This window comes from Tachypleus tridentatus, chromosome 6 (assembly GCF_004210375.1).
Source record: "Tachypleus tridentatus isolate NWPU-2018 chromosome 6, ASM421037v1, whole genome shotgun sequence".
NCBI lineage: Eukaryota > Metazoa > Arthropoda > Merostomata > Xiphosura > Limulidae > Tachypleus > Tachypleus tridentatus.
The window spans coordinates 140,008,815-140,080,903 of record NC_134830.1 but is presented as its reverse complement, the minus strand read 5'-3'; the positions used below and the strand labels follow the sequence as shown (position 1 = coordinate 140,080,903).

At 35.2% G+C, this 72,089-nt stretch overlaps 2 protein-coding genes across 3 annotated transcripts in view; both read left to right on the top strand.

Annotated features, from left to right (window-relative positions):
* The first annotated feature begins 41,441 nt into the window (after nucleotides 1–41,441).
* On the top strand, nucleotides 41,442–65,648 carry LOC143253837 (uncharacterized). 2 transcript variants are annotated; one of them, XM_076508266.1, is made up of 6 exons: nucleotides 41,442–41,562; nucleotides 43,372–44,293; nucleotides 45,456–45,861; nucleotides 60,655–60,728; nucleotides 61,785–61,898; nucleotides 63,208–65,648. In XM_076508266.1, the coding sequence occupies exons 2-6, from the start codon at nucleotides 43,429–43,431 to the stop codon at nucleotides 63,303–63,305; spliced, it is 1,557 nt and encodes a 518-aa protein (XP_076364381.1). In that variant the 5' UTR covers nucleotides 41,442–41,562; nucleotides 43,372–43,428; the 3' UTR covers nucleotides 63,306–65,648. The 2 variants fall into 2 exon arrangements, with proteins under 2 accessions (XP_076364381.1, XP_076364382.1); XM_076508267.1 differs by lacking the exon at nucleotides 41,442–41,562 and adding an exon at nucleotides 41,571–41,727.
* A 5,872-nt stretch (nucleotides 65,649–71,520) lies between these two features.
* The window catches only part of LOC143253832 (uncharacterized), a 6,428-nt gene continuing 5,859 nt past the window's right edge, over nucleotides 71,521–72,089 (top strand). The window contains exon 1 of the mRNA XM_076508254.1: nucleotides 71,521–71,990. The gene's annotated coding sequence lies outside the window, so the exon portion shown is untranslated. The remainder of the gene's footprint in view (nucleotides 71,991–72,089) is intronic.

Genomic DNA, 72,089 nt, shown 5'->3' with positions numbered 1-72,089 from the left:
ATTATTATTTCTACATTGTTGGTGTAACAGGATGGGACGAAACTATGTAGCTTTAGCGTTAGACGTTGGGACGAAATTGTCTGGTACTGGTGTTACAGGATGTGACAAAACTGTGTAGTTTTAGTATTAGAGGACATGACGAAACTGTCTAGTACCAGTGTTACAGCTTCGTCGTTTGTGGGATAGAGACGATGAGATAGTCTTTTCGCCTGGATAAACTATTCTGTCACATACTGTGACTTACATACATATCCTCTGTCTCTCTCTGTTCTTCTTTCCATATATAATAACTGTTCAGCTGGTGAGAATAATGCTCCATGAGAAACGGTTTATCTGGGGAAGCTAAGCCTCTTGTACGTGCCGCCCCTGCCAGACGTGACGAAAATCTTTAGTCTTGGTACTACAGGATGTGACGAAACTGTCTAATGCTGGTGCTACAGGATGTGACGAAACTAGTGTTGGTGATGTAGGATCTATTGAGTACGAAAGAAATTAGCGTTAGGGAACGATATAGAGGTGAGAGAGGCTCTGATAAAAGATCTAGTTAAGGTGGATTCGAGGCTTATAATACACACTAGTTGACTAAAGCCACCGACTCGCATCCTCATCTCCAAACCACGTTACTGTATCTTTCCGCTCACTTTTCTTACACTACGTTATTGATGAAAGAAGACTCGCGCAATCGGCCAAGTTTCATCGATTGCTTGTATTTTGGTGGCGCTAGAGAGTTAGGTTAAGACATCTATTTCTCTCCGTTGTGTAGCTGCCAGTGCCTTATGACAAGTGTTAAACCCCAATCTGCGTGATGTTGCTATTCTGCTGGGGAAAAGCGCCCCCTTAAATCACGGCTTCATGCTATAGACCCACCGTTTGTTGCTGTTCGCACTTGATTCTACTGTCTCGAGTTTATTCGTCACGAAGAAAATACAATAACCTTATAAAATATATCTGTACTTCAAGATTGTAACCACGTGTTTGAAGCTGGGTGTGTCGGTAAGTTTTTCGGGTCACCAGATTAAAACTAAAGTGACAATCAAATGCTTTACATTGTTTAATTTACAAATTGCAATGTTAGTTTAAAGATAGCTACTTTATTTTGTATTTATTATTACACTACCAGGATAAATATTGCGATAATTAAACCAGAATACCGTCACGTTCGGTTTAAAATATTTCCTGTTTCTTATCAAACAACAGTTAATATTTTTAGTAACCCATCTAAACTAAAAGACGTCTTCGTTTTACAGTGAATATCCAGTACCCGAATGACACTGACCTTAAATTATATGACCCCTGGAAAAACCAACTTCTGAAACAGTCGTCAGTTGTGTTCAGTCCCACTTTCAGTTAACTGGTAATACGTTAGGCTTAGTGTTACCAATATTTCCTATTGATGTGGTGCCTGCATATAAGTAGTACTTTAGATTTAGTGAAACTGGTATTATCTACTAACCGGGTAAAACCCATCAGTACTAGTTTAGACTTAATGTTATCAATATTTCCTACTGACCCAGTTTATATATAGCAGTTGCACTTTAGGCTTAGTGTTGCCAGTATTTCCTACTGACCTAGTTTATATATAATAGTCGTGCTTTAGGCTTAGGGATACCAGTATTTCCTACTGACCTACTTTCTATGTATCAGTCATACTCTAGGCTTATGGTTACCAGTATTTCCTACTGACCTAGTTCCTATATATCAATCGTACCCTAGGCTTAGTGTTAACAGTATTTTTATCGACTAACTTTCTATATATTGGTTATGCCTTAAAATGGGTGTTACGAATATTAAAACAGTGGTCAAGTTTTAACGTGTCTGTTAAACTTTAAACATCACTTTATTTAACTTATTTTAACACCTACTGGGGCGTTTACATTTTATCAAAATAAAGCATCAAATATACATAATTTCTGAGAAACGATAGATACACAGAATTAATATAAGATTTCACGTGTTTATTATAATACAACCGACAGCGTGAAGTTCACCTCTGCAATTTTTACAGTTTTCTGATAGCGTCATTCTTGTTACCTTATTAATACTCGGACTTCTACTCTTCTTCGAAGTAGAATGACCAATAATATTAATTTGATAAAGTCCATACACACTCTCACACATACATAGATATATAAACCACCTTTCGTATCCTCACAAACATTTTAGGCCTAAACATACACCAGATATTCTTCGCTTGTCACAAACTGAAAATGTTTTGGTTTTTGTTGTTGTTTTGTTTTTATTAAATTAAGCACAAAGCTACACAATGGATTATCTGTGGTCTGCTCACCATCGGTATCGAAACCCAGTTTCTAGTGTTGTAAGTCCACAGACATACCGCTGTACCCCTGTAGAACAATTGAAAATGTTTTCCTGTTGTAAAGTTGCCTTTTATCTCCTTGTTATAGCAACATACAAATTTTCTTCTTGTTTATTTATCCCTTTAAAAATTTCGCGCAGAGCTACGCGAAGCCTGTAGGCACCTTTCTCATCCCAAGTTATGAATTGATGCAGTATCCGCCGTCACTCATAGCACAGCCCAAATATGCGGATTTACATTTACACACAATGCAAACTAACAAGCTAGTCCTCACACTCGGCAAAAAGTAAGTCAATAAAGAGAGAAAACTATATTTTTTAACCCTTTTTAGTACGATTTTGTAAGGTGTGGCTGTTTTATATTTCTAGCAGTTTCTGAGAGGTTCGAAAACCTAGAAACGTGTAAAAGCTTCAGCCATAGAATACATACTCATAAATATCTCTGCTGAATATGAACAAAGTTATGAAGGAACAAAGTACCAAGGATTTATCTTCATTATTGTTCGTAAGAGGACGCTACAGACCGAGAACAGTAAGTTGTGAATAAAAAAAAAAAAAAGAACCAAAGCTGCAATATGAGGAATTTGCGTTCCGTCCATCAAGGAGAACCGAATCCCGAATTTCAGCGAGGTAAGAACGAGGGGTCGTAAATAACAAGGACCAATGAGATCGTGGGTCCTGTCCAAAGTTAATATCATGAATACGTAAATACAACTCCATGTCCTTCTGAGAGGGTGTTCCACAATTTTGGCGACATTCCAAAATAAAAACAAAAAAGAAAAGAAACATGTTCATTTCAAACAACTCTAGTCATAACGTAGACTTTTTCCCTTTAGTTTTCGCTACTTTCTGTCAAAGAAAAGTATCAAACGACCTCTGTAGCACACTATAATTTTAATTTTACAGCATAGCTTGAAATGTATAATATTCGTATCATTTTTTTTTCAACTTTAGTTATAATGATTATAAACTATGGAAGTTTTGTTTGTGGACAATATCGCTATTTTTTGTTCGTTTAATAAGTATGCGGTCCACCTATATAAATGTGAAGTGAAATTTTCCAATAGCCTCTTATAACCTCGAAACTGTGCTCACTGAACACCCAAGCATCGGTTTGGACACTTTCCAAAATTGTGTTCATTATTAATCCAACATATGTTCACAATGATGTAAAATAAGCTTCTAAAAACAATACTATGAAACATAAAGAGAATTATAGAGTAAAAAAAAACATAAAGTACCGTAAATAAAGCAATTTCAACTCAAAATTTAACCCTAGAGGGTTTGTTTGACCTGCGAACTTTAAACATGTATGTTTGTTTTTTTTTTTATAAATTTGTATTCTATTCTAGATTTAATCGAACTCGGTATTTTATGAGACAGTAAAACAATCAATAACAAGACGACTATGAGGCAACAAGACGTTTGCCTTAATCGCACCAATAGTAAAAACTGAGTTAGATGATAAGATAAACTAAGAGCCAGGGTAATGGTGATTTACATGCGTGATGAAAATTAATATTTTAAAACCTATTCTTTCGATCTCTAACCACATCACCTACATTTCGAACTTTGTCTGTTGCACTATTTGATGCTTACAATACCCCGGTATGTCAACAGTAACTTATACGGGCATACAACGCTAAAGTCCGAGGTTCGATGCGGTAGCGAGGATGCAGATAGCCCGTTGTGTAATTTTGCACTGAGAGAAATGATAACAAATGTTTTCGTTGATCTTACTATTACAATAAATGCATTGTAAATCAAAAATAAAATACGTGTTAAAGATTGAATCAGAATTGGCCCAGCATGGCCAGGTGATTAAGGCAATCGACTTGTAATTCGAGGGTCTCGGGTTCAAATCCCCTCACAACAAATATGCTTGCTCTTTCAGCCGTGGGGGCGTTATAAGGTTACGGTCAATCCCACTATTCGTTGGTAAAAGAGTAGCCCAAGAGTTGGCGGTGGGTGGTGATGACTAGCTGCCTTCCCTCTAGTCTTACACTGCTAAATTAGGGACGGCTTGCACATATAGCCCTCGAGTTGCTTTGTGCGAAACTTAAAATAAACCGAACTAAAAAAAAAAAAAGATTTGTAAGTTTGTTAAACCTAAACGTGATTGATCATTGATTGCATGACTCTGTCGAAACTTGTAGCTCCGTTGTTTTTGGGATTACAAAGTGTGCAATAAATTAAAAACAAAACAAAAATTCCTTGACCGATGAACATGAAATAGACAAGTACTATATTATAGCTTAAAACACAACGTTATGGTGCCCACTGATCAGCTTAAAAAGGACAAATTATGCGTGGTAAGGTCTGCAAGTTTTGGATGTTACATTAACAATACGTTTTAACCTTTAAATATAAGAACCACAGTCGATTTTTTCGCAAACAATTTTTCCGTTATATCACATATAACGATTTGTCGGAGAAGGTCTATCTTAGGGAAACATTAAAATAGTTCCGATACACTCAACTCAGACATCTCGGTCCTATTCCAGGATTCACTGTAAAACAGGGTTGCTGGCGGAAGGAAGCCAACATGACGAAACACCGAGAAGTTTTTTTGTTTTCTTTTCCAAGAATATATCGTAAAAGTTGTGTCCACTAGATCATTTCCCTACGTCTTAGCATCTTAAGCTAAGGTTAACAGTGAATTAAAAAAGATAAAATTGATAAATAAATAAATTCAAATTACATTTAAACAAGTCAATAAACTTAAACTTAAAAGTTAATTAGCAAAATTTCGAATGGACAAGGTGGATAGAAAAATATTTATATTGAATCAAAGATTAGGGTTATCAGCCACGAAGTAAAAGTAAGGCCCAAAACAAAACGAAAATCACCGAAGTTGACAGAATTAATAAAACTAGGTGTAAATGATTTATTGGAAATTTAGATTTGATTGTTAATTCAAAAACATTAGGTTATCGTAAATAAACAAAATTATAATTTACGGTTATTTCAAAGCATCTAAGACGACGTTGATTTAGACTAGGGTGAAAACATTAAGGAAACTAGGGTTAAGGGAGAACAACGTATTTTACGTGCTAGCCCTAATTATGCTTAATGTGTAGATCAAAAATTTCATCTTAGACTTTCAGGTTTGAGTTTTGCTTTAAATTTTTTATCATGAAAATATTTAGTATATGTATTTAAAATACTGCATCTGGTATTTAAGAAATAAAGTATTTATTTTTTAATGTAAACATAACATTTTTCAGAATGACGCTGCCGTAGATTGTACAGATTTCTTCTCAACATCACTTTTAATTAATGATCATTTATGTTCTGCACTACGTATCTTAAAACACAAAACCCCGATTAATCGATAAGGTAATATATCAATAAACTAAATAAAAGAAACTATCAAATATTCCAGTCAACATTTACTAACTAACACAGTAAGTCAAATTTTCAAAGTTTAATGTATCTTCCAAACGGCGCTTGGCATGGCCTAGCGCGTTAAGGCGTGCGCTTCGTAATCTGAGGGTCGCCGGTTTGCGCACGAGTCGCGCCAAACATGCTCGCCCTCCCAGCCGTGGGGGCGTTATAATGTGACGGTCAATCCCACTTTTCGTTGGTAAAAGAGTAGCCCAAGAGTTGGCAGTGGGTGGTGATGACTAGCTGCCTTCCCTCTAGTCTTACACTGCTAAATTAAGGACGGCTAGCACAGATAGTCCTCGAGTAGGTTTGTGCGAAATTCAAAACAAGCAAACGTACTAAGCGATTATGTCATGGAAGATAAAACACCGCCACATTTAAAACGTAAAACTTCATTTCGGAAGTTTGGTAAATGTTTTACGATCCACAAGAGTTTGTTGATCTTATTTCGGAGTGGAGAGTAATATATATATAAACTTACTGTTTAAGAAGCAAGTATTACACAAAATTTCAACTTTGACAGATTTGACCTAGTGTAAAACATGTATATAACACGTAGGTTAGTCTTGTTATTGACAGGAACTTTGACAGATTCGATCTAGTGTAAGAAATGTGTCTAACACGTAGGTTAGTTTTGTTATTAGCATGAACTCTGTAAATTCATCTCATTGTCTCTCTACTATACATCCCTTCATATTTTAATATTAACACCTAAATATCCATCTTTTCAGCCTTTATGTCTGTGTTTTTCAACTATGAGTGAACAGCTGTGTAGCTTCTTCCTCATCCCAACACTCACCTCTTTGTTCCTTCTACAATCATATGAAATAGATATTACTTGTTACACTACGACAATGTTTAGGGATACTTTATGTCAGATATTTAACAAAATATACTAATCATATCGTCTAAATATACATTTCTATTTAACTTAGAATCTACAGTGATATAAATGTGTTTTACTGTTTGACAGAAAAGCCCACGTGTAATCCATAACTGCCCCTCAGAACTCGTCCTTCTTGTTGTCAGTGTATTGACGTGCCAGCAAGCATCTTTCATTGGACTATAAGCCAGTTATGTGCATCTATTTTACACCAAGAAATATTGAATACACCCTTCATATTTCCACTGTTCTGACACCCAGATCTGTCCATCTTCCACTCAGGAATCTCAAGAACACCCTTCGTGTTCTAATTGTTCTAACATACAGGTTTGTCCATTTTCTACTCAGAAATCTTAAGAACACCCTTCATGTTCCAATTATCCTGACACCTAGATTTGCCCATTTTCTACTCAGAAACCTAAAGAACACCCTTTATGTTCTAACTGTTCTGACATCCAGGTTTATCTATATTCCACTCAGAAACCTGAAGAAAACCCTTCATGTTCTAATTGTCTTGACATTCAGGTTTGTCCAACTTCTACTCAGAAACTGTAAAAACATTCTTCATGTTCTAATTGTTCTGACACCCAGGTTCGTCGATCTATTTCTCAGAAAGTGAGTTTAGTTTACTCTTGCAGACTATGAGAAACCGTGAATGACAAAAGTACACATTGTCGGTACTAATGTCGCTAACAAAATATTAATGTGTGAACGTTATGAATAGCTACATCATTGTTAATGATAAATATTAATGTGTGAACGTTATGAATAGCTACATCATTGTTAATGATAAATATTAATGTGTGTACGTTATGAATAGCTACATCATTGTTATGATAAATATTAATGTGTGTACGTTATGAATAGCTACATCATTGTTAATGATAAATTTACTCTTCAACAAAAGAAACGCAAAAGGGATATTTTTGTTATTTTAAAGAGAAATATATGTAATAACATTACAAGCTCAGAGTATGTGATGTTACACGTGTTAAGGCACTGATTATCAGACCAAAATGACAATAAAAGTTGTGCACTTTGAAAACGGAGGAAAACATCGGATTTTTCGCCAAAACGCATGCATGCGTGTCCAATAAATTTGTTTGAGAGATCTGCATGTTCTGCAAGTGCAACATGTGCAAAATCCCTATAAAAGTGACGGGTTCTCGGTTTCCATAGCTCAGTGTTAAGCCACCGACACGCAATACAGTTACGCCAAGACTGACTGAAGCACAACACAACAACGCCATTAGTCGCTTGGAAGCAGGCGAATCTCGATCAGATGTTGCCAGAGCTGTGAATATTCACCCAAGCACCATCACAAGGCTATGGAATCGTCACCAACAACATAGATTAACTCGTGACCGTCCATGATCTGGCAGACCTCGTGTGACCATGCCCCCACAAGATCGCAACATCCGGTTACGTCACTTTCGGGATAGGACCACCACTGCGACGTCTACTGCCTCAACCATACCAGGGCTGCGTAGGATTTCCGATCAGACCGTACTCAACCGTCGACGAGATTATTAGGCCCCATGTGCAACCCATCATGGTGAACGTCAACGACGTTTTTCAACATGACAACGCCCGTCCTCACACAGCCCGACTCACCACTGTCTTCTTGAGACACCACAACATCAACGTTCTTCCCTGGCCCTCCAGATCACCAGATTTAAACCCCATCGAACATCTTTGGGACGAGTTGGACCGACGTCTACGACGGCGACAACCTCAACCGCAGACTCTACCTCAGCTTGCAGCAGCTTTGCAGGCTGAGTGGACAGCCATTCCACAGGATGTGCTTCGTCATCTCATCGCTTTAATGGGCAGGAGATGCCAAGCAGTTATTGATGCTCACGGGGGGCATACTCGTTATTGATGTTGAGTGACGTTAAACTTCAACTAGTGAGCGTGGACTTCGCCTTTGCAGACTTTGGATGTTCAGCAGTGATTGTGCAAAGTTTCACATATGTCATACAGAACTACCCGGAATAAACTTGTTAACAATATGTCTCAAATTTTGCCTTTTGCGTTTCTTTTTTTGAAGAATATATTAATGTGTGTACGTTATGAATAGCTACATCATTGTTAATGAAGTAGAACGTACATCCTGGAACTAACTGACTTAGAAACACTAGAAATAAAAAACACGTGAGTTTGTCACTGAACCAGAAATTTAAAAACTTATCGTACAAATACAGTAAATCGTCCATCCACCTCTCTGTTTATACTTATTTTACAAAGTGTAATGAACGTTGGTTATAAAACAATACTATCGGAAATCTTATATTTCATCATACAGAATATGTCAGTGTTTATCATACGTTAGTTTCACCGGATTTATATCGGGATTACTTCAGTAAAAGTAAACAAATCCCTTGTGACAGAAAGCTCTTCATGTAATGGTTTTATCGCTTATTTCACTTCTGAAAAGATCGTATGCACCGATAATATGAAGTGACGTTAGCAAAGGAGATAAACTCGTGCATCCGCTCTAACTTGTTTCAAAGTTACTTACATTATTCGGGTATTGGTTTCTTTATCAAAAAATTTCTACGTCTATTAGTTTCTCTCATGTATGAAACTTGTGGGGCAAGAAAATACTAGTATCCTTGAGAGTATTAACACCATTTGAATAATTATAGCAGAGAAAAACAAAATAAATAAAAAATTACTATGTGGCCCCCTTCAGTGACATGTAACTGAAACTGGCCTTCAAGTAATTGCTTGATTGTTTGTTTTGAATTTCGTGCAAAGCTACACGAGGAGTGTCTGCGCTAGCTGTCCCTTATTTAGTAGTGTAAGATTAGAGGGAAAGCAGCTAGTTATCACCACCCACCGCCAACTCTTAAGCTATTCTTTTATCAACAGAAAGTGTGATTGACCAGACACATTATAACATCCCCAACAACTGAAAGGGTGAGCATGTTTGGTGTGACGAGTACTCGAACCCACTAAGTATGGACACCATTTTAATAATTATAGTAGAAAACAAACGAAATAAATCAGAAATTACTATATAACCCCCTTAGGCAATATGTAATTGTTTACCTCGGTGAAACTGACGTTTTCTTAGAAAATTATACCTTCCACTGGGGCTTCAGCATATTCACGGACTAACAACACTGTAGTCCGGACTCGATTTCCCGCAATAAACAAAATACAGTCAGCCCTATTTGCAACTTTACTGTTAAAACAATAGAATTAACATCTTAGGAAACCAAGTTTCTTTTCTTGACCAATTTATATACGATATTTTAGATATCTGAGAAATTGACGACAGACCTTTCTTTTTACCAAGAGACTTCGTGAAAAATCACACTTTCAAGTTTTATTGGATTATGAATATAAATTAATGTAGGAAATGAAAGCATTTCAACTGCTTTTATCTACCCACGTTCCACTCAAGATAATGACAAAACTATGGTTCCATACGCACACACTTTTGTTCAGATCAGTTCGTGAGTGATACTAATAATGGTGTCCTCCTTTTGTTGGCAAGGGACATTCAAGGATTTTCTTCTTACTTCTTACTAGTGATAGAAGATGTTTGAAATTCCAAGAAACCAGACAATAAACAAAAAGTTTCTCCATAACATCTCGGAGTTTCGTATTTTATAAAAACTAAAAGCAACCACATCAAACCCACATTTAGCCATTTGCCGTGGTTACAGAAGAGAATCAAACCCCGGATTTTAGCATTGTAAGTCTATAAACTCACCACTGACCCACCGATGGACAAGCCATCTATTGCTCTGGGTCTTAAAGATAATAGGTTAAAAACTGCTGGTAAAAGAAGGTGTTTATTTTTTTTAGTTGATACCAATGAGAAATTCCTCAGGTTAATAACTGAAATTATCGTCAGTAAAGAAGATCAGTAATTTGCTTGAAATTTTTTATTGTTTTAAATATTAAATTGGATCATTTCTAATATTTGTTTATTTACTTTCATCATGCTTTGTGTGTGTGTTTTTGTTGGGTTTATCTGGGCAAAGTTGGCATTTAAAAACCCCTATTATAACAGATTTTTGATTGATTGTAACTATGTAGTAATAGTTTTTTATTATAAGTAATGTCAAATATGTGTTTTGTTGCATTATATATACGTTAACTTCGTCTGCTCCAAAAATCTAATGATCGTTAATTTTGTTAATTAACAACTGAAAAAGTAATGTTTTAAAGTGTTTAATTTTATCACTAAAACAAAATAATAAGCGTGCACGTGCTTCCAGCTTAATAACACAGCAGTATCAGGACACGGTTTTCTCTTTACCTTGAGTAAATTGAGGTTGGTTGTTTGTTTTTGATTTTACACAAAGCTACACGAGGCTTATCTGTGATAGCCGTACCTAATTTATCCGTGATAGACTAGAGGGAAAGTGGCTAATCAACACCATTTACCGCCAACTCTTGGACTACTCTTCTAGAACGAATAGTAGTGTTGACCGTCTCATAATATCACTACCCACGGCTGAAAAAGCGAGAGTGTTTTTGTGACGGGACTCGAACCTTGAACCCATCGGCCATACCAGACCGTGTAGTTTAAGGATATTGGTTGTGTCACTTGGCAAATTAACTAATTTCGGCTAAAGAATATGACCTTAATAGTCATTGTTTATAAAGTTCAACTTTGACGAGTACCAGAGAAGTCAAGACCTAAAGACTTTTGTATCAATTTGTTCATTCCTTTTACATGACCCGGCATGGCCACGTGTGTCAAGGCGTTCAACTCGTAATCCGAGGGTCGCGGGTTCGAATCCCGGTCGCACCAAACATGCTTGCCCTTTCAGCCGTGGGGGCGCTATAATGTTACGATCAATCCCACTATTCGTTGGTAAAAGAGTAGCCCAAGAGTTGGCGGTGGGTGGTGATGACTAACTGCCTTCCCTCTAGTCTTACACTGCTAAATTAGGGACGGCTATCGGCTAGCCCTCGAGTAGCTTTGCGCGAAATTAAAAAAAACAAACAAATCCTTTTACATTCCGTTATTATTATTGTTTTACTGTGGAGAGACGTGTGTGAGAGAGAAACCTTACGACATTGCAAATACGTCACTCAATTTTGATGTCTTTTCTGCTCTTTAACGTCATAAGTGACACAAATGCAATTATATCCGAAGTTAGATTATAGCGCAACAGTGGACTAACCTCACTATTTCACCATTCCGAGATAAGTGGTTTACTTTTGCTTTTCAGCCCGTGTCTGTTATTCAAATCTTACCACGACCAGAAACGACTGCCTGGTGTGCCTCACCTGAAATTGTTGTAGCAGTAATGACGTTGCTAAGCAACGATCCTACGGAGGCTTAGAGTCTTATTGATGTCATTTTACGCTAATCAATCACGTGAATAAATCTACGGTTGAAAATAGAATCACAACATTGTTTCGTCTTCTCCTAACCTCGCTTATCATCTTTGGTTATAAACATCCGTATTATAATCAAATGAAACACTGGGGCGTAACTGAAGAGCAATCAATACAGATATATTAAGAACCAACTGTAAATATATTTGAATATTATTCAGGTAAGTTTCTCTGTTGCCTGTTATTAACTATCAATGAGGCCTAGTGGTTAGTGATCTTGGACTGTGGTTCCATGGTTCGTGTTCCGTTGATGCAAAACGAAATCATGCTCCACTTTTTGGGAACTTGAGTGCGTTATAAGAGTAATGGTCAGTTCTCGCTATTCGATTATAATACTCAAGGATTGATGGTGGGCGCTACTGCCTAGTTGTTTTCCAGCTTTAAAAAAGAAGGTGGGATGGGACCTTGTACTATAAAAAATGGTAAATATATATTTTTTAAATACCAACAACGTTTGTTTGTTTTGTTGTTGTTTTTTGGGGGGCGACGCTCTTTATCAAATGATTTTATCCATCACAGTTTAAAAAATCAACTTTCGGCCAGGGGAAGAAAAAAAGAAATGTAATTATTTGCAGGTTAATAAAGAAATATCGAAAATAATTGTTTGTGAAAGTGACAACTACTGGTACATTAAAGCGATAAACTGTAGAAGTGTGTGTTTTTTTATAGCAAAGCCACATCGGGCTATCTACTGAGTCTACCGAGAGGAACCGAACCCTTGATTTTAGAGTTGTAAATCTGAAGACTTACCGCTGTACCAGCAGGGGAGAAAACTATAGAAAATAACACCATTGATGAGTTTGTCGATTCCAAATCTTGCCCGTAAAAGTGTTCACACATTTTTTGAAAAATATAACATTTATAACATATAAAAATTGATCAGAATACACTTTTTTTTTCTTTTGGTAAAATTTATTTTGTATTTGTCTACTTGTATCTTGATTTACGTTTTATCTGTGGTTACTTAAGTTATTTAACTGAGTTCAAAATTTTATTTTTATAAGGCACAAATATTAACCTCCATAACAAAAGACATTTAATAACTACCTCAAAACCCAACAGCTGTGGGTGTAATATGTTTCTTTTGGGTATTTCTTCTTCGACGATCAATATCCACAGCGCCCCCAGACGGTGTTCAGAGTAGAATGTGACATACTTTCAAGAAACGCTTTCCAAGATCCAATCTTGTGAAGTCTGTTTTGTTTGTTTCTGGTTAATAACAAATTCAGAGAATGAGCTGCTTTTGCTGTGTTCACCACAGGAATAGAGCTCTGAATTTCAACGTTACAAACACTTAAGTTTACCGCTAAGTCAAACCACAATATCTGTTTAAGATTGTACCAGTATGACGAACTATTCCAGAAAACAACTATAAAACTGTTAGACGTTTAAGTTACAAATTATGTTATTTAAAAGCGTTTGGTTTGATTAATCGATAAATTTCAGTTGCATTATGATCCGTAAGTGTGTTTGTTAGCCCAATTAAAGACAGTTCTACATCTTATATGAATATAGTACTAAGAGTTTTCAGTTGACTAATAATATTATTCGTGTTTATTTATCTTTTTCATAGTTCCCCGCTGGTATAGCGATAAGTCCACGAAATTACAACGCTAAAAGCAGGGGGTTCGCTTCCCCTCGGTGGACTCAGCAGATAGCCCGATGTGGCTTTGTTATAAGGAAAAATAAACACACACACACACACACATCTTTTTCATTTCATTGAAATTTATCATTTAAGACAAATCTTTCTTGAATGAGAAGTTCCAAATCGATTAACAGTATCGAGAAAAAGAAAGCAGAAACCAGACAGAAGAAAAATAGAAAGTAAAAAATAAGACTGTTGCAGACGACATTTCAGCCGTCAAGGAAACATGTCACGCAAGATCCTAATGTTTAATGGGCTTAAAGAAAGTCACATGTAACAAATATTACATCATTTAGCAACGTACAGGAAATGCAAAGAAGTATCGGTGAAACTTGAGTTCATTGTGTGGATTTTTGTCCAATACATCCTAGAATTAAATAATACAAAACAAAACAGAATTATACATAATTGACGAAAGTCGCTTACCAACCTATACAGCTTTTCTGTAAGAATCAGAGTCCCTTAACCAAAACAAGGTTAAGTTGAATTACTAAGCTGAATGAGAGATTTTGTTTGGGTCAATCAAGCTTCAATCACATGTGAAATTAGTCCCTTGACCAAAACAAGGTACCCCCAGTGGCATAGCTGTATGTCTGCGGACTCACACCGCTAGAAACCGGGTTTCGATAACCGTGGTGGACAGAGCACGATAGCCCGTTGTGTAGCTTTGTGTTTAATTCTAAACAAAACCATCAACATAATTTCACAAAACAGAAAGCTAAAAAACAATCTTACAAAAAGAGACATTAATTCCATTAAAAACCTAAAACAAGACAAAAACATAAAAATTCTAAAAGCAGATAAAGGTAACGCTATAGTCATAATGAACATGAATGAATACATCCAAAAAATGAAGAACATCCTATCAGACACAAACAAATTAAAACCAATACACACAAATCCAACAAAGACACATGAAATATAACTGAACAACTTACTACTAAAAATGAAAAAAGCCAACACAATTTCACAAACACTTTATTCCTACCTCCGTAAACCGACTCACGCACACCACAAATATACGGCATCCCCAAATCTCATAAGCGAGATTGTCCATTACGACCAATTATGTCCACATATGAATCGTTTAATTACAATCTTGGTAAATACATAGCATGGGCATTCTCCAAATATATAACGTCAGCCAGCTCATTCATTAAAGACTCTTTTAATTTCAAGTCTAATCTAAATCAACTTAATCATAAATCCTTAATGGCCAGATTCGATGTTATATCCCTCTTTACAGAAATTCCAACCACTGAAGCCTGCAAGATAGCCTTAGAACTCTACATCCGAGACCCTAACCCACCTATAGACATTCCCAGCAACCAATTAGCAACCCTCATAGAATTCACCACGATGAAGACAAACTTCAAGTTCAACAACCACAACTATATACAAGCAAATGGCCTAAGCATGGGCAACCACGTATCACCAATTCTAGCCAATATTTTTATGACACAAGTTGAAACACATGCAATTAACACAGCATTATAACCACCACTATACTGGTACAGATATGTAGACGACACGATTGCGGGATTCACATCTACAGAACACACACTTAATTTTGTCAATTACATTAACGCTATACATCTCAACATTAACTTCACATGTGAACAGGAAGAAAGCAATCAAATATCATTTTTTAACCTCAAAATTACAAGAATCAATACACAATTTAAAACAGAAATCCACCGAAAAATCACCCACACTGGACTATACACTCCTTGGGACTCAGCACATGAAACAAAACAAAAACTCAACATACTAAGAAACCAAATAAACACAGCCATAAAACTATGCTCACCAGATAAAATTAACTACGAATTAGACAAAATAAAACAATATTTCATCAACATCAATAAGTTTCCTCCACAAACCACAGAAAACATTATACGCACACACCTAGACAGAAAGCAAAATCAACCAACAAAAGTAAATATATCTCACGAAACAAAAAATCACGAAACCATATATTGCTGCATACCATATATTCCCGACATCAGCAGAAAAATAACCAACATTTGGCGAAAACTAGTAACAAAATATGAAATTCCAGTTAATACCAAATTTATTCAAAAACCAGGCACAAAACTAAAGTCCATACTATGTAAAAACTACACTGACAAACATAACACCAACATAATTTATAAAATACAATGCAACAACTGCCACGACTTCTATATTGGAGAAACAAGCAGAAAAATGGAAACTAGACCCAAAGAACACAAAAAAACACCTTCACACGTTTTTGAATACTGCAAATCAAATAAACACAACATACCTATAGAAAACACCCAGATACTAAGTAGGGAAACAAATATAAATAAACACAAAATCAAAGAAGCCTTACTTATACATCAACTAAAACCAAAATTAAACCAATATAAAGGAATACCTATACTAATTAATAACCTAACATTCACCTGCAACGTCCCCTACAATCTGGTACCCGTTTATACTTTCGTCTCTAAGACGTGTCCGACAATAGTCACTTGCAAACTCTCTTTCTTAACCTGAATATGATTTAGGAAGGTCGAAACGTTGTTCTCTGCTTATCGATAAGAGTGTTAATACCCACACCAGTCGTCCTGAGATACATTTTTATTTCAAGTGTTTCTCGTCATCAAGAAAAACTTTTTCAGTTGGATATCACATGATCACCTACAGTGTACTAGAATGTAATTAAGACCAGTTAATTCATTTGTCGATAACACACATTAATAATTAACATTTTATAATTTCTCTAGAAATAATTCAAACTGTAATTAAATCATTTAGTTTCGTCAAATGTCCTTTCTTTTTGTCTTCTATTCCCCTTCGGTGGACTCAGCCCAATCTAGCTTTGCTATAAGAAAACACGCACACCCTCTTTGTCACTCTGTCTAAAACTGTAAATATAATATTAAATGACTGACGTAGAGACCATCAAATATGACAGGACAAGTACTAGTAACCACCCCCATCCCATAATATATCTTGACCCCACATTCCATAGGTAACATAAACGAATAGATTTTGCTAATCAAGTTGGACCAATGGAGGCAGAACATTACAGTCAAACATTGTTATATTCCATTGTGAACCAATCAAAATTAAGATACTTCATGAAATGAATTCGTGGCATATTCACAGCACACTGTGAAATTCGATTATATTAAAAACATCTAACATATATAAAAACCAGTGCATTTTGGTAACACCATGTTCCCACACCAGACATCATGTCGCTAGGCAACAAATGTATAACCTAATATTGTTGTTTGTCCATGCACTGAAAGTATAACATAAAATTATATAAACAAAACTGGAAAAATATTTGTTGATTTCTTAATTTAGAGTCTAAGTTGATTAAATATGTTTTTTTTTGTTATTTAAAACATTTGTACTTTATTGAGAAACAATTTAAGTTTAAAATTGAGTCGATATTTTTACTATCGTGATAAGTTGTATGCCCTTAGTTCTATGATAGGTGATTCTAATACTCGCGACACCCCACTTTTTCACGGCATTCTTTCACCGTCGTCACTAAAATCATAAATGGCAGACAGTAATGTAACTATTATATCTGGATAAATGCATTTTGGCTTTTATGACTCCTACTATCTCGATAAATCAAACGTGAAGTGACAGACATACACACATTGACTTTTATACAGGTTAATTTGTTACTAAAATGCCTGAATTATTAAGAATTAGTTTTCTTGGGGCTTCAGTTTCTAAATGTGAATGTGAAAATTACAGGTTTGAACGATCGATATAAAGGTTATGGTTTCGTTAGTGAGGCTTCATATAAATCCATTAAATTATACTAATGTTAAAGAAAAACCCTCTCCAAGTCTTAACCATAACTCAATAATTCTATCAATGTGGCAGAAATAAAAAAGTCAAATAAACCAAATAATACAACTACCCAACCCCTTATTACAAATGAACGAGGAGGGGTAGAGAGAGAACACAGAAATCCAATTGTTCACAGACTCAAAAAATACTGGCATAAAATCTAATTACATAGATTTTTAAAAAAATTATAATTTATTACATCGAAATAAATCGAGTGTTCTTATATGAACAAAACCTCGACAACCGGTTGCTGAGCAACAGAATGCATCAACCGAGAGGTTGCGTTGCAAGTGGATAGGGTTTGTTTCGTACGTAATCGCTTTGACCAAAAAGGCCTGTTGTACAGCTTACAGACAACGAAATGTAAAATAACAACCTTCTACCTACGTGAACAGGAAACAGGTGGATTTCAGGACGAAACGGTAGGTACTTTACACTAACAGTCCTTAACGTGAATGACGTTTAAAGTTATAGCTCATACGCATCATAATACTACATGAACGGCAAATGTCAAGTGTCATATTGAACAGATTTTTATAACCACCGCTGGACGAAAATAACGTACGTGTTTTAATACTAGTAATTATCGACCTTAATACACCAACTTATCTTTATTAAATTTGACACTCAATGTTTCGCTTTCCAGTTGTGAAGTTAAACATCGCGTGTTCAATAAAAAACAACAACAAATGTCCGTGTTATAAAGTCGTTTGTTTCTAGTATTAAAATATCTTCTATATACCAATATACAGTACATAAAATGACAAATATTATCTGTGACAGAAATGTGAGACGTATACAAATAGACTAAAACCCAATCTATTATTCGATTAGGCCCAACATGACCAGGTGGTTAAGGCACTCGACTTGCAATCTGAGAGTCGCGGGTTCGAATCCTCGTCACACCAAACATGCTTTGCTTTTCAGTCATGGGGACGTTATAATTTTACGGTCAATCCCACTATTCATTGATAAAAGAGTAGCCCAAGAGTTGGCGATGGGTGATGATGACTAGCTGCCTTTCCTCTAGTCTTATACTGCTAAATTAGGACGGCTAGCGCAGATAGCCCTCGAATAGCTTTGCGTGAAATTCAAACCAAACCAATTATTCAGTTAACCCTACTCCCAATCATCATAACTTTGAATAATACAACGTGAGAAGAAACGACTGAAGCAGTTGAGAGCTGGAAACAAGTGCCAAGAAGGAAAGGAGGGAAGAGAGATGGCAAAAGTAAACTGCCGAATATATTCTACGAGCGCAGATAACTCTCGCATAGTTTAGCGTGAAATTAAAAAAACAATCTCCTACGAATTGACGGCTACTCAACGAAACACAGATCTGTAAACTGTGTGTATGAGGTGTCCTTTATTCACTCGTGTAAACTTATGTTTATACAACTGTTTTAAGAATAAATCGTATTCTTCTTAGTAATTTGTTCTACTATGTTATTCAGCTTTTAAGAAAAATATTAACAGTTAACGGAGTGTATCTGTCTAGGAAGTTTTGGACAACGCAGGTTTTTCATCAGGACAAACTGTTCATACTTTATCAGAATGTTCCTGATCGTTGTTACAGTGTGTTACTTTCCCAGTGTTTTGGGAAATGTTTTTGTTGTTATTTGTAGTATAATCTTCAAGAAAACATACACCCCCTAATTTGCGATTCATCACAATTTTATTACTTCAATAATTTCAAAATGTTAGTCTAATTACGTAATTTATCGTAATTTCCTAAATAATTATTTAAACTAAATGACCTAACACATTTATTAATTGAAGTTTTTTGGGTTTTTTTTCTAATGCGAGGTAAACTACTTGCCTCTTTTAATTTTTAATCGTGAAAGGGATTCAGTTTTTAAGGGAAAGCAACTTTCCCAAACTGGTTGTTCAGGGATATATATATCCCCTTCATCCCACTAGCGATAACTGAATTATTTAATCCACAAGAATAGTTGGTTTAAGTTGTTGAGTGTTTGGTTAATCAGCTCCAATGGGACGGAGACCTAAAACTCGATTGAGTGTGAGATAGAAATTGCAGAGCGAGACTTGCCAATTAAACAGCCAATAGTGAAAAAGCTCACATTTTCTTACGATACTTACGATAAGTCAATTAATTTACAATATTTAAATCCTGGGTTCGATTCCTCGCAGTGTACACACCTTAGCTTTGCTGTAAGAAAACAAACAATGCTCAGATTGATTTTGTTATTATACACGAATCCAAGTGAAACATTTGCAAATATTTCAAGAAGAAAACTTCGAAATAGAGTCTATTTCACTTTTGGTAGCCATTTGCAATATCCATAAAACCTCTGCATAAATTACAAACATTTTATGTTGTGTCTTTAAAAGATGAATTACATTTTTGTTTATGTCAGCTCCATGTAGAATACACTAAAAAGTAGAAAAATGTTCTCACTCATTTTTTCTTTGTTTTATACGTTTCTGTACACTTGTTGTTATTCTCGTAACTTTGCTAAAAAGGTTTTGAACGTAGGAGGCTTTTTATACATTTATCTGATAAAAAGAAATATTTACATATCTCAATCAATCAATCTAGACAGTCCTAAGGATTTTTGATCAAACACTGAGGCGTCCTTTTCTGTAAAGTCGAATTATCTTCATATTCGCCCCACAAGAGGTAGGACCTCATTTTGTATATTACTTTTAGCAATAAATAAATAAAAAAATTATTACCTAATTGTGCTCATTCTTCTTTACTCTTAAGCCTAATTTTAAATAAAGTTAGGCCCTCACACATCATACCTTACAATGACAATATTCACTAAGTTCTCAGATAATTTAAAGGTATACAAAACTTCAGTTTTGGATATGTTAGATTTGTTTTTCTCCATAATAGAAACATATTTATACTAAATGTGTTATAAATTCATATTGAATGCAATAAAGAAATTATTAATGTACTTTTTTTTTTCCTTTTTAGGCAGGCTATAGTGTGAATAATGACAACGACTGGTGGATATACTTGTAACCCTTGACTAAAATTAAAAACAAGAAACAGGAGCATGTAACACCCTCTTCAGACCGATTTCAGAATGATGCAAAGGTTGCAATGTGTGTGGGACGTTTTATCGGGCAACCTCGGAAGGTAACGCTAGGACGTATTAGTCCTCTGATGAAGTCATGAATTTGGTGAAGCTTGTGGTGCTAGGCGCGCCAGCTGTCGGGAAAACCTCCATCATACGCCAGTTCGTGTGGAATGAGTTTACAGATGAATATATCACAACAGAGATCAAACAATTATCCTTTCCTTCTGTTTTTATAAACGATCACCTGTATGAAATGAAAATTTCAGACGTGCCCACAATTCCCTATTTCCCTATTAATTCCTTCCACGAGTGGACACAGTTCAAGTTCCACGGGCTGCGTAGCGCTCATGCATACATTCTCGTTTTTGACCTAACTTCACCGGACACATTTCAGTACGTGAAAATCATTCGGGACCAGATCTTTGAGACACGTAACATGCAGAATGTCCCAGTGTTTGTGGTGGGCAATAAGCATGACCTCAGTGTGTCACGTGATCGGAGAGAAATAGCGAGTCTTGTAAAGAAACACTGGAAGTGTGGTTACATAGAATGTTCTGCACGATATAACTGGCATATAGTGTTATTGTTTAAAGAAATAATGAAAGCAGTGGATGACATCCAGTTTGGTCAGAAACCTGGTTCCGCCACTGTCCGCTTAGAAGGACTCAGAAGAAATAAGTGTGTAATATTGTGATGTTTTTCAACAAGTGGTGTGATTAAGGATTAGCTATGTTTCATGAGTCTGAAGTTTTTGACAATAGTAATGTATGTTTTTTGGCCTTTGAAATTACTTTAAGACTACACTGGAACAGCCAGTACTTTCGAATAGATATGCTTAGGCAACATTATTGGGTTTAATCATAATGCTACATTCGAACAATATACATTGTTGACAAAGTTTTAAAGGTTTCACCTGTTAAATCGAATCAGTATTGTAAAGTATGTTTATTTAAAATACTTTCGTATAATCACTATTGTTGATTATGTTTCGTAAGGTTACATTCGAACCAGTTGTATTATTGAGTTTTTACTGCGCACATTTCTAACAGTCAGTGTTGCTTTAGAGTCTATGAAACTAAATTTGAATTTTGAAGAGCCAGTATTCTCAAACACTTATCTTGAGATTGCATTTGCACAGTCTCTATTCTTGAGTATCTTTTCTGTAGTTACAGGTACAAACGAAAGTAATGCCAAATGACACAGGCCTTTGTTGCCAACAGCTCAAAAAGAACGTGATACAAATAATTACATTACTTTATCAACATACAACGAAACACGTTTTCACGAGTAAATGGCATATACCATAAATTCAAGTTACATATGGATTCATAAATTTACAACTCAATGAAAAGTGGTTATCCTGTCTGGTTGCAGATAGAAATATTCAAAGGTTTAATTATGATATTGAACTAAGCACTCTTTTTTATAACATTGGAGAGTATTACAATTGTAAAAGTGAAGTGAATTTCAATTTCTGGTTCGTAGTAAACGTATAAATATATATAAACATGTTTATCAAGTAGTGTGTACAGTTATTAACTAAGTGTCGTCTCTCTGATCAGGAGTTCTAAATCAGGAATGAATGGCTATGCCTATGCCTTAAAGGTTTCTGAATTGGCCGTTTATCTCTTGTTTTATATATTCAACAATACGAATACGCAAACCAAAGTTTAAAGTCGTATTACACTACCAAACCAAACTTTGTTTGTTCACAGTATTATTTTCTGTTAGATTTTAGAGGTTTACAAAATTCTGAAAACTGAATTGTTAATAATTTTAATATTCCCAACAACAAGCTGAAAATTCATCATGATGATATAAAAACTCAGAAGCCAATTATTGTTCATCAATAATGATATACAAATATAGAGACTAAATATTGTCCATCAGTAATGATATACAGAGTTAGAGGCTAGTTATTGTTCATCAATGATGATATAGAGACTATATACCAATTATTGTTCAACAATGATGACATAGAGACTTAGAGGCCAATTATTGTTCAACAATGATGACATAAAGACTTAAAAGCCAAATATTGTCCATAAATGATGATATACAGATTTAGAGGCCAGATATTGTCCATCCATGATGATATACAGATTTAGAAGCCAATGATTATTCATCAATGATGATAAACAGATCTAGAAGCCAATTATTGTTCAACAATGATGACTTAGAAACCAAATATTGTCCATAAATGATGATATACAGATTTGGAGGCCATATTTTGTCCATCCATGATGATATACAGACTTAGAGGCCAATGATTATTCATCAATGATGATAAACAGATCTAGAAGCCAATTATTGTTCAACAATGATGACATAGAGACTTAGAGACCAAATATTGTCCATAAATGATGATATACAGATTTAGAGGCCATATTTTGTCCATCCATGATGATATACAGACTTAGAAGCCAATGATTATTCATCAATGATGATAAACAGATCTAGAAGCCAATTATTGTTCAACAATGATGACATAGAGACTTAGAGACCAAATATTGTCCATCAATAATTATATAAAAAGATTTAGAGGTCAATTATTGTCCATCAATGATTATAAACAGATTTAGCGGCCATATATTGTCCATCAGTGATGATATACAGAGGTAGAAGCTAGTTATTGTCCATTAGTGATGATATACAGAGGTAGAAGCTAGTTATTGTTCATCAGTGATGATATACAGAGGTAGAAGCTAGTTATTGTCCATCAATGATGATATACAGAGGTAGAAGCTAGTTATTGTCCATCAGTGATGATATACAGAGGTAGAAGCTAGTTTTTGTCCATCAATCGTGATATACAGAGTTAGAGGCCAATTATTGTGCATTAACCATTATTTTCCGTTTTAAAGAGGCATTATTGCCCATCTTAGCCTTTAGGATAACATAAATTTTCTTTTACGCACTTTAAGCATGGTTAGATGTCAAAAATGCGACTTGAAATATATATAACGATCATGCACTGATTGTGAGTATGTGTACACTATTTCAAATGGTGCGCTACCTTTAAGATTAAATTCCTTTAAATTACCCTGACTTTATCAAAGAATTGAATTTAAACAACTTCGAAAATATAGAGACCATTCCGTTTACCATTTTGTAGACAAATCGTTATGTTTGTTTGTTTTTATCTAAAAAAATAATATGTAAAGAAAACGAGTCTTGTATTGTTTTAAACTTTCCAGACTTTCGAAAAGTGACCATTACAACATGAGTATTTAGAAACGTCCTCATAGAAGAAAGCCGATACAATTTAGTCGCAGAGAAACATTATACTAGCAACAAAGCTTAGAGCGCATAACTAAAACGCTCTACTTAAGAATACTTAATATATACAAAGAAATTACATTTATACTATCAAAGCAACAGTTATTAGCCAGCAGATAGACGTTACAATTTAAATATTAATAACAAAATTCAAATTATTGATTATTGACCTCAGTTATACACTTTAATGCAATAAATAACTCACATCATTTCCCATAATGCCTCAAATAGCGAACAATTTGTTCAACGTTCTAACTGAATCTTCAAACTAGTACAAACTCGAGACATAGTAATATATACAAATTTAAAGAGTAAATTTACGCAAGTTACAGTAATAACACTCAAACACAAGTTGAGTAAAATGATAGTGAGCTACATGTTGTAGAGAATTTACTCAATAGCCTTTTCATTTTTAATTAAGTCATTGGCAATTAACCTTACCATTTATTTAGGTTTAGTTATTCAATTCGTTAATCAGACGAATTCTGTGTATATAGGCGGCGCTAAAAACAACACGTAAGTTAAAAACGGCTTTAATTTCTTTATAAAGTGAGGATTTGTTGCAATTTTCGTTATGATGTTATTTTTTCACAGATTAATTATTAATATTAAAACTGTATCACTATAAAAACGATTTATCTGTCATATTCTCTTAGGCAGTGTTTTCTTTAAAAATAAAAGGACAAAATATAGTGATTCATGTAGGTCAAAGTCCAAGACTTAAATCTCTATAATCAAACGACAGTAAATCAAATTAAACATATTTATCTTGATTATGTATTTTATACGTTATTAAATTGCCAAATGTTGTATGAACTCTTAGTGAGGATAGCTCGGAAAATGAATAATGGTACGACGGGTAATGTTTTCAACTGTACTTTAAATTTTGTTAACAGAATGTGCTTCATAGGAAGTAAGGATGAAAAAAAAAGAGATTTTAAACTTTGTTGCTGTTAGATTTAAAATTATAATTTATCCAGTCTTGCATTTAGTAACCTCAAAGGTTCGTAAACGTAACATTTGTATTTCATTAAATTCAAAATTATGGAGTCTAGCTAGTACGAAACAGCAAGCTGTTTCTATATGCGTGTATAAAGGTTTACGTTTAAGGTCTTTCGTATTGTTGTAGATATTACGATTTATTTTGCTAACCTTTTAACTCAAACCAATGGCTGCATAGTTTCATTAAGGAAAAAATATGGGTAAAATTAACGAAATTCGCGCCTTTATTTTACTATGTAATCTGTAAGGAAGAGAATAATTCGGTAGATAATAATGCACCAGAAAAATAAATTCATTATAGTAATTTCATGTTAAATTAACATTCTAAATAAAGTACAAACCGATTAAACCTTTGCGTTGAAGGTTAAAATGGTCCAGATAATCTAAATTACCATTAAAATACAGTAGCAACATCGCTAACTTTTAGTGTAAGCAAACTATATTTTTGACACCAACGAAATTAGAAAATATGTCATAAAGGAAAGTTTAGTAAACCAGTCATGCGTTCTCTAGTACTAGAAATTCTTACATAAAACTGTTTCAATTTGTGTATTACTTATATTTCTTTAAGTGTTATTATTGCTAGAATTGTAGAAATGCAAGCCTTTTTTTCTTATATGAATGATGAGATTCGCAAAATAATATCGTAGACAAATAAAGGAAATCACATTGGCTTTAGAAGTAAAAGCTCTTAACGAATTGGTTGGTCCTGATCACTTGAAAACTGAAGGCTAGTCACAGGTTGGACTGGTTTGATCATAAAAATAATAAAAGAGCTTTATGGAGTTGCCAGTTGTAACTACATATAGATAAAAAGATCTTTAAGGATTTGCTGATTTTAACAATTAGGAAGTAAAAGATCTTTAATGAATGGCATATTTTGATTGCAAGGAAGTACAATATATTTATGTAGTGAATAGTTATGACAGTATGTGAACTAAAATATCTTGGCGGAGTGATTGGTTTTGACCACTTTCTCGGACACTATAAAATATTCATGGATTGGCTGGTTTTCTACTTCTCGTACAATCATATTCTCGATTTATTTATTTATACAGTTTTTTAGCATTAGAATGTGAAGTTATAGAATGTGAGTAAGAAATTACATATTGTCTGTTTTAAATATCTGATTTTGCAATAAAAGTAATAATACAATAATTATGTACGATGCATGTCTCAAGATATCTCATGTTAATCCCTGATTAATCAGACAATGTTGGGCAAGAATAAAACGAAATCTTGAAGTACTAGGTTCTAACTGTTAAAGTGATCACTAGAACATTCTTTTGAAAACTTCACTTGTTTACAGTGTCATTAAAATGTATACAGAAACGTTTTGGATTAAATCTATGAAGAAAAAACTGCTAAAAGTTCGAAACAACAACAACAACTAAATTTACCGTGTCATAACAGTATTTAAACAATTCCAGTCCAACAAAGAAACTGGATAGTTGAATGACTGGGTAATGTACACGAGGAACATGATCCACTTACACACTAACTATACCTTTACTACCAGAAACTAGATTATTTACTAACGGCAAAAAACCAACAAAAAACAAATGTCTCAGTGTATTAATACATAGCAAGAAGTCCCCACATACCCACTTTGAGGTCAAAGTTACGGTCTCAACTGAATATCAGAGGACAATATATAAGATTCGAATCCCTGTCACACCAAACATGCTCGCCCTTTCAGCCGTGGGGGGCGTTATAATGTTATAGTCAATCCCACGGTGGTAATGACTAGCTGCCTTGCCTCTAGTGTTACACTACTAAATTAGGGACGGCTAGCGCGGGTAGCCCTTGTGTAGCTTTGCGCGAAATTTGAAACAAAACCAATATATAAGAAGTTCTATTTAATATTTTGCGTAGAATTCGCTATTTTTTAGTTTATACTTGTTTGAGTGTTATTACTGTTAAAATTAAAGAATTGTTCGAATCTTTTAATGTAAGATAAGTTTCACAAAACAATACTATAGACAAAGGAAAACACATCAGCTTTAGAACTAACGAACTCGTTGGTTTTGATCGTTTGGAAACTAAACGTTAATCACAGAACATATTAATGATAATGCAATAAAAAGAGAAATACACAAAATAATTAAAACAATAATTTCTCATTTATCGCAGTTCTCAATAAAATCGTTAAAACATTCTAGAGTTAAAATAACTTCTCGAAGTGTCACAGTGATACTGGATTCAGGGTGATATAGATGTGCGACGCTGTGGGCTTGAGCACCCACATCTCGCTCTCCTAATTTCTGAATTTCTAATCTTCTTATGTAAGACTGACGAAATGGAGGTTAAGACTGATAGACGCACTGTGGGTCCTACTTGAAGTTGTGTTTGTGTTGTGTTTCCTCATAGCAAAGCCACATCGGGCTATCTGCTGAGCCCACCGAGGAGAATCGAACCCCTGATTTTAGCGTTGTAAATCCGAAGACATTCCGCTGCACTAGCGGGGAGCAGGATTCAAGAAGAAAAACAACAAGAAAAGAAATATATTGTATGGTTTCCACATAACTCTTTCCCTTTAAGATGGTCCTCGCTGTCTACGACAGTGATCGATATGGTTATGAATCTTTCACAGCCAAGACAAAAAACATCTTTAATTAGAAATGAAGCAGAGAGTAAAAATATTTAAAAACAATGTTGTAAGATTCGTAAACATTTGGCGTTGCTAGGACTTCAGACAGTCACAACTAAAACACTCGGACAAAAGATCAGTGGAAGTGACCCATGAACATCTTCGTTGGAAGAAGTGAATTATTTACACCGAATCACCTACAAAAAAGATCAAAGAAAGTGACCGATGGATGTTTGATTTTGTTGAAAGTAAGAACTGACCCCATTGAACAAGAAAGTGACTTATAAACACTGACATATAAAAAATGCGAGTGGTGTCACGGGCAATATCTAACGTGTTTGAAATGCGTTATTTTTTATTGTATGGTTTGGCAATAACTCTGCGCTTCAGTCCATTGAAATATCAATAGATGTAGTGTCTTCCATCTTTCGGTATAATATTCAATCAGTTCTGTACAACCTAACATTTCTTTCTATTACTTCTCACAAACATCAGTAAGAAAGTAGGCCAACATTTATAACAATGGCCAGTAAAATACATGTATCTGGAAATGTATAACAAGTTAATAACGATAATGAAATACCTGGAACTGTATAACATGTTAATTGTTTGTTTGTTTTTTAATTTCGCGCAAAGCTACTTAAGGGCTATCTGCGCTAGCCGTCCCTAATTCAGTAGTGTAAGACTAGAGGGAAGACAACTGGTCCTCACCACCCACCGCCAACTCTTGGGCTACTCTTTTACCAATGAATAGTGAGATTGGCCGTAACAATATAACGCCCCCACGGCTAAAAAGGCAAACATGTTTGGTGCGACGGAGATGCGAACCCGCGACCCTCGGATTACGAGTCGAACGCCTTAACCCACGTGGCCACGCCGGGCCTAACATGTTAATAACAATAGTGAAATACCTAGAACTATATAACGTGTTAATAACAATAGATAAATACCTGGAACTGTACAACATGACAATAACAACAGTAAACTAGTTGTTACAATATTTTACAATAGTAAAAATACCTGAAAATGTAAAACATGTTAATAACAACAGTGAAACACATGGAACTGTATAGCATGATAGTGACAATACCGAAGTACCTGTAAGTGTACAACAATGCTAAAATAAGAACCTGTAAGTGTGTACCACATTGATAAAGATCTTCAAATAATTCTTCTCGACTAATCTGCTGTTTTGGTCTTATTATTGATGTCGAAATACTTTTCAAACACTGCATCATCCATTTTTAAATATATACATTAACAACGCGTGTATAATTGAAATTTCAGATTCGTTGTACACGGATAAAGTTCTAACTGAAATCACAAATCAGTAAGTGACTCCAATTCATCGACACTGGGAAAGAAGAATAGCTTACAACTATATTATAAAATATCCTTTATCTGTAAACAAGATAAACAATAAAAGTACATCAGCTAAGTCACCGAAAACGAATTCCGAAAGTTGTCATCTGACTTAGGCCAGATACGAAACTAAAATGAACTGAATCAAATGTTAGGTCTAATTACAAATAAATGTTTAATTTATGCTTGCAAGAATCATATCAGCGTATTTTGTCGTTATTTAATGATAACATAATTTATGTAAGATTAAGGATGTAGAAAGTTAGCTCTCCACTCGAAGAACATAATCAACAACAGATCTCGTTTCACATTCTAATTAACTCAGAATTAAAGATGAAAATGAACTGTGGATAATTGAAAAAAAAACTTTCGTCACTAATTCGCACTTACGTGCATGGCTGCTGTATGTTACAGTTTTAAAAGGCTAGAATAAATAAAATATATCATACGTGCTGAATAAAATATTAAATTAAAGTTTCCAATTCTATGTAAGATCTTAAATCTTGTTTTATTAGTTTTACATTCCTATCGCTAGACCAAATTAGTTTAAACATGGTGTGTAAAATATTGTTAGAAATACTTTAAAGGGGTTAACGTAGAAAATACATAAACAATATAAAATAAATTAAAACTCGACAAGGCATAGCACGTAAATTTTAAAATAAGAAAGCACATAAAGTGAATTAGAAATCAACAAAGCCTAGAAAATAAATTAAAAACCAAGAAACTATGTCATATAAATGAAAATTAAGCACATGGTACACATCAGGTTTATACTTTACCAGCCTACCAACAGTCATGTCTACACAGTACATATCAGGTTTATACATTACCAACCTACCAACAGTCGTGTCTCCATACTACACATTAGGTTTATACATTACAAGCCTACCAATAGTTGTGTCCACACAGTATACATTAGGTTTATACTTTACCAGTCTGCCAACAGCTGTATCTACATAGTGTACATCGAGTCACTACTATCATAAGTCGTTAGAATATTGTGCCAGCTTTGTTTTAGAAATATGTTGTGGGTTTTTGTTTTCTTTCAGTTGGAAACCAACTTTTTGTAATATACATCGGGATCTTTCCTACGTTATAGTTACATTTGTGTGTGTGTGTCTTGGAATTTTCAGTTCATCGTGAAATCGATACTCCAGATTCACTTCTGCAAAACTACTGATAAACTCAGACAGGAACTGGAGAGACGAAGCCTGTTTTCAATGACTGTCTTATTAAGGTATATACACATACACATATCTGCCCACACAAGCACATAATATAAATAATAAAACAATTGTATTTACTTTGTTCAGTTTTTCGCTTTTACTTTGAGTTTAAAATGTATCATAAAAGCTTTAATAAACTGTAACAGTCGAAAATATTTATTCCGTTTCATTATTTTATTAAACTGCTACTTGAATCATATGCAGTATCTAAGGGTTGTTTTGTCTAAGATCTTTTCTTTTTCTATAGATATTTAGTTTATGGTTCGTTTAGACCATTTTTACTACAGTAAAAATAAGAAATATATGTATAAATAAATTAATGAAAGCTGGGTTTCAAAGTAATTGTAAGCAAACCTGTAAATGAGGTTTTTTTACCTATCGCCATCTGGTATGACTAAATGTTGTCCGTTTTCAATTAACGTCACTTTATTACTATGAAGATTTCAACACTTTCCGACATGTTTTTGTTAAATTATTTATTAATAATTATATGTTGTTGTTGTTTTTTTCAATTTGCCGTACGATGACGCTGTATTGTTTAGTTTGAATTTCGCGCAAGGGGCAAAAAGTGTTAGCCATTCTTAAGTTAACAGTAAGGGACTAGAAGAAAGGTAGATAATCAACTCTACCCACTGCTACCTCTTGAAATATTATCATTTCCAATGAACAGTTGGACTAATAATCAGATTATAAAGCCATCATGTTCAATGATGGAAATTCGACCCCTTAGACCTACAGAATGCGAGTTATAAGTTAAGTGCCATAACCGTTAGGCCTAAGTAGCTTAGTTAACTGCAGCATCAGAACTTTATCTTCCATCTAGCACATAATTTTGTAAACGTCAGAGGTTTAATAATGTTAATACGTTCGTTCGTTTCGTGATGACAAGAAACCCACTTGAAGTAAAAATGTATTCTCAAGACAGATGATATGGGCATTAGCACCTTAATTAAAATAAAGCACAAATAAGACGTTTCAACCTTATGTTAACATAAAGATGACCTAAGAAAGTCAAAACGTTGTTTTGTACTTTTTAAATTAAAGTGCTAATACCTGTACCAGCCGTCTTGAGAATACAGTTTGTTTGGTTTATTACGAGACTGCGAAAAGTACTTTTTTGGTTTAATCATTTGCAATATTAACTGAACTGGACTATTCTAAAGATAAAGTGAATCGCGCTGATATAAGGAAAATAATTAACATCGCAAGTTTGAAATAATTAGGCACATCAGAACGTACAAAAAATGGATGTGGGGTGATGTACAGTTGTAAAACAGTAGAAATTGTCTGACAATCAATAAGAACGTTATAATATTTGACAGTTTCACACAATAAGAAATACTATATTATACACACAAAATATAAATCAAATTGCTGTTTTCTACAAAAGTATTAGTCAAGTCATACAAATAATAGGATCGTTTCCAATAATAACCAGTATACACAATACAAATTGACAAAAGAATACACATGCTCCTCCAATAACTATTTTTTATTTAATATTGAGGGCGGGAGAGTATACATGCTCCTCCAATAACTTCATTACTAATAACATAATGTATAAACTTATTAATGAAGTTATTGGAGGAGTATGTATACTCTCCCGCCCTCAGTGATGTCGAGAAACCCACTTGTTGATAAATTTATATGCAAAAACGGCTCGTTTCCTCTTTACCTCTTTCTTTGTGAACCTGACGATGACCGAAGAAGGTCGAAACGTTGTTCGCTCTTCTATGTAAAATATTTTCTCAACCCAAACGAGCCGTTTTTGCATATAAATTTTTCCCGCCCTCAATATTAAATAAAAAATAGTTGTTGGAGGGGCATGTGTATTCCCCCCTTCCTCAATATTATATACAAGTTGTTAGAGGAGCATATGTACCCTCCTGCCCTTGATATTAAAAAATAGTTATTGGAAGGGCATGTGTACTCTTCCTCCCTCCACTGTGCCCCCCCCCAGTGGTACAGCAATATGTCTGCGGACTTAAAACGCTAGAATCCGGGTTTCGCTACCTGTGGGGGTCAGAGCATAGACAGCCCATTGTATAGCTTTGTGCTTAGTTACAAACAAACAGATCCTCTACTGATATCTGTGATGATCTTACCTAGTGATCACTTGCATGGGACATGATAAGGTTTCCAGTAAATGACTAATAACTTACGATCAGTACACACATGCCGAGTTTCTAGTGATGCTTTATATTTTACTGCCGTAGTGAGCAGTCGCTGGAATACAATTTCGACGTCTGGTAAACGTTACAAAAGAAACTGTTACTAAGGGAACACTTTCGCTTGTTGGTTGTTGTTAAGCTATTTGTGCTCTGACCATCAAAGGTATTGAAAACCAGTTTTTAGCGAGGCTCGTCAAATGTAATGTTACAGAGTATGTTTGTTTGTTTGTTTGAATTTCGCACAAAGCTACTCGAGGGCTATCTGTGCTAGCCGTCCCTAATTTAGCAGTGTAAGACTAGAGAGAAGGCAGCTAGTCATCACCACCCACCGCCAACTCTTGGGCTACTCTTTTACCAACGAATAGTGAGATTGACCGTCACATTATAACGCCCCCACGGCTGAAAGAGCGAGCATGTTTGCCCTGACGGGGATGCAAACCCGCGACCCTCAGATTACGAGTCGCACGCCTTAACACGCTTGGCCATGCGGGTCCAACCTAGTATGAGACTGTGTCTCTCTCACGTCGTCAATTGGAAAAATACATAACAAAATATGATCAGGGTAGAAACACAATGCAATGAATTGAAAAAGGACAAATGTTTACACTGAATGTGTTGATTTGTTTGTAATTAAGCACAAAGCTACACAATGAGGTATCTGTGCTTTGCCCCTCCTCATAAGCTAAGCCAAAAAACAAGTTAAAACCCTTGATGAAGATATCTCCTTGAATATTAATAAAGTTAGAATTTTTTTGAAGTATATTTTTAAAGCAAAATAAATTAATGAAACAGAATATTCTCTTAAAACCGTTAGAATCTTAGTCAAAATAATTTACACAAAATCTCCCAAACAGAAAATATTCCAGCTTTATATATCAAAATTGAAGAGCATTGACAAAGCCAGGCTGCTCACGTCACGCATCTCACATACATTTCTTTCGGCAGCTCGAATTGTGAGAAAGCTTCGAACCACAACACGATTCGCTGAAAGAAAAAGACAGCTAGTTGTCTCTTCACAAGTAAAGTCGTGGTCATCTTACCAGTAGAAGAATACAACTAATAACTAAACAAATGAAGATTAAATGAACAATAAATGGCTAATTCAGAGTGACACTTGAAGAAAAGCTTGGAAAACCAACCTACAGAAATAGCTCTGATGGAAGGTACGATATTTCATTTTCACGGTCGTCCTTTTCACTGGAGCTATATTTAATTTTTGTTTGTTCATCATGAAGGGTCCGCATAAATTATCTATAACAGAAATGCTTAAAGACCACGTAATAGATCATGGTCTTGTGTGCAGCTACAATAAGGAAAAGTTGAACTTGAAAAAAATCGCAGTGTTTAAACTTAAATGAAACAAAAGAAAAATTTCAAAAAGTTTTATATATAAGAAAATGGAGTCGGAAGCATGTGACGTCATCGTGTACCACAATGAGTTAAATGAGCAGAAATTTCAACAGAAATAACCTATACCTCAAAACCATTCATTTTGTCTAGAATTTATTTAACAGAAAGAATGGGGTACACTTATAATTTATTTAACAAAAATAAAATGTACCCAAAATATACTTAATGTAGGAAATAAATAACCCTACCCACAGGGGGGCTGGCAGCTTATCCCCAATATAAAGGTGAATCAGAGAGCAAATTAGATTTATTTATGTACGAGTACTTCCTAATTTATAAAAGTTATACCTTAACTTTCGTGTCTATTTATTTGTTGTTCGTGTTCTCATCTTTAAGTTTTTAAATCCTAATATGGTAAAAAAGTTAGTTGTTATGGCTGACGAGATAATAGCATTTTTATATCTGTAACTTAATGTTGTTTTATAGAAAAAAAGTTATCTATGATCCACAGCCTTCTTGTCTCGCAGTCCATCACTCGAGTGAAAGGAACGATTTTAACAATAAAAATTTATCGCTCTTTTTCTAATATGATCAGTCAGTGAGTTTGAACTCGTGGATTATATTTCTTTTTCAAGTGATTTTCAACATAATTTATTTTCTAAAGTTTCGCTTGCTGTTGCTTCGTTTTGCCCGAAACTGCCGCACAATCAATGCCTGCAATTACCAGTACTTTAAATGTTTTTAAACCTCCATTTGCAGAAATATATATTTCTAAAAACAGCTGACCTTCGTAATATTAATCCTACACATCAAGATTATAAAAACGCAATATTAATACATTTAACTAGTTCTTTTTTCTCTAAAAGTATTAGAAATAAACATATAAGCTAAGAAAATAAATGGAACCCTTATGATTAACAGAATATTTCATTCAAAGTCAACATTTTTCAAATTGATTCCTATTACGAGGGGCCAAGCATGGATAGGTAGTTAAGGCACTCGATTCGTAATCCGAGCTTCGCGGGTTCGAACCCCCGTAACACCAAATATGCTCGTCCTTTCAGCCGTGTTTGCGTTGTAATGTTATGGTCAATCCCACTATTCGTTGGTACAAGAGTAGCCAAAGAGTTGGTGGTGGGTGGTGATGACTAGCTGCTTTCCCTCTAGTCTTACACTGCTAAATTTGGGACGGCTAGCGCAGATAGCCCTCGTTTAGCTTTGCGCGAAATTCAAACCAACCCTAATTTGAGATATAAAGCGTTATTTTTAATCGGCGAGACACGTGTAAAGAAATATCACTATTTTAGTCCAACGTGATAATAATAGTGAAATTACCGCATAATTAGCTTAAATTTATAGTGATATCTCAAATCTACGTTTTGTGGTAATGAAATGCACTTGAAATGAATCGTTTCGTGACTTCTACATTTAGAAAAGTATTTATGACAGTTATGTTTTATTTACCTATAAATCCACAGAGTTTTATTCATTATCATTTTATAAAACATGGGTTTTATTAAAAAAAAAAGGAAGGCCTGGCATGGCCGAGCGCGTAAGGCGTGCGACTCGTAATCCGAGGTTCGCGCCCGCGTCGCGCTAAACATGCTCGCCCTCCCAGCCGTGGGGGCGTTATAATGTGACGGTCAATCCCACTATTCGTTGGTACAAGAGTAGCCCAAGAGTTGGCGGTGGGTAGTGATGACTAGCCGCCTTCCCTCTAGTCTTACACTGCTAAATTAGGGACGGCTAGCACAGATAGCCCTCGAGTAGCTTTGTGCGAAATTCCAAAACAAACAAACAAAAAAAACATGAAACATATTGATGAAACCATTCTCTAAACTAGTTCCCTCTAGTGGCGGTTTAATATATTAAAAATATTATATTAACATGAGTCCCATACTTTAACTATGTATATAAAATGCAACGTGTTAAATAGAAAACACATTTGAAATCATACAAAAAGAAATTTTTTGTAATAATGGAAAACAGTATTGTCAGTGACGATGACGTGTCAACAATATTTCGTGATGACAAGAAAATCCACTTGTAGAGAAAATTATATATGTAAAAATAGCTGGTATTGGTAGATGAATACCATGTAGAGAAGCGAACAACGTTTCGACCTTCTTCAGTCATCGTCAGGTTCACAAAGAAAGAAAGAGGTAACTGACCGATAGCTGACCACATGTTTGAAGGCGGTCGTGTAATTTAGTGTAGGAATGTAGAGGGCGTGTTTAGATGTTGGATATATTTATTAATATAGGTATAAAGGTGGAATTTGTATTGGTTTATTTTGGGTTTGAATTGTTGTATAAGTAATGCTTCTTTAATTTTGCGTTTGTTTATATTTGCTTCTTTATTTAATATTTGGGTGTTTTCTATGGTTATGTTGTGTTTATTTGATTTGCAGTGTTCGAAAACATGTGAAGATGACTTTTTGTGTTCTTTGAATCTGGTTTCCATTTTTCTACTTGTTTCTCCAATATAGAAGCCGTGGCAGTTATCACATTGTATTTAATGAATAATGTTGGTGTTGTGCTTGCCAGTGTAGTTTTCATATAGTATAGACCTCAGTTTTTTGCCTAGTTTTTGAATAAATTTGGCATTAACTGGAATGTCATATTTTGTTACTAGTTTTTGCCAAATGTTGGTTATTTTTCTGCTGATGTCGGGAATATATGGTATGCAGCAGTATATAGTTTCGTGATTTTTTAAATCGTGAGATATATTTACTTTTGTTGGTTGATTTTGCATTCTGTCTAGATGTGTGCGTATAATGTTTTCTATGGTTTGTGGAGGAAACTTATTGATGTTGATGAAGTATTGTTTTATTTTATCTAATTCGTTGTTAATTTTATCTGGTGAGCATAGTTTTATGGCTGTGTTTATTTGGTTTCTTAGTATGTTGAGTTTTTGTTTTGTTTCATGTGCTGAGTCCCAAGGAATGTATAGTCCAGTATGGGTGATTTTTCGGTGGATTTCTGTTTTGAATTGTGTGTCGGTTCTTGTAATTTTGAGGTTAAGAAATGATATTTGATTGCTTTCTTCCTGTTCACATGTGAAGTTAATGTTGGGATGTATAGAATTAATATGGTTGGAAAAATTAAGTGCATGTTCTATAGATGTGAATCCCGCAATCGTATCGTCTACATATCTGTAGCAGTATAATGGTGGGTGTGTAGTTGTAAAATAAAAAAAATATATTCTTTAATCGCTAATAAGTGATTGATCAAAATCACACTCAAATTTATTTTACAACTGTGTGTTTTTTATTTTCTTGTTTATAAGATTATAATATTCTATTTATCACTGACTATTGTAAAGTTACACAATGGGCTATCTGCCCTTTGTCCACCACAAGAAATCAAAAGCCAAATTTTAATAGTGTATGTCTATAAATATACCAATGAGCCTTTTTATATTTACATCTTTTTATATGTAATGATAAACTGTGTGATTATGAAAAACACGAGTGAATAAGGTCACAAAGCTGTGTTTTATCACAATGTAGTAGTGGGCAACCTTTGCTCGATTATGAAGAAATTAGATTGTGAAAAATTAAACATAAATCACTTGTGTGAGCCCTCACATAACACCTTAAGTTTAGTATACAACAAATATAATTAGTTTTAAGGTTTCAAACTTACATATTATCAAATAGTCACAGAACTTTCGCGCGGCGCAACATATCATAAATTATTTTACCCAACGTTTTGAGATACAAAGAATATTATCATAATTTTTATATTTTATTTCATTATACACAACTCGTACCAATAATTCCCGGCATGGCCAGGTGGGTTAAGACGTTCGATTCGTAATCTGAGGGTCGGGAGTTTGAGTCCCCGTCGCACCAAACATGCTCTCCCTTTCGGCTGTGGGAGCGTTATAATGTGATGGTCAATCCTACTATTCGTTAGTAAAAGAGTATTTCAATAGGTGGTGGTGGGTGGTGATGACTAGCTGCCTTCCCTCTTGTCTTACACTACTAAATTATGGACGGATATCGCAGATAGCCCTCGTGTAGCTTTGCCCGAAATTCCAAAACAAACAAATAAACGTACCATAAAACAGGAATATTTATATTAAAAAACATATTGTAGTGGTTGTATTTTAGATATAGGTTTTATGTAATGGAATAACTCTACTGAATAACGGAAAAATTGATACTATCTATTACACAGCAGCACTGTATTTCTATAAATAACTGTGTTCGTAAGAGTGGGAGAAAGTGATTAGATACACAAAACAGTATTTGTTATAATGTGATGACGTGAAACTCACTTGAAGTAAAAATTTATCTCAAGGCAGCTGGTACAGATTTTTTTTTTTTTTTAAATGAAAGCAGAGAACAACGTTTCGACCTTCTTAGGTCAACTTCGGTTAACAAAGAGAGAATTTGCAACTGACCGTTTTCCGAACATACATGTATGTCTTAGGGACGAAAGTGTAAACGGGTACAAGCTTGTAGGGGGCGTTGCAGGTGGATGTTAGGTTATTAATTAGTACGGGTATAAAGGTGTTCCTTTATATTGGTTTAATTTTGGCTTTAGTCGTTCTATAAGTAGAGCTTCTTTGGTTTCCTTATATTTGTTTCTCTTCTTACGAAAAAAAGATCCGCCACAACAACAAAAAAAACTATCATAGATTAAAAATACCTTTTTTCCAACTAATTAGGCCGATATAATTTACCAAGTGTTTAAACCCCACTTAACAAGCAACGTCGAATTTACCTAGAGAAAATAGCACTGCTAAAACCATTTCTAATCAAAGGTAAGCTGAGACCTTATATATCACTTGACCTATCACTGAAAGATACTGGTTTCTGTTTTCTTGCATAATGTACAGTATTACAGCCATTCGCCAATGGGCAGAATAAATGTTATCTCCAAGAAAGACAAATAGAATAAAACCAACTTTATTCTCTTGAAAAAGTATTATGTTAAAACAATATATACACATAACAACTGATTAATTATAAATTAAAACGGAATACACAATAGCCGCGACACTTGAAACCTTTTTTCTAGACAAGATTACTGTTAATTTATCTGTGAATTATTTTCCCCTTTTCATTAGTTATACTTTTGTGTTAATGGGGCATGCATATATCGGATTCGATTTTATTACTCATTACAATCTCGAGCAGCGTACCCTCAAATTAAAATTCTTTATGCATGATTTGAAGTACATTCTTTATCTATGGGACCTTTGGCGTGGTCAAATACATCAATCGAAAGGGTTTGATCTCTGAAGTCCAAAACAGTAATTATATTTCAAATTGGTCAAGAGATGACTGACCTGTGAGTTAAAAGTAAGTTCATACTTGAAGAAAAAAAAACAACTCTGGGTCACTCTATGAGCCGGTATGCTGCGAAAAAAAAAATGGCTTGGTTTGTTTTGAACTTTGCGCAAAGCTACCCGAAGACTATCTGCGCTAGCCGTCCGTAATTTAATAGTGTGAGATTAGAGCAATGGTTCTTAACCTGGATTCAATCGAACCAGAGGGGTGCGGTGAGTCAGTCTTAGGGGTTCGGCGGAGGTCAAGACACACACACTGTGTGTGTGCCCGTTTCGTTCCCCCACTCGTATGATTCGTGACGTCATGCTCCATTTGGCTATCATTGGCTGCGGCTGATTACGTCACATCACTATGCCTTAATATCTGAGCTGCAGGGAACTGCATTTAGCAGTCGACTTGTGACTGTAGTAATCGTGTGTCATTTATGATTTTTTCTTAATCTTTCATTCCTTTCATACTAACTATGTCGAGCAAAAACAGAAAGTGGTCGGACGAATACGTAAACATGGATTCACGTGTATAACGGAACATGATGGGAGTCAGCGTCCTCAATGCATGATTTGCAATGCCAAGTTGAGCAATTCTAGTCTAGCACCGGCAAAACTAAGAGAACACTCCCTAAAGCTGCATAGAGATGGGAAATACAAAAACAAATGTTTGCTGAATTCAAGGTAAAGAGAGCCAGGTTCGATGAAAAGGCTACTTTGCCTCTTCTCGGCTTTGTACCCATTGACAAACTGATCCTCACAGCATTGTACGAAGTTGCGTACTTGATCGCAAAGCAGAGCAAACCACACACCATTGGTGAAGCACTCGTAAAACCAGCTGCGTTGAAGATGGCGAATATCATGCTGGGAAAAGCTGATGAAAATAAGTTATCCCAAATTCCTCTTTCAAATGACATCATCAGCAGCAGAATAGATGACATGAGCGATGACATCTTGGCTCAAGTAGTTGCAGATCTGATTTCAAGCCCAGCAAAATTCAGCCTTCAACTCAACGAGACCACCAACGTTTCCAATCTCGGCCAGCTTGTATTCGTGCGCTATGTGAAGAACGACGAGATAAAAGAAGATTTTTTATTTTTAAGCGTTTTATAACAACAACTAAGGCAGCCGACGTAAAAAAAACTTGTGGATAACTTCTTCAGAGACAACGATCTTTCGTGGGATATGGTTTCTGCAGTTTGTTCGGACGGAGCTCCAGTCATGCTGGGACAAAACTCTGGTTTTGTTGCGCTGGTGAAAGCAGATGCACCAAACATCATTGTAACGCACTGTGTTTTGCACAGGCATGCATTGGCAACCAAAACCTTGCCTTCAAAACTAGCAGAAGTATTAAAAATTGTAGTGGAATGTGTGAACTTTGTGCGAAATAGTGCCCTGAAGCACCGCATCTTCAAAGAGCTGTGTAATGAAATGGGCTCTGAATTTGAGGTACTTCTGTACCATTCTAACTTTCGGTGGTTATCCTGGGGAAATGTGCTGAATCGTGTTTTTGCCATGTCTGTGGAATTATCCCTGTCTTTGCGAGAGCACCAACATTGTTATGCAGATTGCTTCGAAAAATTTGAGTTCATTCTAATTTTGGCGTAGATGGTCGATATCTTCAATGCTCTCAATCATCACAATCAACAGATGCAGAATGGTAGAGTCAACATCATCGAAGCGGAAGAAAACCTGAAGGCTTTTCAAAAAAAGCTACAGTTATGGAAACGACGAACAGAGAATGATAATTTTGCGAATTTTCCCCTGCTGGACGATTGTGTAAGTAAGATCGAAGATCGATGAAATCATTGAACTTCAGCAGATCCAGGTTCAACAGCAACTTTTCAGAATAACAACGCTCTCAAAGTTTTGTTGTCACCAAATCGTAACGTACCCTCTTATTGCTAAGAAATCCCTCAAGATATTCATACCATTTGTTGCAACGTATCTTTGCGAGCAATCCTTTTCGAGGATGGTAGACATAAAAACGAAGAAAAAGAACAGACTTTGTTGCGAAAATGATATGAAAGTGGCACTTGCCAAGGTGAAGCCACGCATTTCTGAACTTGTCTCTAAAAGGCAACAGCAAAAGTCCCACTGATTTGTAGTAAACATTCATTGAGTTGTGTTTTTGTTTTTGTTCATGTTTTGTTGGTTTTGTTCTTTGAACACAGTGATATTATGTGCAAGTGATGCATGATTCATTTTGTGCACTAATAAAATATCTACTTATCTTTTGAATTTGAAAAAAAAAATCATATTTTATTTTTCCAATTACGAAAAGTTCAGTGAATGTAAGTACGAAACTTCCGGGGCTCAGTACCTCCAACAAAGTTAAGAACCACTGGATTAGAGGATTGTTTGTTTGTTTGTTTTTGAATTTCGCACAAAGCTACTCGAGGGCTAGCTGTGCTAGCCGTCCCTAATTTAACAGTGTAAGACTAGAGGGAAGGCAGCTAGTCATCACCACCCACTGCCAACTCTTGGGCTACCCTTTTACCAACGAATAGTGGGATTGAGCGTCACATTATAACGCCCTCATGGCTGAAAGGACGAGCATGTTTGGTTTCACATATACTAGCTCAAACAATTTAAAAATAACATGTTTTGGCGTACTACATATGCTGTTCAATTATGCGTTGAAAAATAGAAATGTTTTATATTTTATTAGTTTTAGAACGTTAGATGGCGCAATTATCACACCTATTTTGATGACGCAAGAGTTGTTTACTAATTTAATGTGACAAGGAACAGAGATCTGGACAAGGTCAAAATTTATATTGTAGTGTTTTGGTAGGTTCGTTATGCTTTAAAATTCCTCAAATTTGTCTATTTTTATGGAATCAACTTTTTCTTTTATCAGTAAAGTATAAGTGGTACAAATAATTAATGTATGACTCAGGCCTAATTTTCGTTTATCTATATAATTACGTAACAACCAACATCTACTTCTGTTAGGTAAAAAATATCCATTATTAATATTATATATTAAAGTACAAGAGTGAAGCCTAATTTACTTAGATATGGTATTTAGGCTTAATACTTCTTATACTGTTATTATGCCACAACAGTAAACCTTCGAGAAACCATTCATCTTGTGATAGTATGTACGTAATAGTGATGGTGATTGAGTAACCAGTTGTTTTTTAACTTGGTTGGCAACGCTTTGAATTATACTAAATAATGTTTATCTCTAAATATTCTTTTACACTCGCACATATGTATGTAGAGCTTCATTTCATTTGCTTTTTAGAAATGGCCCGTTTTGTATTGTACTAAAAAAAAAGCTTTATTGTGCAATAAATTCAGATTCTTCTGTGTATTTGGTCATCATCTCTCTGTTACTTGGACACATATAAAGTGAATGGTTTAGGCACAAGTTTATTCCCTTGACATATTGACAACATATGAAGTCAATTAAATAATGAAATAATATTTAGACTTCATCTGCTTTATAAGAATAACTATTTAACTGAGGTGGTCTGTTGTTTTGTTAGTTTCCTTTAAACAGCAATTCTAACACAAAAGCTGTTTAAATAAAATTTTCAAATACTTATTACTGTCATTTAAACTGACTGAAGCTTTCTGTCTATTTTTATTACTACAAGTTTTAAACATGACAACTGTTTATCATTATACAAGTAAAAAGTTATCATAGAATAAAATCATTTATAGTTCTTTGTCTGTTGATTAATCCAGAAGAGTAAATGAAACTTATCTGCTTTAGATATTGTTTAAATTCTACACAAGTATAGAATTACAATGGTAAGACACCATAGTTATAATACATGCTTTACCACTGTAATTATTCAAACTTGGTAAAACTCAGTGACAAGTGTTACTTTAAAAAATTTATTCTTTAGTATTTTGAAGAGCTAAATAATTTAGAAGCATTAATTCTACACAAATACAAGTTTACTGTGATGAGTAAAAGGTAACTAAGATACCCTATTTATAATATACAGCTCATGAACATAAGAAGATTTGTTGTTTGTCAAGGTTATTTCTAGGGTCTGTAATTCTTCTAACTCATTGATCAGTTAAACAGTAGATTAGCTTCATATTTCTTTAGAAAAATTCTTAGTTTATTAACAATGTTTTGGCTTAACATAATACATGATGTATATTGCCTGAAGCATGGGGTTATTAACCAATTATAGTACTTTGATAAATAATTGCATGTCAATTTGTACTTTGTCCCCACTTAATAAAGTCAGGTTTGTCTTGTGTTAATATTAAGAAATGCTAAAAACTAAGTTTTAATACCCATGGTGAGCATGACAGAGATAGCCCGTTGTGTAGTTGACAAAATCTTGGATGAAATCACAATCTAGAATACATGTGGAACTTCAACAGTAAGTACTGAGATTAACTGGAATATTAGTGGTATTTTTTCAAACATTTTGTGTGACTCATAAGCTGTTTTGGTTCCATTAATCAAAAGAAGGCATGTACCTACAAATAATTTGGTAAATAGATAGCTCACAAAAACGTTCGAGAAGACTTGTTCAATTCATGTTAATTCTTAGAAGGTTTATATTGTAAGTTATTATTATAAGAAACTTTGTTGTCTCTTTTTTTTTTCTGTACTTTTCCTTACAGAGCTATACATCACAAAGAAACTGGTTACTGTGTTATTAACTAAGTTTCAACTCATAAATGAATTGCTTTGAGAAGCTAACAAAAGATACATCCCTAAACCTGGCAAAGAAAGAAGAAACATTCCAGTCCAGTCAAGTTTTTAAGGGCAACAGCTACAATGTTTTCACAAATAATGTTCTTGAGCTGGGCAGTAGAAATAATGAAACAAGCTTCCTAAAAATTCCTGGTTTGTGGGGAGTGAATGTAGAAGATGAACTTAACATAAGCACAAATATTCAAGATCCTCTCAGGTTTCATGAAGAAATGGACTTTGAGTCCCAGAGTTTACTGTCTCCATGGGTAGTCTCTGATGACCCAGAGAATTTTAAAATGGATGATGTCTTTCAAGTGGAAAAAGATGATCTTATCCAAGGGCCAACCTTAGCTGAACTGAATTCTAAAGATGAGTGTTTGTTTGATGTACTGGAATTCGAGCAATGGTCTAATTTACCTGAAGACCAAACTGTGCTCAAAAGTAACTCTTCATTAGAGAATGTGTTTCAAACCAAACACGCAAAAGAGTTTCATTGGGGTGGTTTTGTTAAATATGACACCAAACCTGCAAATGAACCGGTCACTTCGGTCAAGTGCAGTCAACCAAAGAGGCTACTTAGTTCCATTTCTTTGAAACCTGTTGAATATGAAAAAGTATGTTCTAATATTGGAAGTTTATATTCACCCAAGTCTGAAATAAAATGTAAAACATCTGACACGTGCTTCTCTCAGATCTTCCAGACTAGTAAAATGTGTGAATCTACTCTTCAAAACCAGAAACATTTTGTTGACACCAGGTTTAAGACATGCAACCCAAGCAACACATCTGTTATATCCAATACATCAGTGGATGAAGATCTTTCAGATGATGAAACGAACCTAAAGAATGGTAAGTAAGTCATACATTATGGAACTTACTAACAAAAACTGTATACTAGAAAGTTAGAAATAAAGATATGTATAACAAATTGTAGTAAGTAATTACAGGACTAATCACAGCACTGTTTTTCAGTCACCATACCAAAGTTATAGGTTGGGAGAAACAACCACAGCAGTCACTTGTGAGACTCGAGTGGTAACTGGTTTTCACACTTAACACTCCTACGAAAAGTGGGGACCAATAGGACCCAGAGCAACTTGAAAGGTTATTAATATTAGGCTAATAGTTTTTTTTTAAATGAAATTGCCATTTAAATCCATTAATGAATGGATTAACGAGATTCCCACTGTCCCAATCTACTATCTAGCGAAACCACAGCCAGGGGAACGGGCTTGGAGAAATCAGGACTAGAAACGTCTTTCGTAGGAGTGTTAATCACCTATGACATATAACACAAGTTAGTCTACATTTGTTATAATTTTCATAAAATGTTAAATTTGGTAGTGAAAGTAGATTGCTATGGCATACCAGTATGAGATATTTGGAGTTCTTGATATTTTTGTCAATTACTAAAAGTCCACTGTAATACACAAAATAAATCTGATTGTTTTGTTGCAATAGATTTGTAAACATACAACTTAATAGAAAAAGCAATTCTTAGATATCTTTAAAGTTCATTAATAATTATTATTTTAAATTGGTAAATCACAATTTAAAGCAATTTTATAGGTTAGGGGGCCTCAGACTTAGCTTGAGAACCAGTGCACTAGACAGTCAGTGTTGTTCTGTTAATATAAAGGTCTTCATGTTGGAATATAGATGTTTCTAAAGGGCAGTGGTCTCTCCTACTTTAATCAAATTAACTTCCTCTAAATTCAAACATTTTTGTAGTCTGAATCAATTTTGTGTAATAATTTCCATCAGCTGTTTTCAACAAGTTCCACAGGAATGATCCTTGGACAGTGAACATATAAACCAATCTACCTTTATCATCAAGTTTCTGTTTTCAGAAAATAATATGTTCCTAGTGTATAAGTCATGCCTAGAGACAGTGATATGTAAATCTGATTGGCAAGTGTGTGTACACATGTTTTGTTTTCACTGCACTTAAACATTTAATTTAAAACACTGATGTAAAGACCAATTAATATCTCCACCTTTCTCACTCCAGACTTATTTGAAACCAAGGAAAAGAGAGAGAAGCTAATCGATACAGATGCTGGACACAAAATGATCCATCAAGGAAAGAGAAAGAAATTAAGATGTTATTTCTGGCAGTACAACTCTCAGTCTAAAGGAGCTAACAAATGCTTAAGTTACACAAGTAACTTTCAAGATGATCCACATGTCCTGAATGATATTACTGATCCTGTGTTTACTAAGGACAGTTCCTTAACTGGAATTAGACACTCGGGGAAAGCAAGAAGAGGTGATGGAAATGATTTGACTCCAAACCCTCAAAAGCTTTATAACATTGGGTTGCAACTGAAACAGTTGAACAAGGAAATAAAGGATCTGTCACCAGAGACGCATGCCAAACCAAAGTCTCGCAAGGAAAAGAACAAGTTAGCTTCTAGGTGAGTAAAGTATTATTGATTACTAAAGGTTGTATAAAAATCACAGAACAGTTTACCTGTGTATTGTTTCATTTGTTTTTTCATGACCACATATTCTTTAATGATACTTGGAAATCTTACCAGTATCTGTGATAATTTGAAGTTTAAACTATATGTTGAAATTTATTTACAATGACGACCTTCCACAAAATTAAAGTCTTACTATAATTTAGTATTCCAGTGAATTCAATAACTTCATCACCCCTAAGGTAATTTATGTTATCAGAAGTTGAATAAACCTCTTAGAATAAAGTGAGGTCAGTCAAGCCAAAGTAGCACTAGTAATATGTTTTAGTTTACTTAGCAAGTTGAAAACTTAGAAATCACCTCAACATTTCACTGAGGTAATATAGCATTGCTGGGTGATGTTAGTGCTAAAAGAGCAAGGTTTTATGTTGTATATTTTGTGTTGGTTAATGTTTCTGTGGTTACAGATACTGATCGTACACTTAGTAAATCTGAAGTGTGCATACAACATGCTGACTTGGTAAGACAGTGGGGTACACCTTGTTTTTATATTTTAGTTTCATCTTCTATTAATTAAGATATTATAAGTGTTGTTTCTCCATATTTAGCTTGTCTTGGAAAACTTTAGTTTGCAGGATTTATACAATTTCCTGTTATGTCAGTTACCTCATTTACACTGACTAGTCAATGGTTTAAAAGTGAATTCATGACATAAGAGGTTAGGAATAGAGATGTCAGAAAGAGATAAATGGACCAAGTGTTTGTATTTTAAAAAAATGAATTCTAAAAATTTAAACTGTTTTTTTTTAATTTTCAAGTGGGAGGGGTCATTCTCAGTTGAGACTGTCAGTAATCCTGTCTGTGTGAAATAGAGATGTGTATATACAGATCTGTAGTGGTTCTGCAGGTGGCTCTGAGGCTCATTAAGGTGATCCTGACGTTTTGAAGGGGCTTTAGTTTTGCTTTACTTATACCCTGTTTTAGGCTTTCAGCCCCCCTCTCACAAAATGCTGTTCCAATCAGTGAGAATCAACACAGGCTTTTAAATAACCTATGGAAAATGAAGACAAGGCTAACTTTGGTTTGCTTTTCTTTTGTTGATGCTTCGAGAGTGTTGTGTTTTTGGTTTTTCCTTGTTGCTTTTGAGCCTGCGGTTTATTTGATGGTTAGAAGGTTTGCTTTTTAGTTATGTGAAATTACAATTAGGCCTTATTTGACACTTTATTAGAACTTCATGATTTAGCATTCCACCACAAGGTAGAGGCATTTTTCCTACTTCTGAATAATACATCTGCTCCTTGAATTTTGGGGTTCATTGTTCTCTAGTGGTACAGAATAAATCTACTGACTTACAACTCAAGTTACTCGTTTTGTTTCCTTTCATTTCACTTTGTTAGACAACTCAGAATCATTAGCTTTTATGATGAAAAGCTGGATCCAATTTTAGCATCCATATAGGTTCAGTTTTCAATTTATACACTCCTCCCAGTTGTCATTGGTGTCTTAAATTTTTATCAGCTTTTATAGGAGTCATACTTCTACTCTTGTTCATGACATAAGCCGTTGGTATCTCGATATTCAAAGTAGATTCTGTCTATATCCAATGTTTCCACTGCTTAATCTGACTACTATCAGCATCAGTGGTTATTGTAATCTTATCCGTGGGTCCAGGAGCTCTGCAGGTCCTTGACCCACTATTGGTCATTCAGTTCCATCTTCCCCACTTTTTATCCACCCAAGCTGTAGGGTTTCCATCTTCTACAGTTCATTGGGATTTTGAACTTCATTCTAGGATTATCTGAGTTTGATTGTAATGATAGTCAAATTATTGCTTCCTGTCAGTTATTGGACCTGCAGAGACAGAAGATTTGTGTCCAGTCATCAATTTTTCCTTGTCTATATTATTCCCTATATTCTTCAAGGTTCCCAAGTTACTACTTTTTCAATCTTTGTTAATTTTTTCATTGGGATTCTAGATGTCCAACTTGGTTATTGTTGGATATACAAGTCTGTTTAGTGTAGGCATTATTTTTTAATTTATGAGTTAATATATCATGACTGTTTTGTTTTTCATAACAAGAGGGTTAAAAGCAGTTACTTTAAAGGCAATAGTTATGACAAGTTTGGTTACATAAAGAGTTGTACATTGTGTTTGTAATTCATTGGTGTCAGGGCTCTAGAAATTTATAGAGGCCTTGGTGATAAACACATAAATTGTGGTGAGCAAACAAGTTTAAGCAGAAAAAAAATCAACTCAAGTGAAAGAGATGTTCAGTCAGAAAAATGTTAGAAAACATGATGTTGACCATTGTGGGAGTGGATAGCCTTAATGATTGATATGTGAAGTCAGATTAACAGCTTAATAGGGATTAGGAGAATAATTTGGAAGTCAGTATATTTGTGGTAATTCACAAGGCAGCATAAGTAAGTTATTCAACAATACCATTGTGATGACAGTTGAAAAAATAGTCTGGCTTGTCAACTGGATTTGAAAACAGTTATTTAATAAATACAGTTTATAAATTAGTTAATTGTCATACTTAGGCTTAACAGTATTAACAACATCCTACTGGTATTAAATCATAGTGTTGAGTGTTTATTTTAATTCTACAAACAATACAATGATTAAGACTACTTTGGGTGTTAAGCATTCCCAGTTTGCTGGGTGCAGTAGGTGCAACAGACAAGTTTATTTTATTTGGAAACTGTAGATTACTATACACTTTTAAGGAAGCTATTAGTGAGGATGTTAAATATATATGTGGAGCTTTCAGGTTGGAGGTAAAATTGGAGGCTGTCTTAACTAAAGTTGAGGAAATATATAAAGTGAAGTATAAACTATGGTAAAAGACAGCAGGACTTCAAAAGTAGTTTAAGTTTTTTACATGCAAGAGAGTTATCTGTTAAAGTTAACAATGATATTCAGGAAGTTAAAAAGGGTAGTATTAGGGTTAAAAGCAATGAACTTTTAATTGTTAAGACCATAGTGTGTGTGTGTGTGTGTGGGGAGGGTAAATAGGGAGAAAAAGAGATTATGCTACCCTGAGGCACAGGTGGAAGACATAACTGACATAGCAAGATATATAATGGAGGAGACTGTCCAAGATGCAGTATTTGTTGTACAAGTAGAGGCTAATGGTATAGGGAAGAGTAAATCAGAGGAGGTAATTAATAAGTACAAGGGGTTGATAAAAGTATTTAAAGGTAAAAGTCATAAAAGGAGATAAAATTAAAGAAAAACATCAGAAACACAAATTGACTGGTGTTATAGAAGACCGAGAAAGTTGGTCAAACAGGAAATTAGGATATCTAAAAGGATGTACGGACAAATTTGACTGAAAAGCAACAAAAATTAACAGTAAGGATTTTTTAAAGTGCATTAGGGGTAAACAATTTTTTTTTAAGTTTTTACTGATAAAGACTTAAGTGGTATTTCTCATCTTGAACAATTTATAGATGAAAACAAAATTGAACAAGATAATTGCATAAATTCTGAGCTTGTTAGAAATTGAAATTTTAAAGAATAAGGTTCCTGGACCAGATGTTTCCCTGATGGTTTTAAAGGAGATCAAGGATTGGATATGTGGGCCACTTGCCACAATTTTTTTTTGTAAGTCCTTGAATAGTGGAATAGTTACTAATATAACTCCTATTTTCAAGAGAGGTGGTAAATATTTTCCCAGTAATTATAGGCCTGTTAGTCTCACACCAGTTGTGGGGAAAAGGTTTGGAAAGTCTGTTAAAAGATTTCTTACAAAGTCATATAACAAAATTTATAATTTTATTAGACAGTCAATATGGTTTCAGTAAGGGAAGATCTTAGAGTAATGGTTGATCAGTCTATTAAGCCATTCAGTGTGCTTTTGCTTGTGGTAGGGTAAATAGGATTTTAGGTTGTGTCTACAGAAAACTGAATTACAAGTCTAAAGAGGTTAAAATTACATTGTACAGATAACTGGTTAGGCCACATTTAGAATATTGTGTTAGTCTTGGGCTCCTTTCTTGAGGAAAGACATTGAATTGTTGGAAAAACATTCAGAGGAGGGTTATTAAAATGGTAATTGGGGTAGAGGGGTTGCCATATCAGAAAAAATTTAGATCATTAAAAGTGTATTTGTTTCAAAAAATAAGAGTTAGAGGGTGATTGATTGAAGTTTTTAAGACTGTGAAATGAATTGGTAATATTGATGCATTAATATTTTTCATACTTAACAGCAAGAATTACAGAACTAGGGGACACTAGTATATATTAGAAAATGTAGAAACCATCTTCATCTAAGACAGTTTTAGTTTTTCAAATATGATGGTTGGCCTGTGGAATGAGTTGCCTTTGGATATTTTGAACACAGTAAATTTGAGTGAGTTTGTAAGAATGCTTAATAGATATTTGAATGATAAGGACTGGCTTTAAATTTTTTAATAGTTTGTTGTAGATTTGGGACAGCCCAGATGGACCAACAGGTCTCTTGTTCCCCTAAACATTGCTATAAATGGACTTTTAATAAGAAGAAATGAACTGTGTAGTGATTAGAGATAAAACTGTGAAGTTCATACTGTAAAGAATTTTCCTTTATCTTGTTTTGCATATATTATACCCCTCGGTGTGGATTCCTGTTCGTGGTGAGGGGACCTCCCAGGGAAGGTTCTGTTCTTCCAGTTTACCTCCTCTGCGATCTAAACATCCACTCACATGTTTGCCATGTGTGGTGACCCATGAAGGGGAGGAGAGGATCCTGGTGGTTGAGGGGTCCAACCCTAACACACCACTTTGGCCTTGAATTCTTGTAGACGGGCAGCCTTTGGGTGGCTCCCCTTGGGTCAATTGGCTAGAGTCAACCAAGTACCAGTGTTGGAAGTTCTCAACAGGTGTTGTGGACATTGTGTCTGATGCTAGTGTTTGGGTATAGTGCTCACTAAACCCTGGCATTGCTGCAATGTCCTTGCATAACATTGTAGTGCGTCCCCTCGTAGGGCTCCATGGTGGGTGGGGTCGGTGGGTACCGAAATTTTCCTTTTTCCCTATGGATCCTCCAACAAAAAATTTAAATAAAATAGTGGAAAAACAGTCAATAGGTAAACGACCACGTCTTGAAGACTCTGAGCAGCAATCTTCAACATCTGTAACACCTATACCCCATTTTCTTATATTACATTCTCTTTCAGAAAAGCCTTTAGGGCAAATGTCTCCCTTTTTTATTCAGAAGGGACTAGAGGGACTTGCTGGCTCTCCAAAGTCAGTAAAGAAGCTTCGATCTGGAGACATTGGTTGAAACATCCACATCCCAACACATTGAACTCCTCTTAAATTCAAAGGCAATTGGGGTTGTACCTATTTAGGTTACCCCTCATGCTATCTTGAATTCATCACGAGGAGTTATTGTTGAGAAGGACTTGAAGAACGTCCCCGAGTCAGAGGTTCTCGCTGGTCTCTCCAGTCAAGGTGTTTCTGCAGTGAGGCGCATCTCCACTCACAAAGATGGAATTACACTGCCACCAAATATCCTCGTTTTGACATTTACATCACCATGTGCACCTGCCACCATCAAGGCAGGTTATCTAATTTGCAGGGTATGGCCGTACATTCCAAACCCTCTTCGATGTTTCCAATGTCAGAGGTTTGGCCACTCAAAGACGTCCTGTCGTGGTTCCCTAACATGTGCTTGTTGTGGTGGCAAGGACCACGATGCCTGTGAGTATCACACGGACGCACATTGTGTCAACTGCAATGGTTCCCTCCCTTCCTACTTTCGTTTTTGTCCAAAATAGTTGGAGGAAAAAGAGGTGCAGTGTTTGAAAACAACCCATAACATTAGTTATCCTGAGGCTCGGAAATTGCTGTCAGCCACTCCATCTCGGACATATGCTGCTGCATTTCATTCCTCAACTACAGTGGGAGTGCAGATAGATCTCTCTGTACCTCCAAGAGAATCGTTTTCAAAACAAATGAAAGCCTTTTGATTTCCATGGTTAAAAAAGGTTGATGAATCGACTTCTACACCCATCTCTGTTCCTCCCATACAGTCCAACAAATCTCAAGATCCACATCCTTTGGTTTAAAATACAGGCATTTCTTCTGATACATCCTTTTCTCCAACCCCACGTTGCAAAACAATCATTCGTTCGCGTCCTTAGTCACTGGAATCCCCTTCCAACAACAAATACCTGCCGAATTGACCCAGAGCAGGATCCATGGAGGTTGATAGACCTCCTCTGAATAAGGACAGTAAGGAAAAAAGACGTGGTCGTAAACAGAAGGGTTCTCCAGCCACTTTGCCTACCCGTCATTAAAAAATGGCCATCTTGATACAATGGAACTGTTGAGGTTTATGTTCTAATCTGTATGATATCAAAACACTGATTGCTTCCTACCATCCTGTATGTCTTTCCTTACAAGAAACATTTCTAAAACCTGCTGATACAGTCACCATTTGGCAGTTTTCTTTGTACAGAAATGACAGGCTGTGTGATGGATGAGTACATGGATGGGTGACACTATTGGTTGATCAGCATGTGCCCGCCCTGTCTTTGTCACTCAACACACCCTTGAAGGCCGTAGCCATCCATGTTTCCTTGGGTCACACCATCACTGTTTGTTCTCTCTACCTGTCCCCTGGAGAGACACATGACCAATGAGACCTTGATGCTCTCGTTGAACAGTTGCTGTCTCCATTTCTAATCCTGGAGGACTTTAATGGACATCATCCCCTCTGGGGAAGTGCTGTTATTGATAGGAGGGGTTGCTCTGTGGAGCATATGCTCTCTGATCACAATCTTTCCCTTTTCAATACTGGTTCTTCCACTTATTTTCACACACCTAGTCAGTCCTTTACCGCTGTTGATCTCTTGGTTTGCTTCCCTTCATTATTTTCTCATTTTTCATGGAGGGTTGACAATAATCCACTAGGCAGTGATCATTTTCCTATACTTTTGAGAGAGACTGGCCGTGGTTGATGCCACCCTACTCGCATGCCCAGGTGGAAGCTGGACCAGGCAAACTGGTCCACTTTCACTGCTCTTGCAGAACTTGATCCTGCCATCGTGAATCAGCCATCAATAGATGACTGTGTGGAAGCGGTAACTGACTATATTATACAAGCAGCTGCTTAGTGTATTCCTAAAACCTCGACAGATTTTCCATGATATCCTCGTCCGTGGTAGAATCCTGCTTGCTACTTGGCACAGAAGGCTCAAAAACGGGCCTGGGATACTTTCCATAGATATCCCACACTTTCGAACCACATCACTTTCCAACGGGCCCGTGTACATGTTAGGTGGGTAAGACATCAAAACCAGAAGGAATCTTGGATTAAGTTCACAACTAGCATATCTTTTACCACCAGTTCCAAGGTCATATGGGACAGGATTTGAAAGGTCAGTGGGTACTACAATTCTGTCTCCCTCTCCATCTTGCTCTCTGATGGCTAGGAGGTAGCTGATGTCCAGAGCATTGCCAATACTCCAGGTGAAAGCTTTTGCTGGGTATCTAGCACTTCTGCTTCTTCCTTCACCTTCTTGGCCATCAAGACTCAGGCAGAGCGTTCACTTCTTTCCTTTCGAACTGACTGTCTTTTTTACTATAATTGTCCCTTTACACTGGTGGAACTGAAAATGGCCCTTCATCGGTCTGGCACTAGATCTGTTGGACCTGATGATGTACACTATGACATGCTGCGCTATCTCTCTCCTGCCTCTCTTGATATTCTTTTACTTATTTTTAACTGGATCTGGCAGGAGAATGTTTTTCCTGTTGCCTGGCACCAGGCTATTATTTTACCCTTCTCTAAACCCAGGAAAGATCCCAAGATTCCTTCACTATCGTCCAATTGCTTTGACAAGCTGTCTCTGTAAGATCTTAGAGAGGATGGTTAATGCTCGTCTTGTTTGGTTCCTCGAATCAAACAACCTCCTCTTGCCCACCCAGTGTGGGTTCCGATGACAGCATTCCACCATGAACCACCTAATTCGACTTGAAACATCAACCAGAGAAGCCTTTCTCAAACACCAACATCTTGTTTCAATATTCTTTGACATTGAGAAGGCTTATGACACAACATGGAGGTATGGCATTTTGCAAGACCTCCATATATATATGGGTTACGTGGCCATTTACCTATGTTTATTAAAAAATTTTTAATGGACAGGAGATTCCAAGTTTGTGTGAGTTCGACACTTTTCCGTTCTTTTGTACAGGAACTTGGGGTCCCTCAGGGCTGTATTTTGAGTGTCACACTTTCCAGTATAAAGATAAGTGCCATCACTGAACAACTCCCTCTTACTGTTGCAAACGGGCTCTATGTTGAAAACTTTCACATCTCGTGTCAGTCATCGAACATGAGATATATTGAGAGGCAGCTACAAACTGCCCTCAATCTTGTACTGAAGTGGACAATGGCGAACGGCTTTAATTTTTCTATCTCTAAAACCGTTTGCATGCACTTTTGCTGCCAACAGGGTATCCAACCTGATCCTGAACTCCGTATCAGTGAAGTTTTGCTGCCAGTGGTCCCTGAGACCAAGTTCTTGGAGCTTATCTTTGACCGTAAGCTGACCTTTATACCACACTTGAAGCAGCTACGGGTCAAATGCACAAGAGCACTGAACATCCTCCGTGTCCTTTCTACTTCCAGTTGGGGAGCAGATTGATGTTCTATGTTAAAGGTATATCGTGCTCTTATTCGACCAAAACTCGACTATGGATCAATGGTCTATGACTATGCCAGACCCTCGGCCTTAAAGATGCTGGACCCCATTCATCACCAAGGACCTTGACTCTGCACTGGGGCTTTTTGCACCTCTCTAGTTCAAAGCTTATACGTTGAATCTCATGAACCTTCTCTGCACTTTCGTCATTTGCAACTGTCTTTACTGTATTCTTTGAAACTTCGCTCCTTACCAAAGCATCCCACTTGGGGATGTGTTTTCCTTCCTCAGTGGGCCATACGTTTTCAAAACAAATGATCTGCTATTGCTCCTTTTGGCCTTCGCATCCAGGTGCAACTGGATGAAATGGGTCTGTCCTTGGAAAACATTGCATAATCCACTGGTCAGCCTATCCCCCCATGGCTTGTTACAGCCCCCAAATGTGACCTTACTTTAAGTCATCTGAAAAAGGCAGATACTCCTGATTGGAAGTACCGTCTTTTATTTACTGAACATCATTCGAACACCCTTTCTATTCCAATTTATACGGATGGTTCAAAATCAGGTGACTCTGTAGGCTCTGCCATGGTTTGTTGCGGTTCTGTGGTTGCGCACAGAATTCCCTCTACAGCTTCTGTGTTCACTGCTGAACTGTATGCCATATCTCTTGCCCTGGATCATATTGAAGCTGAGTAGTACTCCAACTGCACTATTTATACTGGCTCCCTTAGTTCTCTGCTGGCCTTGGAATTACTTCACGTTGGTTCACACCCTGTTCTCGCTGATATTCAAAACCGACTGGCCAATTTCTCATTAACATCTACTTCTATCCAGTTTTTCTGGATACCAGGCCACGTTGGTATTTGCAGGAATGTGCTTGCAGACATGGCAACTAAATCTATCTGCTCTGGCACTATCACTACTGTGCCTATTCTGTACATGGACTATGGTCCGGTATTCAAGGCTCAGCTCCTTGCCAGCTGGCAGTCCACTTGGAGTGAGCAACGTGGCAACAAGCTTTTTCAAATAAAACCCTATATTGGGCATTGGCCGTCTAGCTTCCGTAATGTTCGGAAGGAGGAAGTTGTTCTAACTAGACTACGCATTGGTCACAGTTTTTAACTCATCGTTTTCTTTTATCTGGAACTGATGCACCAGTGTGTAGTTTGTGTAACACTCAAATCACTGTAAGCCACATTTTACTTTCCTGCCATCGTTACGACTCTCAACGATGGCACTATTTTAAACATGTTCTGTCCCAGGATTTGTCCGTGACATTGGACAGTGTTATTGGTGATGGTGACACTGTCCACCTTGATAAAGTTTTTAGTTTTTTATGGCCATTAATCTTTTTAACCTCATTTAAATGTTTGTTATTTATTTATTACACCTTTTTAATTGTGGTTCCCTTTTCAGTCTCAATCTCTCTAGTTCAATTTGACATTGTAAAATGGCCAGAATATTAAATAACGCGACACCAGGACTGGAAAGGCCAACTTCAGGTGATTAATGCTGCTGTTTGAACTACCCGTTAGTCGTCCTGGCGAGTTGTTATTACACTTTTGCTGCATGTCATTTAACACTTTTATTTCTTTACCTTTTAGTACTGGCCATTATGACACATAACCCGGAACCAGGACTGGAAAGACCAACTTCAGGTGACTGACAGTGGTTCTTGTACTTACCTGTTTGTCTTCCTGGCAGGTTATGATCATTACCATTCTGCTACAGGAAGTCCTTTACAACTTTGTAGACTGGATGTCAACATTGGTTTTATGCCATTTTATGTTTTGTTTTTACCTTTGTTTCCTTTTACGAATTTTACTACATTTACTTTACTTTTACCTTTTTACAGGACATTTGGCTAATTTTTATTACAATTTTGCTATATGTCTTTTTACACTTTTATTACTTTATCTTTTGATAATGGCTGTTATGACAACATAACCCGGAACCAGGACTGGATAGACCAACTTCAGGTGACTGACGGTGGTTTTGTACTAACCTGTTAGTCTTCCTGGCAGGTTATGATCATTACCATTTTGCTAGAGAAAGTCCTTTACAACTTCTCTTACTCTGCTTTCTCTCTTAACATTGTAGACTAGGTGTCAACATTGATTTTATACTTTTTCTGTTTTTCAATGATGTTTTGTTTTTCCTTCATTCCCTTTTATGTATTTTACTACATTTAATTTATTTTTACCTTTTTACTGGACGTTTGGCGCAGATAGCCTATCTGCTTTGTGCCATAAAACACTAAATCAATCAATCAATCAACATATATTATTATACTAATAGGAGGCTGAACTCTTTTTCATTCTCTGGTTTTAACCATGATTTGTTTTTGACTTGGCTCTTTGACAGAGTTCTTCATCTTCTACAATTGCAATTGTTTATGGTAACTTTACTCACAACCATTCAATTATCACGTGTTTGTATTTTTTTTAAATTCCTTCTGCTCTCCATATTTCTTGCATTATTTTAGGTAATTGGTCTGAAATGACCATTCCCATTATCCACCAGGAACATTAAGGTTACATGTTCTTTCTCTACACCTGTTTGTGATGTAACTTTTATATGTCATGCACCACCTTTATCTGCAGGTTTATATTTTGTGGCTGCTGGGCTGTGGACATCACCAGTCAAAGTGATTTGCTCTCTTTGTCCACAAACCACTTAATCATTCTATCTATACCTTCAGGCCAGCTATTCTTATACAACCATTTGTCAGACAGGAAAGGGGTTCAGTCCTTTTATCTGACTCATATGTTTGCTCTTTCTCTCCATGTCCCATAAGATTTTGATCTTGGTTGTGTTCAGTGAATGTTTTATTGCCTGCACTTACGCCTATAGAGATGCTAAACAAAGTTTTATTCTGGGCTGTCTGAAGACAAAGTATCATCTGGAAGTTGTATCCAACCACATTTCACTTTTATATGTTCTCAGCAGCCAAGTCAAATTGCCACTAGAGGTCATTGGTATGTGGACCTCCTCCAATATTTTTTCTTGTATTATTTGCCTAATCTGGCAGTCTTTTCATATGAAGATTTTTTGCCTTACCCCCTTTAGCTATATTAACCATTTCTGCTAATTTATCCAGAGGAGCTGAGTATATTTATTTCTACCTTTAAGGGACCCTAAACTTCCTTTCACAAGATCCCATTCTGTGGTGAATGTTGTCCAGACATGTGCTTCTATTAAACCAATTCTGCACTATCAGTCACTATTTCATTATAATTACTACTAGTTGCAACAGTCTCTGTAGAAAGAAGGCATTCCATAGGACCACCTAGGAGATCACCAGGTGGTATTACCATATGATATTAGACTGCTATAATGGACTATCATGTGTAAAACTCAAGGGAATCCTGTCTATCCCTACCAATCATTGGACCGATTAGATTGGGGTTGGTTTTAAAAATTTAGGGAACTTGGTTCACCTATTGCACTGTTCCTCAGGGTTCCCCAGTGTATGTTATGCCACATATTTTACTAGTGGAACTAGGGAATTCTTACTACACCCAGTTTCAAGTCACTGGGGTGGTGAACAGAGACTTTTTCTCCATTTTTGGAGAGGAGGGTGAAGTTTGGAGGGTTTTTGGATGTCTTCCCCAGATGTTGGTATGAATGGCACCAGCTTATATTGGAACTCATTTGTAATACCAGTTCACATATGATGCTCCATTATGTGGTTGGTATGTGCATGGCATTTTTGTATGATCAATATTGATTCAGTAAATTGTTCGTAGAAGAGGGTTCACTATATCCTCCTAATTCTAAACATGAAGTGGTCCCATCCTGGGTCCTTGGTTGAGCATAGTTGTTCCATGTCTTCCCCATAATTTAGGGACAAGTGGAAAGCTTTTGCCCACTCGGTTGGGGAGTGAAGATAAATATATCATAATTCCAGACCAAATGAGTTCTGTTTCCGTTGGTTGAGTATGACATACGTGATCCTGTCTTTCCAAGCCAGGGGTATTGTCTGTCAGACTTCTTAAGATTGAGGAGAAAGTTTGTCCATCTTGGTGTTGCTTATTTTCTCATCATGATTCTGGTGGTTCAGAACACATCACTCTGTGGCTACAGGTTGGAATCTATTCAAAAGTATATACATAAAACATTGTGGTCCAATATCCTAGCAGTAAATGTGGGATATAGGGACCAAGACCCTTAATTTTTACCCCTAGTTGTGGAACCTTGACTTTCTGGTTGAACTGACTTGTATTGACGATTTCTCATGTACTATTAACATCCTTGATACAAGAACCAGGTTCAAAGTGAAGAACGTACTAATTCTGGATGTAGTGTGGTTACTCTGCAAGGGTGACAACTTTCTGTTAGCTAACCCATGATCTATACGTACTAGTTCTGGATGTAGTGTGGTTACTCTGCAAGGGTGACAACTTTCTATTAGCTAACCCATGATCTATACATACTAGTTCTGGATGTAGTGTGGTTACTCTGCAAGGGTGACAACTTTCTGTTAGCTAACCCATGATCTATACATACACTAGTTCTGGATGTAGTATGGTTACTCTGCAAAGGTGACACCTTTCTGTTAGCTAACCCATGATCTATACATACTAGTTCTGGATGTAGTGTAGTTACTCTGCAAGGGTGACAACTTTCTGTTAGCTAACCCATGATCTATACGTACTAGTTCTGGATGTAGTGTGGTTACTGTGCAAGGGTGACAATTTTCTATTAGCTAACCCATGATCAGATGATTTTTGTATGGTTATGTTCTCATTACCCCCTCCACCTTTACAGTGTGGAATTCATATCTTTTAACTGTAAGTGTCAGTCGAAGTTAGAATGTTTTGGAAGTTAATATTTTCCTAAACTGAAGATGTATTTCTAGTAATACTGACCTCCACTGATACTGTCCTAAGAACTATTTGTAATGCCAGTGTTAGAGAATGAGATGGGGTCAGTTTTGAAAAAGTAGAAAAACTATTTGAATGAGATCCTCGTATACAGTACCAGGATAGAGGTACGTTGACGTAGGCAGACAGTATTGAAAAGAGGTACGTTGACGTAGGCAGACAGTATTGAAAAGAGGTACGTTGACGTAGGCAGACAGTATTGAAAGACAAATATTGCCAAGGGCAGCTGAGAGGGATATAAAAAACTGGGACAAGTGAGAAAAAAAGGATGAAAGAAGAAACTCTGATGGTAAAGTAATAACCATAAGTGTGAGTAGTGGTAAGTAGTATTGGAAATACAATTTCAATTTAGGAACATGTTAACTTATGTATTGATATTCCACTGACTTTAAGAACTTATTCTCTAGTGTATTAAAACATTTATTCTATAGTAATATACTAGTGTCTTAAAATGCTTATTCTATAGGTATGCACCAGTGTTTAAGACCTCATTTTATAATTCTATACCAGTGTCTTTAAAAACATTCCCCTCTGAGGAATTATCACGAATAAGGTTGTAAATGGCTCAACCAATGTTAATCCCTAAATATTAGTACTCATTCATGAATTTTTATTGTGTAAATACAATGAGGGTAAATGTGTATTTGCATCTTTTTTACAGCTGAATTATCAGATGCTTCTAAATTTTTGTGTCATTAAACAAGCCTGTGTTATACATTCATAATCTCAAGAACAGTTCTGTTAGAAATCACTTGGTTTTAAACAACGTAATGATCTAACTCTTTGATACAGGTTATAAGTGACCAACATTATCTAGCAGTATTATTTTTAGGATATTTAGCCCTAGTTATAAAATGCTGTATAAAATTGAAAGTTTCTCCAAGTTGGTCCATCTCTTGTTTTTATATTCAAGTTTTTATTATTAAATAATTTACTCCATTATTAACTTAAGTGAAATGTAGTCTCTTTCTTTATGTTGTATTTCTTTGTTATCTTGTACATTTTGTAAGGTTTTGTTTTCAAGGTCTCTTGACTGTCTTTCTTTACCTTGTATTGCTGTGTTACCTTGTACATTTAGTAAGCAAGATTTTGTTTTCAGGATCTCTTGACTGTCTTTATCTTGTACATTTAGTAAGTTAGGTTTTGTTTTCAGAATCTATCAGCTATCTTTCTTTGTTTTATGTTTTTGGGATTTGTCAGTTCACTTTGTTTACTTTCTGTTCATATATTATTATAAATCTGTTTTTTGTTTTTTTTTCAGGGTCTGTCGACTAAAGAAAAAAGCTCAGCATGAAGCGAACAAGTTGAAACTTTCTGGACTTCAGAAAGAACACAGTAAGCTTTATTTGTGTTCTAGAATGTACTCACTGTTCACAACAATAGTACATGGTTTAAATGGATTTTATTTAAGGTTAAATCTGTCATAAATAACTGGAATCAGTATTAAAGGCTCTTGTAATCCAAATGTGAGCTACTTTGTAATTCATATGTTGTCTAATTTGGTTTTCTGACAACTCATAGCCTACAAATCAGATGAAGATTATGGAACTTTAACTAAATCTTGAGCTAATGTTACATAAAAACTTCCTGTCATTGATAATTTCACTCTTCCTGTGTGCTGTAAGTTAGGTGTTTACTCTTTGTGTAAGGCCAGCCAGTTCGTAAGGAAACAAAACCTCCATTCTTTCACTCCTTCTTGTAATATTAACAACTACTTCTAGATGGCTGAATGTAATAATAACAGACATAAATGTTAAGGATACAGTGATATTCAATTTACACACAGGAGTAAAGTAGGATTATTGTATTTTTAAATGGTCAAGCCACAGTTACATTGGCTTGTAACAGTAATTGTAAAACCTCACAATAGTGAAAGTAGCTGCAAGTTGAATTTGTTGAAAACTGTAGTGACTGACAATAGATTAAAGTTAGAACTAAAATCTCACAAAGGAATTTCATCAGTTTCAGAAGTTCACCCTATTTACTTCTCATCTTGTATGTCAGAGCATTTCTGAGTAGTAAAATAGGAAGGAGTGAAATTAAAACTTGACACAAACTATGACCAGAAATTAGAGTAACTTTGTTAATATACACTTCACAACTGGATAAGCCTCCAAATGTGTTTGTTTGAATGATGTTATGAAGATGTAAATTTATAAATAAAATATTTGGAACGTACAAGTACTTTCAGTAGTACACATTCTGTAAAAAAGTGTTTTTGTTCAAGTAAAATCACAGGTTAGGGTTACATAGAAGAATCTTTAACTGCCCCATAAGTGACAGTAAAACACTGACTAAACTATGAAGTGAAATAAATGACTTATTTTAGAACCATTTTCATTTTATTTGTTGAAACAAGCTATGGAAGATTAATTCCAAACATATTTTCAGGGATCCTGATAGACGTGATTGATGAAGTGAAGCAGATGATCAAGGAGAGAATTCAGAGCAACTCTGTGTTACCTTCCCTCACTTCAAAGGTGGAATTGTACATTCTACATAATGGTAAGTATACATTTTTTCTACATAATATAATTTTGTTAACCCTGAGATTGTGGGTTTATTGTATGTAAATTGCCATGTTTTAATGACAACTTTGAACAAGAGAAAATCCATCATATAAAACTTTGCATAAGTTGTGTTTGACTCTTTCTGATAAACAAATACAATGAAACTGCCAAACTGATGAATTAGCTATTGTTTTTCCTTCAGGCCATTCAGTTTTGACTTTAATTTTCTTCATAAGAATGGTTTTCATGACATCTAGGACAATGCACATTTGAGAGAAACAGCAGGCTCAGCATGGCCAGGTGGTTAGGGCACTCAATTCGTAATCTGAGGGTTGCATTTTAGAATCCTTGTCACACCAGACATGCTCCCCTTTCAGCCATGGGAGCATTATAATGTGATGGTCAATCCCACTATTTGTTGGCAAAAGAGTAGTCCAAGAATTGGCAGTGGGTGGTGATGACTAGCTGCTTTCCCTCTAGTCTTACATTTAAATTAGGGATGGCTAGCATAGATAGCCCTTGTGTAGGTTTGCGTGAAATTAAAAACAAACAAAAACAGCAATAAATGTTCTTAAGCCTGAATTGAAGTCCTTCTACAGCTGAATGATCTAGGACAGTGGAAGTGTTTAAACTTTGATTGTGTGTACGTTCATCCATTACTGAATCACTTAAGACAGTGGAAGTGATTAAACTTTGATTGTATCTAAGTTCATCCATTGCTGAATGACCTAGGACAGTGGAAGTGATTAAACTTTGATTGTATCTAAGTTCATCCATTGCTGAATGATCTAGGACAGTGGAAGTGATTAAACTTTGATTGTATCTAAGTTCATCCATTGCTGAATGATCTAGGACAGTGGAAGTGATTAAACTTTGATTGTATCTAAATTCATCCATTACTGAATGATCTAGGACAGTGGAAGTGATCAAACTTTGATTGTATCTAAGTTCATCCATTACTGAATGATCTAGGACAGTGGAAGTGATTAAACTTTGATTGTTTCTAAGTTCATCTATTACTGAATGATCTAGGACAGTAAAAACCTTTTATTCCTGACACTACCATTTAAAAGTAATTATGGAAACCATTTACAAGTGTTATGTAACATTGCTTTACCTTAAAGTAAACACCAGATACTAATCAATGACAACAAATTCCTCTGAGTGAAACTGGTACTTCAGTATTTTCTATGTTAATGGTTTATAATGACAGAACTAACTATAAATGTATAATTGTGATTTTATGGATACGTGCTAATAGTGTCTTATTTCTTCATCTTGTCCTAATGATAAATTGCCTGTAGGTCCTGAACCTGTAGCAGGCTGTGCAGCTGATTTTGTTAACAAGCTCATTAGGACCGTGGAGAATGGAGGATCGTGTGAAGACATAGAGATGGACTGAAGCGTGTTTTGTACAGATATGTTAATTATATTACAGTGTAAGTGAATGATAGATAGTGTGTACATACACATAGTGCTGACTGATATGTGCTTGTGGCTTTATTGAAGTAATATTGACATGATGGTCATAGTATATTTAACCTTGGTCCTTTATTTCATTATTTTCTAATGGATATTTTGATTTTTTTTAAGAAAATATAAGTAAATTAAATGCATTTAAATCAAACTTATTTTTGTGATTGTGTGATTGCTAACAATGACTTTTGTTTTGTGTATTTAAAACAATTGCCTTGTGTTTCACAGTATTCACTTCACGGAGGCCAAACGTGTCGTGTAATTTAGCTTATATACTAGCAGGTTTCAAGAGCGAACTAAGTATGTTTAGAAACCACACTTTTATGTACTTGTTTTAATTGTGGCATAGGTTGTCTGTCACATATGTTAACTGGTAAACTGTGTAGTTATAGCATGTTATGATAGGAATAGACAAGTTGTGTATGAAAGCCAAGGGTCATGATTATTGGGTTTTATATATTAAAACTGTACAGCTTCCTGTATAAAGTCATTTAGTCTTTTAAAATATACATATATCATGTATCTAAATTCTTACACACTTAACAGTGTGCTTGTTTTTAAAGCTGTTGGTACTGTACAATGAATAACCATGTGTTTGTATGGAAAAATATCCTCTTTAATCATATATATATATATAGAGAGAGAGAGAAAGAGGTAGAGATAAATAGTTTTAAATATTATGTTAGAATTACTTGAACTCATAAATGTATAAACATCTTAATTTTAGACTTGTGACTTATACTTTTATTCTATTTATAAATATCTTTTCAAAGTGAGACCCCTGCTGAGCAACTAAGATAATCACACCTTTTAAATTTACACAAATTAATAATAAATAGGTAAGCTTCTGAAAATTTTAAAAATAGAATAGGAGGTACTTGTAGTAAATATTAAAAACTAGTGTGTTGGTGATGGAATCACACACTACTGTAGTAGTACTTTATAGATCTCTGACCTCAATGTGTTGCTAGATAAAGAATGCCAGTCTCGATTTTTAATGGTTTGAGAGCAGTGAAAACATAACCATTGTCCACATGGTATGGTTACCTCTTTCTTGTACCAGTTTACCTTTGTTGTAGCTGTTCCAACTGTTTGGATCTGTCAACTTTGTTTCCATCAGTCTCCTAGCAACAGTTTTAGTACAATTAAAAGTTGTTACCATCATCAGAGACAGTGAACGATAACATGTTTTATCCTTTATTGTGCCCGAAAACTTGTTATTACAGTAACACAGTGTGCCTAAAAAAGAAACACTAGCTTTGTATTCATTCTGTAAGTTGATCTGTTATTTGAACAATATTGTTTGTAAACGTGAAATTTAGACGTTTTATTAATGTCTGTGGTTTTATTTGTAGCTAACTTCCTATGTAATTTTCATGTTTATACCAAGGTACAAACTAACTTGAACGTGACAAGCACGTGTTCGTTAGTCTTAAGAACAATTCAGGTTTATATCTGTTATTGTTAATACTAGTAACAGGAAGTTGTCTTGTAATATTAAAAACCTATAATATTTAACATACTTTTGCCTTTTCTGTTACAAACAAATGAAACAACTTGTTACTTAACATTTGTCGTTGTTTAAAATTCGTAGAAACTTAAATAATTTTAGAAATTATTAATTGAACAGTTGTATCTGTAAATCTTGTGTCCAAGTGGAGACGTGTTTATATCGTTTTCGTAACACTTTACAAATTAATTTTCCCTTACCAATTGTTAGAAGCATTAATTAGATTAGAATATGGAAACTGATAAGAGTAAAGTTGGTATTTAAATTGTAGAATAATAGTACATATCAATACTGTACATAGGTGTACATAATGTCAAAATGCTATTTCCTCTAACTTGTAAGTTCTATAGTCCCAGCTGATGAGAATTTCGTACTCCCTGTAATAAGAACGTTTGTCATTAATAAAATATTTTTATATTAAAATTATGTCATTTCTGTAACTCAGTATGTTCTTTCTGAGATAAAATGGATTGCTCCAGTTCAGTGTACATAGTTAATAGTCTGTGATACCGCTTTATTATTATTGTTTATTTAAATAAAGTACCTTTGTAAGACACTATGAGTATGTACAAATCACTCTTAGAATCGTTAGTGTTACCTGTCTGAAAACTATTAGTACCTTGTTTGATTTTACTCAAGAGTTATAAACACTTCTGGCTGTTATTAGTAAAAGTACAAATCAAAATTGTGAATATGAAATCGAAATATATTTTCGTGATATGTACTAATAGGTGTCAAAATAAATACATTTTATCAGTATTTTATTGTGTTTGTGTGTGTTCATTTGAGAAGAACACGTAACATGTAATGAAAATAGAAAGCACGTTATATCATGGTTTAAAATAAATAAATGTTGTACGTGATCGCATCTCACTGTTAGAGACAAAAAGTTGTACAGAAACAAATTTATTAACCTACAAATGGGGGCCCGGCATGGCCAGTTGGTTAAGGCACTCGACTTGTAATGCTGGCACTTTCAGCCGTGAGGGTGTTATAATGTACGGTCAATCCCACTATTCGTTGATAAAAGAATTGGCAATGGGTGGTGATGACTAGCTACCTTCCCTGTAGTCTTACACAGCTAAATTAGGGATAGATAGCCCTCGTGTATCTTTGCGCGAAATTTAAAATAAACCAAACATACATATGGCTGTTTCAGAAATTAATTTCGTTTACACCTTAACGTAGTTTCTAGGCTGGTTGTTTGTATTGGCATCACATACGGTCGCCTAGTACACGTTGAAACTTTTCTTGCAATAATTTCAGTGTTGCAATTTTTTTGAAACAACAGAGCGTTGTTATCAATATAGTAGAGTTGATTGCCTTTCTACTATCAGTAGGGAGAATGTAACACCAACGTTACTTCGGTGTCTAGAGTTTGGACTTTGTTGTTTATATGGTAATTTTTTAACGTTACGTAAAACAGTTTCAAATTTTAATTGTTAGGCTGAGGGAAATATTGTTATTTTCAGGGTATTTTGAGAAATGTTGAAACAGACCTTTGGGGGTACTGAAGAAAAATCAGCTTATATCACTAAAATTCAAGTTTCTATCCCTGCGGTTGGTACAACACATTATGCAGTTTTGTGCTCAAGAACCTTTAATAATTATAGTTATCACAATGACTTAAGTTTGTTGGTTTATAGTTTCTGAATTAATAATTCGACAATTCATAATTATTGTGCTTGCAACAGGTTCCCCACCGACAAATAAGTCGATATGTCGTTTACCGAGGGAGCGATGTTAACATATGCAATAAGATAAACAAAGAAACGATGTCACAATTTTAAATGTTCCAGGATCTGTTTAATTTGAACAGAAGTTACTGGAACCCTTGACTGTTTATAGTAAACTAACTATAATAATCATTAAGTCAAATTTGTAAAGTGCTGATAGTTGTCAGTTAATTTGGTTAACGTAATAATAAGCGGAAATTATTTTTATAAATTAAATTAGTGTTTATGGCCACGCGGCTAAAGCACTCGACTCGTAATCTAAGGGTCGCAAGTTCGAATTCCCGTCACACCAAACATGTTCGCTCTTTCAAGCATGGAAGTGTTATAATGCTCAGTCAATCCCACTATTAGTTGATAAAAGAATTGGCAATGGTGGTGATGGCTGGCTGCCTTCCCTCTGGTCTTATACTGCTAAATTAAAGACGGATAGCGCGGGCCCTCGTGTATCTTTGCACGAAATTAGAAAAATCAAACCAAGTAAATTATTTATAAACTTTGTTCTGAGACCGACAGCTTGCAACATATTCTACAGTCTCAGAATAATGTTTTAACATTGTTTATTTAAAAATGTTGATTATTTGAGTATCTGAATTAATTCTAGTAGTAACTGCTTCTTGGGGTTCATGCCTCAAATATTTTCGGTGCCTACTAACCCCCCTGATTTTATTATGTATTTTGTTGAATTATCTAAATAATTTAATTTAAAGAAACATTGAAATACTAAAAACAAAACTTCCCAAAATATATACTCAACATTTTATGGTCAGACATGTATACAAGTTACTGGATATAAAATTCAAAATGATAGAACACTCTTTATAACGTTTATTAATCAGCTAATCAGCAGAAACCTGTACGCAAGAAGCATCAGTAGCTAACTCTTCTGCTTTTAGAAATTTCTTGCATGATAAAGGAAGAAACATATCTCAAAAATACTTAATTTTAATGTGCTAGTATTTATTAATTATATGTAGTCGTGAAAAAATGTTATTCAAGTTGGCACTATATAGTGCAGTGGTTCTTAACCTTGTTGGAGGTACTGAACCCTTCGTAATTGGAAAAATAAAATATGATTTTTTTAAATTCAAAACATAAGTAGATATTTTATTAGTGCATAAAATGAACCATGCATCAGTTGCACACAATATCACTGTGTTCAAAGAACAAAACCAACATAACATGAATTTCACACAAAAACAAAATGAATATTTACTGCAAATTAATGTGATTTTTACTGTTGCCTTTCAGAAACAAGTTCAGAAAAGCACGGCTTCACCTTGGCAAGTGCCACTCTCATATCATTTTCGCAACAAAGTCTGTTTATATTCTTCGTTTTCATGTCTACCATCCTCGAAAAGAATTGTTCGCAAAGATACGTTGTAACAAACGGTATGAGTACCTCGAGGGCTTTCTTAGTAATAAGAGGGTATGCTACGATTTGGTGACACCAAAACGTTGAGAGCGTTGTTGTTCTGAAAAGTTGCTGTTGAACCTGACTCTGCTGAAGTTCAATGATTTCGTCGAGGTATTCATCATTGACATCTGCTGCCGCAACACTAAACGTGAACGGCTATTTCGCCCATGCTGGATATGACTCTGCTGACCACTTGAAGTAAAAATGCATCTCAGAACAGCTGGTATGGATATTAACACTTTCATTGATAATGAGAGAACAACGTTTCTAAGACATGTATCTGGCAACGGTCACTCTCGAAGTCTCTTTCTTAACCTGAAGATAACCTAGGAAGGTCGAAACCAGTTGTTCTTTCCTTATCAATAAAGGTGTTAATACCCAAACTAGTTGTTCTTTCCTTATCAATAAAAGTATTAATACCCAGACCAGTTGTTCTTTCCTTATCAATCAAAGTGTTAATACCCAGACCAGTTGTTCTTTCCTTATCAATAAAAGTGTTAATACCCAGACCAGTTGTTCTTTCCTTATCAATCAAAGTGTTAATACCCAGACCAGTTGTTCTTTCCTTATCAATCAAAGTGTTAATACCCATACCAGCCGTTCTGAGATACATTTTTAGCTCAAGTTAGCTCCCCATTTCCTTGGGCTGGTGGTTAAGGTTCTCCAGTCGTAGTCTGGGATTCGCAGGTTCCAGTCACCATCACTCCCAAATATGCTCACGTTATAATGTGATGGTCAGTTTCACTATTCGTTGGTAAAAGATTATCGCACGAAATTCAAAATAAATCTTGGCTACAATTATTCGACCCGAGATAGGTGTCGACATATTTTGGGTTGCAGAATTGACAAGTGACTGTTGAGAAAATTGGATTCGATCTTTCAGTGTGGAAACACTTTTTGATTTCTTAATAATATAGACTTTTCATTGTGGCATTATAACTTATTAAAGAGTGTGGATGTCAGTAACTTAGAAAATGTAGATTCTGATGGTATAATCTATAAAATTACTCGAGAAAGAGTTAAGTTTTGAAACAGTTCTTAATCTGAGTAACTTCTAACATAATATAACGTTTCGGAATATGATATCTACTGGTTCATCTCGGCTGGTCCATTCTCTAAACTAAACTAAAACTGTTAATAAATAAGATTTAAGACAACAACTTAAGGTCAGCCCTTATCCTTCGTATACTTATCAAGCTTTCTTTTGAATTGAACTCACTTAAATTTCTGAAGGCAACCTCTTTCAAAGACCAACCACCTTGTTAGAAAAAGAACTTGTTGTGAAATGACTTTGCCGAAGATGATTTCTACCCTGCCAAAATTTAACTTGTATCTTCTAGTCCAACTATTCTCAGTATTAAATATGTAAAACGATGATGCATCAACATTGTCAATTCTCTTTACAATCTTAAACACCTCAATCAGATCCCCTTTAACTCTTCTTATTCCAAATGTGGTCAAACCGATAATCTATACAATGAAATTATAACTTGTTTAAAGTTGTATTTGCTGTAAATTTTTACACAAACTAGTAATCCTATGTGCACAGAACGCAAGATAGCTCATATGATTTTCTTTGAACAAAACAGTCTATTGTAGGTGGTATTTGTTAAGAGACAGCGTCAAAATGTCTATATTTGTTGAACATACAACTGTCAAAAAAGAGTAGAACAGCGTTTACTGGATAACTTAATTTTAATATGGCTGTAATTCATGCTATAGATTTCGCTAATACATCTTCATTTTCAAGTAGTACAAATTTGTAGTGAACATAACTATTGTAAATATGAATTAAGATTGTTGCATTTCTGAAGGTGCCAAAACTCACTGGTAGAAACTGTCTTTTCTTTCCTTTTTGTCATTTCTCATTCCCTTCGTGATGTATTAGATAAGCACATCTTTGTATTAGATAAGCACATCTTTTCGTGTTTCGTTGAATTCGTATGAAACGTGTAGATCGTGCTTTACTAAATGTCCAATTGCTAAGATAAATTGTCAAAACCTAAATAACAATGACACAATTATTCTGGGTAATGTTGTAATATTATTTAACACATTCAGGTCGGGTTTAGTTGGTGCATCGTCACTTTTCTGGTAATTAAGGATAAAACATAATCTTACGTATTTTTAAATATATTAATATGTAAAATAAATAAAGTTAGTATAAATAACCTATTTACATTTTTCAAAAATGAAACAATTACGTGTTTGATGATAAATAAGAAATGATGTAGATTAGTATGAGTAATCATCTCGTTTGTTACACAGTTATTTGAAGGTTTCATATTCGCTAATCAGAGACGACAGGTGTTAAAGGTGTGTGTTTGTGTGTTTTTCTTATAGCAAAACCACATCGGGCTATCTGCTCAGCCCACCGAGAGGAATCGAATCCCTGATTTTAGCGTTGTAAATCCGGAGACATACCGCTGTATTAGCGGGGGGCGGTGTTGAAGGAAAGTCTTTAGTTTTGTTCCACAATACAGTCCAGCTTACTTTCCAAATAGTCTTAGTTTTCTTTATGTTCACAGTTTCAATTCAAAAACATGTTTTTAAAAAAATATTAATATCTGTGTGAAACTCAGACGACTGTTTTTGTTTTGTTGTTGTTGAAAAGAAATGAATGAGATTTTCAAGGGCTATCCTTAACGTTTATGAACTATTAAATAAACGTCCTCGATGTTTCAGTAATAAATTTCCAACAAAAATTGCAATTAAAAAACAACAAAACACCAACAATAACATTTTAAAATCGTTTTCATATGTCAGCGTACTCAATATTTCATTTGTCGAGTTACTACGATTGGCAAGTTAAAAGACATCTATGCACTACTAATAATTCAACTGTTTACTTACCTAGATGTTTTCGAAAATGTAGGTTGTTTTAGTAACCTTTTAATTACAGAATACATATGTAGGTCAAGGGTTTTATTATACAGTCTAATGGAAATTTGGGAATTTCTAGTAGTTCCAACTTCCAGAATTTGATGCCGAATAAAAATGAGATAGCAAGGTCGTAACTCTGGTCTTATTTGTCAGAGTAATTTTTAAATGAACTAAAACTTTTAGTAAACCTTCAACGTTAATAGTTTTTGCTTATTGAACTATTGGTGACAGATAATTTGATAGTATTACCCGTAATATATAATAAAATGAGCCAAGTTAAAGATGTGTTTTTGTCTAGAAAGTAGTCATACTTTTATCCTAACTCGTGGATATAAATATGATGTTAATACTTCTTTATATGTAAAAACGGATAGTATGAGTAGAGATAGCTCTATGTAGAGAAACGGACAACGTTTCAACCCTCTTTGGTCATCGTCAGGTAGATCGAAACGTTGTTCCCTCCTCTACATAGAGCTTTCCCTATCCATACCAGCCGTTTTTACATATATATATTTCTCTACAAGTGGGCTTCTCGTCATCACGAAGTATTAACATTCGGATTACGAGTCGCACGCCTTACGCGCTCGGCCATGCCAGGCCCTCACTTGTAACTAACCGTAGCATGAAGAACGTACCCCTCGAGAAACTATGGGTACAACAAGTTCGCGTGATGTTAACTGTTATCTAGTTGTAGTACGAGCAATAGTAAACAATAGGCATTAATAAATTATCCTCTTGTTAAGTTTTATAATTTAAAAAAGTCATTGTTATTTAAAACCAATTTATTAAATCATTATTTCTTCTTGTAAACAGTTCGTTGTTTATTTTAAAAGCTACACTGGCTGTATATTTGTGCGGGAAATACCTGTCTAACCACGAAGATCGTGCGTTTGTGGAATATGTTGTTGAAGACATTGAAATCTTCACTAGCGAAGCTAAGCCTAACGAAGATTTTAAACGAATTCAGCTTTCAGATTTTAAGAGGATTGAGAAATATAACAGACGCGAACGTGCGAATGAAAATTTTCCGCATGCAGTCTTGACTTTTGTTGATTCCAGCCGTAACAGGTATGTTAATAAGTAAAATATTTAACTGGAATATTTTGTTGTTACTCCGTGAGGATGAGAACCAACTTAAGTAAAAATGTGTTCTCATGACGGCTGGTA

Bases quoted from the DNA above. Each gene is read 5' to 3' on its own strand.
- LOC143253837 (XM_076508266.1), top strand. From the start codon at position 43,429: ATGAATTGCTTTGAGAAGCTAACAAAAGATACATCCCTAAACCTGGCA. The intron at 60,729-61,784 runs GTAAGCTTTATT...ACATATTTTCAG, and splicing joins TGGACTTCAGAAAGAACACA to GGATCCTGATAGACGTGATT. The intron at 61,899-63,207 runs GTAAGTATACAT...AATTGCCTGTAG, and splicing joins ATTGTACATTCTACATAATG to GTCCTGAACCTGTAGCAGGC.